Here is a 72,089-nt window from a genome sequence, read left to right on the forward strand (position 1 = left end):
GTTAATGAAAGGTCTGTTTGCTTATCGATTTGGTTGGGAAGGAAGTGTGCCAAAAGATGCCCATGTTGCTGACCAGTGGTGGAGGAGGGGTAGTAGGAGATGGGCCAGGGTGGGGAGGGGGGGGGTGGGGGGGTGGTTGTGGGGGCAGTGGGGGGGGGGGTGCGTTCACATGCGGGAATCACCAGGAATACATCCAATTTTGGCAGAGTTGATAATCCTAGTTGTGAACTAGAGCTGTTCACTCATCTTTATAAAGAGATCGGATGAACAGTAGTTATGTGAACCTTGGCTCAGTTGGTAGCACTCTTGTCTCTGAGTCAGAAGGTTGTAGGTTCATGTCCCACTCCAGGAACTTGAGGATAAAATCTAGGCTGACTCTGCAGTCAAACGCCGAAGGAGTGCTGCATGGTTGGAGGTGTCTTCTTATTGGTGAGATATTAAATCAAAGCGTTGCCTTCCTCTCAGGTGAACTTAAAAGATCCAGTGGTGCAATTGTGAAGAAGAGCATCCAAGTTCTCACTGGTGCCTTGGTTATTATTATTCATCCCTCAACCAGCATCACCAAAGAAGTACTTTATCTGGTCATTATCACATTGCTGTTGTGGTAAATTGCCCCACGTCAATTAGCTGCCACATTTCCTACTTTGCAACACTTCAAAAGCACTTCATTGTCAGTGAAGTGCTTCAGGACGTCTTGAGCATCATTGGATAACAAAATTAAAAAGAACTAAGGTAAGAAAATATCCCCTTCATCTATAAACTGTTGCCGAATCTGTCTGATTAAAAGTACTAGAATGAAACTTGCTGAGTTATAAAAAGCAGTGGTTTGGCAGCAACTGGTTAAATCTGTTTTCAATCCTGGTGATATCGAAACTGTATTCTTTAAAACTATTAACTCTTGCAGGTTCTATACTGTCAAGTCACGTGCAGCATGCAGTTTCTCCCTGCATGTCAATGTAACATGAGAAAGAGGAGGAGGAGCAGGCCATAAGGCCCCTTGAACCTGCTCTGTCATTAAATAAGATCATGGTTGCTTTTTCACTTCAGCTCTGCTTTCCCAACCTATTTGCGTATCTTTTGATTTTCTTAATTACAACTACTCAGCTTTTGCCAAGCATAAAACGAGGCAGATGGAGGACAGGTGGTGGGATATGGAGGGAGGATTAAGGGAGTGGGGGGGGGAGGGGTTGATGCAAGCTACAAATAGGGTCGCCAACTGCAATTAAATCTATTCTCAGTTTTCATCAGATAACAGGGTGGATAGGGTGCAGCTGTTCCCCTTAGTTGAAGGGTCAGTCACAAGGGAGCATAAGTTCAAGTTGAGTGGCAGGAGGTTTAGGGGGGATGTGAGGAAAAACTTTTTTACCCAGAGGGTGGTGATGGTCTGGAATGCACTGCCTAGGAGGGTGATGTAGGCGGGTTGCCTCACATTCTTTAAAAAGTACCCGGATGAGCACTTGGCATGTCATAACATTCAAGGCTCTGGGCCAAGTGCTGGTAAATGGGATTAGGTAGGTAGGTCAGGTGTGTCTCACGTGTCGGTGCAGACTTGATGGGCCGAAGGGCCTCTTCTGCACTGTGATATTCTGTGATTCTGTGACTTGTCTCACGGTCCAGCCATTAGTCAGTCAACACATCCATCCTTGTGACGTACTGCCTTTCTCCGCCAACTGAAAAGCAAAACGACTCATCAGCCAATTGGATGATGCTTGACTGTCAGCCAAATAGCCTTCCCATTTTCACTACTTCTATACCTGGTAAAGAGAAATGTTCAAAGAAAATGGAAAAAAAAAATCCTTTTTAATATCCTGATGATATATCTCCAGGGTTGCACATAGCAGTGTCTTGGAGATTGATTGATCTTCAATGCCTGGAGACTTCAGGCCAATCCTGGAGAGTTGGCAACCCGACGACAAAATTGAAATCAAGGTTTGAGATTTGCTTTGATACTGAAAGTTATAGGAAACTTTGAAGCACCATAACCTGGCACCATCACATTGACAGAGAAGTAAGCAGGAGAACGTGAATTTCTACTTTAAGGAAAGAAGTTTTTGGTTGAGCGTATATTTTACAAACACTCTAGACAGCTCACTCTAAAACAGGACTGTGGTCCAAATCTTAGGCTAACATGGCAGCCCTGAATTCACTGAACTACGCAAAGTTATGTACAGGGCAGAATAAAAAAAGGCAACAATGCAATTTTTCAATGTAAAGGATGCTCCGCTTTTCCACTCCATTGCCCCTCTCATTGACACCGTCCCCTCATTCAAATGGATTGTTTTAGGTCACACCCTGTCAAACTGACGCTCAGTTTTAAAATGCTCAATTTCTATACAAATTACCTACATTCTCATAAAAGTTCAAAAATTCCCTAGATCATATTGTATATGATATAGGATTATGTTCTCGTTTTGTCATGACTTCTTTCAATTCTTAAATTAAAAAGAACACAAAATAAAATGCTGAACATACACAGGTTCTTCTCCTTCTGAAAAGGGTAAGAGTGGTTAATATTTTGGATGACAGCCTTGGTCAATGAGCCAGTTTTAATGAAGGGTCTCCTGGTGACTAGGTACAAGCCTGGTTTATTCTGGTCTTCTTTCCCAATTTCCAGTATTCAGGTTACATGCTGTCACATTCCTTGCTGTTTAGCGACATCGACATTGATGACTGATATCTGAATATGGCAAACACGGGCTTCAGGTCGTGATGTTTTTGCCATAATAAGAGTTTCACAGTCAAACAGACCAACCTGGGTCATTTGGGAGGGTGGACGTAAGACTGAAAAGCTGCTAATTAATGTGGTTTTCTTTGAATGGATGCTGGACTTTTCTTTTCAAAGAAAGTAACATTGGAAATTACAAAGGGTGACAGGTTTATAAAAGAAAGCCACTTGTAAACAACATCCAAAAATAGTTCTTGCGGTAGCTTCAGTGAAAATATAGCAAAGCCTCTTAAAATGTGCAACATCTTCCACCTGCCCAGCAACCTTCCTGAGATCTTATTTGAATCTAATAATGTTGCTGCCTGAACAGTCTGTTTATACATATATATAATATATATATTATATATATATTTCTTTTTTGAAACATAGAAAGGAATCATTTAGCTGCATTCACTCTACAGCAGAGCCTTAGAAATATATGTTTATAATCCTAGCTACTTGAAAGGCTGGATGCATTAAAAAGCTGACAGTTTGTTGTTCCAGCACTTTAAACAGTGAATTCTAAATAGCTTCTGAACACGTATACTCTATTGTGGCTGATAGACTTTTTAGTCGAGCTCTATACTGTACACAGATTTTGTGTCTATATTAAGAAAGTAAAAATTCCCTAGTAAACCAAACCCTGCCCTGTTAATTCAGGAAATGTCCCCCCTTCACCACCATTTCTTCCCCCATTTCCTTAATGTTTTTATTTTGTTCAAACATCTAATTCTTCAGTGTGTTGGGCAGGTGGATGCTTCACACCCTGATTTCCATCATCACTACACACACAAAAATGTGATATTCCTGTCTCTCTTGAGGCAAACAGACATTTCTTCCACCTCACACTTTGGATTCGTTCTCCAAATTTGTCACCTCCCCATTCTGCTCCGTTTGCTCTTCGTGGCTCTTGTCCTCAGCTTGCACCTCCTCCTCTTCCTCCTCTTCCTCCTCCTCGTTGAGTTTGGTGGAGACTGACCAGGTAAGGGGCAGCTCCACCTTGCTGATCATCTCTGCCATTTCTTTGGCGCTACAAGACGGGGTCTTTGTCTCATAGGTTTCATGAAAGTTGTTGTAATCGACTTCATAAAATCCCTCCTCCAATGACAGAACAGGCATGAAGCGGTAACCCCAGAGTATCTCAGTGGTAACGTATGAACTCCGTGCTTGGCATGTCATACCTATGTAAAAAGAAATGCACCCATGATGAATAAATACTTTTTTCTTTTGTGCTTACATACTAGATACAGAGCTCATATTGTTTCTATGGATTTATCTACTTTGACCCTTACATCTGTGAATAAACTATAAACTCCCCTTCTTCTGCTCTTTGACCAAGCTTTTGATTACCTGTTCTAATGCCTCCTTCTGTGATGCACTGACGCTTTTTGTCTGATTACATTTGAAGCACTTTGTGACATTTTACTTTGTTAAAAGTGATATATAAATGCAAATTGTTTTTGTTGAAGGCATGAATCTATTTAAATGGCTTCAAGTTGTCAACGAAAATAACAATCATACAGACTTTATATGATTGAGTTAAGCATGCATACACCAACATTTGAACAGCATAGCTTTATAGCCACTTTGGCCCGATTATGCGATCAGCTGCATAGAAATGGCACTGAACTCAAAGGAAGCTGCCCACAAATATCTAGTGATCTCATGTGGCAGGATTTCCTCTTTCCCAATATTAATTTGATCCTGGCACCAAATATTGGGGCTATCCAGCATCCAGCAAGAGCGATGTCATCAAGCAGGCTATGCAACCAATCACACTGAAGAGGTCTCACAAACAGCAAACCAGGAACTAAAATGCATTGATTATCATTCACTTTTTAATAAATTTTACAGAAAGTGAAATAAAGATTGGGACACATAAATGGAAATAAGGTAGAAACTGAAATATAAACTTTTAAAACAATTTTTTTGCATTAAAAACATATGGAGTTTTTATCATATTATAGAAAGCTAGTGTTCGACAAATATATAATTAGTTTTTTCAGGGCTAGAGAGGCTGTTCAGAAATGGTTATGACTTAGTATACCATTAAAAACCCAGTTATACCTCATTCAACAAAAAACTCGTTTGAGTGTTTTCTTTGCCATAATAGGAAGCATTAAAGGGGAATTTTACATCAGTTCAAGTGATGGGAACATAGGTGCAGGAGTAGGCCATTCAGCCCATTGAGCCTGCTCCACCATTCAATGCAATCATGGCTGATCATACACTTCAATGCCTTTTTCCCCACACGATCCCCATATCCCTTTACATCATTGGTGTTTAAAAACTGTCAATCTCTATTTTAAACATACTCATTGACTGAGCTTCCATAATCCTCTGGGGTAGAGAATTCCAAAGATTCACAGCCTTCTGAGTAAAAAAAAACACTCCTCATCTTGGTTCTAAGTGGTTTCCCCCTTATTTTGAAAATTGTGTCCCCTGGTTCTAGACTCCCCAACAAGGGAAAACATCTTGCCTGCATCCACCCTGTCAATCCCTTTAAGAATTTTGTAGGTTTCAATGAGATCACCTCTCATTCTTCGAAGCTCTAGAGAATACAGGCCCAGTTTCCCCAGTCTCTCTTCATAGGACAGTACCACCATCCTGGGAACAAGTCTGCACTCCCTGTCTGGCAACAATGTCCTTCCTAAGTTAAGGGGGCCAAAACTGCACACACTATTCCAGTTGCTGTCTAACCAAGGTCCTATACAATTGAAGCAAAGCTTCCCTACTCCTGTACTCAAATCCTCTTGCGATAAAGGCTAACATTCCATTGGTTTTCCTAATTCCTTGCTGGACCTGCATGTTGGCCTTAAGTGACTTTTTGATGAGGACACCCAGGGCCCTTTGTACATCTACACTTTTTCTAACCTCTTACCATTTAAGAAATACTCTGCACATCTGATCCTCCTACCAAAGTGGAGTACATCAGCACCACACCACGTGGAAGAACAGGAATCCACTGGCAGCAACTTCTGGATTTCTGTATCTAACCACACAAGTACGGAATCTGTAAACGCCAGAAGTTTCTGCCAGTTTCATGGTTGCACTGATGATAATTACTAATGGTTTTGTAATCATTGCAACTGCAAACTTTTTAAAAAAATTCATTCATAGGATGCGGGCATTGCTGGCTAGCCCAGCATTTATTGCCCATCCCTAATTGCCTTTGCTCAGAGGGCATTTAAGAGTTAACCACAAGGCTGTGGGTCTGGAGTCACGTTAGGCTAGACTAGGTAAGGATGGCAGATTTCCTTCTTGAAAGGACTTTAGCGAACCAAATGGATTTTTGACAACAATTAGCAGTGGTTTCATGGTCATCGTCAGACTTTTAATTCCAGATTTTTTTATTGGATTTAAATTTCATCATCCACCATGGTGGGGTTTGAACCCAATCCCCCAGAGCATTACCCTAGGTCTCTGGCATACTAGTCCAGTAACAATAACACTAAGCCACCACCTCCCTCCCATCTGGCTCCATATTTTGTAAGCATAGGAAACAGTCACGCTTAAGCAGCTTATGCCCTTCCTAATGTGGTGTGGAATATATCTAACCAAGTGTGGTTCAGGCAGAAGACCTTGGTTCAAGCCTTTATCAACACTATTTTTGAACTGACAGCAAGGAGTTTGTTGATTCTTTCTCCCAGCACCCTCTCACCCTCTGCTTCCATGAAGAAACCTCTTGGGTTAACTTTTTCACTGAATTTTCCCGTTCTCCCATTGTAACTTCAGCGGAAACTGCAGAAAAACAGTGTGAGCTGTTGTTTTTCTTTATTCATTCATGAGATATGGGTGTTGCTTGGCCAGCATTCATTGCCCATCTCTAATTGCGTTTGAGAAGGTGGTAGTGAGTTGCCATCTTGAACCGCTACAGTCCATGTGGTGTAGGTACACCCAAAGTGCAGTTAGGGAGGTTTTCACCCTTTTCCTGTGGTTTCTGCCAATCTTCTGCTGAGTTTATTCTATCCTTGGTTTGCACTGGTTCTAAGATATAAGCACACTTAATTATACATTACAGCAATAACATTATTACTTAAAAAGTATAACATGATTGTAGAACTATTCCATAATTTGACACCTCTTTATAATTTTACTTTATCATATTCAACCTTGAAGTGAATAGGTGATGATCTTGTAGACACCACATAGAAATTAGTTGGATCTTAAAACCTCCAGTGGTAGCTTCATGCAATTGAGATTAGGAACATGTTCAGTGGGAAACTGCCCAAGAAAATAGATGCAATTCAGTAAGATGCAGCATAAATGCAAAGACTCTTACGATGCCTTATGATCATTTTTAGAAGGATGGCTTTAGACATGAGTTGTTCTTACCAATTTATTGTTCTCAAACTTTTCACTACACTAGACAAAACAGATGAAATCTGTTAATCTGTTATGGCTGGCATGCTTGTATAAATATGTGAACATCTAGGCTCACACAGGCTGGTTCATCTAGGCATTGACTTCCTTAGCTTGCGAATATGGTTAACTACTTCCCCACAATGATGGAAGGAGGAAGGTCATCTCTCAGTAACATACTTAATGACTCCATTGTAATAATGGACAGTGAAATGTCATCCAAGTGTTTTAAGCATTTGTGTGTTAATATTGCCACCAACAATTTCTAGGCTATGACGTAGTTATTGGTTAAGTCTGAGAAAATATATTGTGGCGATGCTATGGCTTGATAGTCACACTGGTGAGTGTCATATCATGAATTCTCAATACCATGTTTCCCCTGGCTTATTTAATACTGCCTTGTAGTCTATAAATTACTGATGATAATAACTAGAAATTGCAGGCAAACAGCCCATGGTTCTTCACCCATTGGAATGCATGCTCATGGTATCCTCAATAAGAGCACCACTACTCACCTAGGATGTCAAATCAGAATCACCCTATTAAATAAGGAAATAGATACAAGACACTTATTGCTCTTTCCTTCTCTCCTCTCCTCAGTCAATCCCATGAATGCCTTATACATAGTTATTTACTAGAGAATGAATGTTATTTTTAAATGATTCACTAAGAAGATAATATGATTTCAGAAATAACAAACCTCTAACCATTTTGTTATGTATTCAGCATCAAACTGCACAAGAATTCATGTGGCAGATGTGAATAACAAAGATGGTATTGAACAGCAGCAGTGACAGCTATGTATTCAATTTATTATATAAGTGATGCAAGTATGATCATCCCAATGAGAGAAAATATTTCTTTAAGCACAGCTACATTTCCTTTGATGTGTGCTGCATTTTTAAGGATGCTCTTCCCTGACATGTCCTGTATCAGAGAGGGCAAGTGCCTGATTTGCTCCCGAGCCAGCCAGTGTCAGTGTCACTTTGAGCTGACAGCTAAGAGAATCTGGCTAGAAGATGATTGTATTTTGAAAATTTGCTCCACTGTTGAGTGGAGTGGGGTGGGGGGTTGTTGAGTGGGTGGGGGGTGTTGTTGAGGGGTTGGGGACGGTGGGGTGGGGGTGGGCAGAGCTGATACTTGCCTCTGCATTTCCCTGCAGCTCAGGAAGTGAGCAACCTGCGCTGTTCCACTGCAGAGACCTGACACGTCAATGTGCCATAATACTGCATCGCTGTTGTACTAAGAAGCTATCATTGATGTATGTAAATATAATCTACAATAATAGTCATTTTAAACGATGCTCAGTTGTAAATTTGACAGATTTAGTCTGTAGCAGAGAGCAAAGGAAATAGTTTCAGTCAGAATTTTTTCCTACAATTTTCTCCACTCCTATCTTAAAGTGGGCTGGTTTTTACTAGAGTGTGGTACTGTGGGCGGCACTGGAGTTGTAGTTCTTCATGTCTGAGGCTAGACATTGAGCATGAGTTGGTTATCAAACCACAATGTGATATCTTCATTTCATTCTCTGCCTTGAGGGATGTACTGTTGATATGTTTTCACACTTTAGTCAACACTTATGTGCCATGTGTAATGGGAACTATGTAATGATTGCATCATTTTCCCCTTCCTCTAACTATGTCTCTATCTTTCCAAACTGGGATGTATTTCAACCTGACAGACTAAATAAAACCAGGGACACAATGCATTGGAGAATTGGTGCAGAAAAATGATATTGTACCTCACAGTCACAGTAGGAACATTTACCCACTGTGCCATCCAGGAGAAGATGCTGTTTAAATAAAATATACCACTAATGGAAGCACTTTATACTCATAAAATTTTCCTAGAGCATATCATTCTCCTTTAAGATTTCATTGAAGGTGCTAGAAGTAAATTGTTGAACTTGCAGATGACGTTGAGCTATGGGGTAATGTAGGTGCTCTGGGGAGTGTAGTATTGTTCTAGACAGACTTTAACAACTATCTGGGTTAGTGACATTTAATATTAACATTTTTTAAATTCATTCACGGGATGTGGGCTTCGCTGGCTGGGCCAGCATTTATTGCTCATCCCTAGTTGTCCTTCAGAAGGTGGTGGTGAGCTACCTTCTTGAACCGCTGCAGCCCAAGTGGTGTAGGTACACCCACAATGCTGTTAGGAAGAGAGTTCCAGGATTTTGACCCAGCGTCAGTGAAGGAACGGCGATATATTTCCGAGTCAGGCTGGTGAGTGGCTTGGAGAGGAACTTCCAGGTGGTGGTGTTCCCATCCATCTGCTGCCTTTGTCCTTCTGGATGGTAGTGGTTGTGGGTTTGGAAGGTGTCGAAGGAGCTTATGAAAGGTAAAACTGTAAATCTGGTTGCAAATGAAGAATCTATTAATTAAAATACATCAATACAACAATCACCTGAATTTTTCTGTCGACAAGTTGGGGGCGGGGCCTGCTCACCGACGCAGGATGATGTCGGGAGGAACCTCCAATATCATCCCGCCCCATTTAAATATTCAGGAAGGCGGGCAGACGCGAAATCAGCTGTCTGCCCTCTGACCTGTCAATGGCCAATTGAGGCCATTGACAGGGTAATTAAAACAATTAAAGGCCCTGCCCGTCCAACCTTAAGGCTGGCAGGCAGGCCAGGAGCTCCAGTGGGCTTCTGAAAAAACATGAAACCTCATCCACCGGCGGGATGAAGTTTCATGTCCGTTTTTAAAAAGTATAATAAAGTTTCAATCATATTTGTTAACATGTCCCATCTCGTGTGACATTGTCACATGAGGGGGACATGTTAATAATATTTTGATTTTTCTATTTTTGATATTTAAAACACTGTCAACGGTCTCCCTGAGGCAGCACTTAGCCTCAGGGAGATGTGAGCTCTTCCGTGCGCATATGTGAAAGAGCGCACTCTCGCTTTTAATAATTTATAATTATTTTTTTAAATATATTTTTCTTTTCCCACCTATTTCCATTATTTTTAAATTTATTTCAATGCACTGTTTTATCTCTACTTTTTAGCCTATTTTGATCCCTTCCCCCACCCCACCCCCACTCGGGCTACCTGTCACTTGCTTGTCCTGCTTTCTACCCTTAATGTCATCATTAGCACATTCCTTAGCTAATATCACCACCCTTAACACCCCTTTGTCCTTTTGTCTATGACATCTTTGGCAATCTCTTCTTTGCCGCCACCTATCACTGGCCCTCTATCCAGCTCTACCTGTCCCACCCCCCTCAGCCAGCTTATATCTCACCTCATTTCTATATTTCTTAGTTCTGAAGAAGAGTCATACGGACTTGAAACATTAATTGTGTTCCTCTCCGCAGGTGCTGTCAGACCTGCTGAGTTTTTCCAGCTATTTTTGTTTTTGTTCCAGATTTCCAGCATCCACAGTATTTTGCTTTTATTTGCTGCATCCTTGGCTATGGGCCCACTATCCCTCTCCGAGAACACTGGAGCACCCCAGGCCGAGAAGATAGACATCTGTGTGCTGCTCCTTGGCTCCGAGAAAGGAACACCATCTAAAAATGAAATAGTGTGTGCAAAAGGGTGACAGTTGAATCCAATGCTTTAAGTATCTTCCCGAGGATGGTGAACTCTCATCTGAGGTTTGCACCATGTTCAATTAGTTCCATACAAAATGTATGCAAAGTTGACGAGGACCTTTTTCTTCCTGAAATCAGCTTGCTTTTACTTTACATGCAGCAGGGAGCCTGGATAATTGCTGTTATGAGCTAACTGATCTAATCTTCATTCTGTATTTGAACCTGTACATTTATGGGAGGGTAGCACTGAGCTCTGAAATAGGGTCACACTCATTTGGGTACATTTCCTGCAGCATAACCTCTGCCTCAAAAGGGCATTGGTGTCCACATGTCTCTGCTGTGCCACTATATGCAACGAGTCCACTTTTCCGCCACCACCACAACTTCCCCTTTAAGGGCCTGTCCTCACCATATTAAGCCTGACAGCGAAGTTTACTACTCGACAGCTCTTTGGGAAAGCACTTCACGTGCTTCGGGCTAGTTTGTAGCCTCTGAGTCAGAAGGATGTGAGTTCAGGTCCCACTCCAGAGAGTTTTAGCACAAAATCAAGGCTGATAGAATAGTGCAGTCCTGAGGGAGTTCTGTACTGTCGGAGGTGCTGTCTTTCAGGTGAGATGTTAAACCGAGGCCTCTTCTGCCCTCTCAGGTGGGCATAATAGAGTGCATGACACTATTTCAAAGAAGAAGAGGAAATTTACCTGCAGTGTTCTGGTTAATATTAATCCCTCAACTGACATCACAAAAGCATATTATCCGGTCATTATCGCATTGCAGTTTGTGGGAGTTTGCTATGTGTAAATTGACTGCTGCATATTCAACACTGTTTTACTTCAAAGGTACTTCTTCGGCTGTACATCATGAAGTGCACTATGTAGCTGCAATTCAATCTGTCAATTCAATCTGTCCCTGACTTTTCTCCATTATTCTGAAAATTGGTAATTAAATGTCAGAGGTTGCAACAGGTGTAGCCTGACTCAAACACTAAAGAGAAGCAAAAACAGAAACAGAAATACCTGGAAAAACTCAGGTCTGACAGCATTGGCGGAGGAGAGTACAGTTGACGTTTTGAGTCCTTATGACCCTTCAACAGAACTAAGTAAAAAAGAGAAGCCACTGGAGCTATATTTAGCTAAACCATACGTGCATTTTGCGGTTTGTATGGTATCTCACCAGTAAAGTTCTGGCTGGTGTGAGATGTGAAGTTGCTCACAATCACAAGGGCTTTTAATAACTCAAGACTTTTATTCTGTTTTTTTGACAGAATTCACCCTAGTTTTCCATAATCACTTTAGATATGCAGCCAGAAATGTGGAGGTACATTTTCCTTTCATGCAATTTTTGGGCTCCAAGCTTATACAACATTAATAATGCCAATGGGAAGCCATTTTGAGTGCTTGGCTTCATTTAACAAATGGCTGGTGAGTTGCCACCTTGGGTTGCCAACCCTCCAGAATTGCCCTGGAGAATCCAAGAATGGAAGGTTAATATCCTGCACCCTGCTGAGATTGAGCAAGAGAAAAACATTGGCCATGAGTTTCTGGCCTTGCCGAAAAGAAAGTATAAAACAGCTACTAAATTTCTAAATTTCGGTAAGGTAAACGTTAATGGAATTAGATAGCGACTGTCTACAATAAACAGACAGACCTGTAAATGGGTAGAACTACAGAAGGTCGGTGTGATGCATTTAATAAATAATTTAACATGACGCAGAACCAATTTACACGGGAGATTTGGAGGCCCAGCCAAAAGTCCATTGACATGCAGTGGGACCGAACGATCCCAGCGGCAGGAGACGTCCATTACTCTTAAACACTTGGATTTATCAGTTATAAAAATATTGGAGATGAGAAATAAGGTTGACTGAGCACGGTGATCGGAGATGGGAGGCTATATGGTGAAGCCTGCAGGAATACATCCGACCAGAGCTGGCAACTCTACTGCTTGCAGAAAACAATGGCCGCAGGTCAGTCAGGCAGCTTTGCATCACTGCTGACCTATGGATTTTGAAAATGGTAGGCTGTTTGTGGGGGTTTGGGTGGGGGGGGGGGGTGGTGAGGAGAGAGGACGGCAAAGACCAGAGGAGGGGAAGTGGAGGAGGAAAGCAGGGAGGAGGGGAAGGAGAGGAGGAATAATGAGGAGGGGAGGGGGAATGGGAAGTGGGGATGAGGGAGATGGGAAGGAGGAATTGGAGTGGTATGGGGGGAAGGGAGGAGTGAAAGGGGGATGGGGGGGGAATAGGAGGTAGGAGAGGGTAGGAAGATGGGAGAGGAGGGGAAGAGGGAGACCGAGAGGGGAAGAGGGAGAACGGAAGCTTGTTACGAGGAAGTAATGACTAAAGAATATAACACTGGAGTGGGAGTTCTGTACGGGCTCCCGATAGCAGCTGTTAAGTGATAGATTCCATAATTGCAGAAGGTTAGACAAGCATGAAGAAAAGGCAGAGCTGTTTGAATGAATGGGATTTCAACTTTATATTGATTGGAATAAGTAGACTAGCATATGTCAGAGAGGTAGTGAATTTCTTGAGATTGTCTTGGATAGTTTCAACAAGAATATGTCCTAGAGCTCTCAGTCCAAAGTTCTTGGGATGAAGGGATTGTGTTATGAGGAATAGTTGTTCAAGTTGGGCCTGTATTCATTGGAGTTTAGAGGAATGAGAGATGATCTTATTGAAACATAAGATTCTGAGGGTCTTGACAGGGTAGACGCTGAGAAGATGTTTTCCTTCATGGGAGAATCTAGAACTGGGGGAACAGTTCAGAATAAGGGGTTTCTCCCATTTAAGATCAAGATGAGGAGGAATTTATTTTCTCGGAATGTCGTTTACCTTTGGAACTCTCTACCACAAAGAATGGAGGAGGTTGGGTGACTCTTTATTTCAAAGGCTGAGTTAGAATGATTTTTGATGACAAGGGAGTCAAAGGTTATGGTGGGAAGTGGAGGACAGGAAAATGAAGTTAAGGACACAATCAGATCTGCCATGTTATTGAATGACGGAGTAGGCTTGAGAGGCTGGATGGCCTACTCCTCCTATTTCTTATGTTTTTGATTGCAAGTGGTGGTGTTCCCATGCATCTGCTGTCCTTGCTCTCCTAGGTGGTAGAGATTACCGGTTTGGAAGGTGCTGTAAAGGATTACGGTGATGTGAAAATAGACTTAAAAGATGAAAACGTTTCACCACATACTGTTTCTCTATGAGAAGTCAGAAAGAGGCCGGAATGTCACCTGATTAAATCTTTTTGAAGAGGTGACTAAAGACAAGGGAATGTCAATGGATGTTATATGGATTTCCAGAAGGAATTTGATAAAATTTCTCATAATAGACTGCTAGTTAAAGTTGAAGCTCATGTAATTGAAGGTAAAGTACTGACCTGGTTAGGAAATTGGTTGAATGGCAAGAAACAGAATAAGGATAATGGGGATTGGCAAGTGGAGTTCCATAAGGATCTGTGTTGGGGCCTCAACTATTCATGACTTAGATTATGTGATAGAGAGCCACATGTCCAAAATCGGTGATGACACAAAGATAGGCAGCATTGGAAGCAATGTAGAGGGAAGCAAAAACCCACAGAAATATTGATGGTCGCTTGGTGGCACAGAACTTGAGTATTGCTGAAAAAAGATACATCTAAGCTTTTCATCTTGGACTCAGCAGGACACTCACAAGAATACCAATATATGAGGGAAAACAACAATTTATACTGTATGTAAAGAGAGTGCTGATTGGTTGGCAAGTAGCTTTGCCATAGAAAATGCACCACTGATGGTGACTGACTGTTAACTGCCAAGCATTGTTTGAAATTTAAACCAGGCAGCTTGACCCTGATTGGTCAAGGCATTGCCCTAAGGAATGAGTCAGTGAATGTCTGTTACTTATTTTCTTTAGCTGAAACAGGTGACGTGTATGTACATGTTCTTTCTGTCTGCAAAAAAACAGACCCCTGTGTATTCGTATATGTAGCTTCCAGTACACACAAATGAGCCACATTGTGAGTCCAACTGACAATACTAAATTTGTTGTCAGTGTGATTCTTAGCACATTGAAGATTATTTAGCAAATGTTACCCAATGGTAACGCCACTTGCCAACCAGTCAGCACTTTCTTCACATACAGTATAAATTGTTGCTTTCCTTTTTATATTTATATTCTTGCGAGTGTCCTGATGAGTGTAAGCCAAAAGCTTCAACATGTTTCTTTTTCAGCAATACTCAAGATATTGATAGATTAAGTAAATAGGCAGAAATGTGGTAAATGGATTTCAATGTGGGCAAATGTGAGGTCATCTACTTTGGACCTAATAAAGGATATATCAGGATACTTTCTAAATGCTAAAAAGCTAGGAACAGTAAAGGTCCAAGGGGACCTGGGGATCCAGATGCACAGATCACTAAATTGTCATGAACAGGTACAGAAAATAATCAAGAAGGCTGATGCAAAGCTGGCCTTTATTCAGGACTAGAATACAAGGGGGGCAGAAGTCATGCTTCAGCTGTACAAAGTCCTGGTTAGATTGCACCTGGAGTATAGTGAGCAGCTCTGTGCACCACACATCAGGAAGGATATACTGGCCCTGGAGAGATGCAGCCCCAATTAAGCAGAATGATACCTCGACTCCAAGAGTTAAATTACCTGGGGTTATATTCCCTGGAAATTTGGGGCTGTATTCCCTGGAATTTAAAAGGTTAGGAGATGATTAGATCGAGCTTTTCAAGATATTAAGGAAACGGGGTAGAAAGACAGAAACTATTTCTGCTGGTTAGGAGTCGAGGATTAGTGGGCTAGATCTTTCAGGGGTGAAATCAGGAAATACTTCTATGGACAAAGGGTGGTAAGAACTTTTGGAGCTCTCTTCTGCAAAATGACAATTGACGCCAAATCAATTGTTAATTTAAGAACGAGCTTGATAGAGTTTTGGTAGCCAAACGTTATGAAGGGATTTGGAGCAAAGGTGGCTCTGTTGTTGGTAGCAGATCAATTTACCAACCTCTCTGAATGGCAGAACAGGCTTGAAGAGCTAAATGGCCCACTTATTTTTCTAGTGGAAGAGGAGGACAAGGCACATAGAGGTGAGGGGTGGGGGAGGGGAGAAACAGGAATGAGAGGGAGGAGGAGGAAGACGAAGGAGGAAAGAACATAACATAAAAAATAGGAGCAGGAGAAGACCATCTGACACATTGAACCTACTCCGCCGTTCAATATGATCATGACAGATCTTGGCCTTCAACTCCACTTTCCCACCCGCTTCCCATATCCCTGAGATACCAAAAATCTGTCTATTTCAACCTTAAATATATTCAGTGATAGCACATCCACAATCCTCCGGCCTAGAGAATTCCAAAACTCTCAACCTTTTAAGTAAAGAAATTTCTCCTTTCAGTCCTAAATGATTGGTCCCTTATCCTGAAATTGTGCTCCCTTGTTCCCCAGCCAGGAGAAACAATTGCTCAGTAAAGCAATTACTGTGTCAAGCCCCTTCATAATCTTGATTCTTTCAATGAGATCATCTCTCATTCTTCGAAACTTCAGAGAATATGGAGGTAATTTACTTAGCCACTCATCACAGGACATTCCTCTCATCCCAGGGACCAATCTAATGAACCTTCGCTGGACTGTCTCCAGTGTAGGTATATCTTTCCTTAAATATGGAGACCAAAATTGCACACAGTATTCAGGATGGGGTCTCATCAAGTCCTGTATAATTGTAGCAAACTTCTTTATTCTTGTACTCTAAAGGTCAACATGCCATTTGCTTTCTCAATTGCTTGCTGTACCTGCACGCTAACTTGTTAAAATTATTTCACAGAATGTGTATGGGGCTAGGTCAGCATTTACTGCCCATCCCTAATTGCCCTTGAGAAGGTGGTGGTGAGTTGTCTTCTTGAACCCCTGCATCCATATGGTGTAGTTACATCCACAGTGCTGTTAGGAAGGGAGTTCCAGGATTTTGACCCAGCGACAGTGAAGAAACAGCAATATATTTCCAAGTCAGGATGAAGTGTGTGGCTTGGAGGGGAACTTGCAGGTGGTGATGTCCCCATGCTTCTGTTGCCCTTTTCCTTTTAGTTAGAGGTTGTGGAATTGGAAGGTGCTGTTGAAGGAGCCTTGGTGAGTTGCTGCAGTGCATCCTGTAGATGGTACACACTGCTGCTACTGTGTGTTGGTGGTGTAGGGAGTGAATGTTGAATGTGGCGGATGGGCTACCAATCAAGCGGGCTGCTTTGTCCTGGATGGTGTTAAGCTTCTTGAGTGTTGTTGGAGCTGCACTCATTGAGGCAAGTGGAGAGTATTTCATCACACTCCAGACTTGTGTCTTGTAGATGGTGGACAGGCTTTGGGGAGGAAGTGAGCACTCGTTGCAGAATTCCAAGCCTGTGACCAGCTCCCACAGTATGTATATGGCTGGTCCAGTTAAGTTTCTGGTCAATGGTAACCCCAGGATGCTGATAGCGGGGGATTCAGAATGTCAAAGGGAGATGGCAAGACAATTTTGTTGGAGATAGTCATTGCCTGGCACCTGTGTGGTGTGAATATTGCTTGCCATTTATCGGTCCAAGCTGAATGTTGCCTATGGACGTGGAATGATTTGGATTCTGAGGAGCTGCAAATGGTGTTGAATATTGTGCAATCATCAGTGAACATCCCCACCTGATGAAGAAGCTGAAGATGGATGGGCCCAGGACACTACCCTGAGGAACTCCCACTGTCATGAAGCTATTAAGTATATAATATTATTGGAAAATATTTTTCTTTTAAATTAGAGGTTTAGTCTGTGGGTATGTCTTAATTGGATTAAAGCCAGCATGTCTTAGATGTGTATTAGTTTTGAAATGTAAGAGAGATAGTGTACTTGCATTTTTTGAATAGAGCATTCAAGAAGTGGGGTGAAAACTGATACCTAGCTAGCAGATACCAAGCAATATATTTACATTACTAATAAAATTGGTACTATGAAAAGCATTTTATTGTTAGAAGAGGCTAGTGATACAATGACAATTTACATTCAATGGACGGTGGTAGGTATAACTTCAGTGTTGTGTGCAGGGCAGAGGCAACGTGAGATCAACAGCAGCCGTAAGCCTCCAACTGTCTCCACAAGAACCAAAGTGAAAAGAACCTCATTTAAATTCGTAAGGTGAAAATGCTTTGCCTGGTGTTTGGTTAAGTCTATGGGTTGCTGTTGCCTTAATGGAGAGCAGTTTGGGAATTTGTTAAAAGGTATGATGGTAGTAATTTGTAGCCATGTGTATATATATTTTAACCTGTGTAAATTAATAAAATGTTTCATTTAGTTTAATGTAAAAAACCTCATGAACTGGTGGCCTGACCCCTGAATTTAGAGTTGCATCTCAAACATAACACTTAAAAATTATAGGTTATGTCAGTTGTTTAAAGTTTCCCCCTAGGATTTTTAAATAACTTAGCTGTACCAACTGCATCGGTCATCATAACTGAGTGTAAATGAGTTGGTTCCTGAAGCATACAGGCAGAAATTTAAGAATATGAGAAAACAGCCTGGGCAAACTTATATTAAGTTTGAAAGAGTAAAACAAAGTAATTTTAACCAGTGGATACGGGTATTAAAAAAAGGACAAACTATGCAGCTCTTAGGGAAGTAATTATTTTGGAAGAATTTAAAGATTCAAACCCTTCGTTAGTGAGAACTCATGTAGAGGAACAGAGGGTTGATTCTGTAAGACAAGCAGCAGAGATAGCTGATGATTATAAGTTCGTTCATAGACCTAAACCTTTTTCCTACCACCCTTTCAAATTGGAAAAGGATAAAGAGTGGGAAGGTGAAAGGAAGGCAGGTAGTCAGGGAAGAGAAGGAGTTGCTGGAAGGTCCCAGGGAGTTTTTTTTCTCAGAATAAAAAGGAAGGTGCTGAAGGTAGAAGTGACATTCAAAAATTGAGGTGTTTTCATTGTAATTAAGTGGGGCACACAAAGTCGGTGTGTTGGAGATTGCAGGAAAATGTGTAGGAATTGTTGGGGTGCAGAAAAACTCTGGAAGTAAAAATATTGTGGGTTCTGAGGTTCAGGCACAGGAGAAACCAGTGGTTTGTGTACAGGTGAAACAGGGGTTATCAGTGAAAGGTAAAGAAGTGGGAATGTGTTCACAGTTTACCCAAGAGAATTCTGGGGAGCAGGTTGCAGAGATGTTTAAAGATTTTTTATGTGAAGGGAAAGTCTTTCCATGTGTACAGAGTGGAGTAGGTAAAGATCTTAAAATTTTCAGAGACACAGGGGCTAGTCAATCCTTAACGTTGTGAGATAGTGATATTTGTTGCTCAAAATGAGTATTGCAGGAGAAAATACTAATAAGTGGGGTTCGTGGAGATGCCAAATCTATTCCATTATGGAAGATAAATTTAAAGAGCAAATTGAAGACAGGTGAAGATATAGTTGGAGTGGTGGAAAACTTGCCCATTGCAGGGATTCAGTTTATTCTGGGTAATATAGCTCGATCACAAATGTGGGCGATGCCTATGGTAGTTGAGCAGCCTGTAGAAGTGTTTTCAAGGGAGGTGTTACAGAAGGGAATTGTGATTGTGTTATAATGAGACCAAAGGCCCATAGGGAAGAACAAGATAAACAAACAGTTCAAAGGCAAGAAGAAGGTGTTGTAATCCAATTAGCTGATCAGGAGGAAGCAATGCAGCACAGTTCAGTTGAAGTGATTAACTCAGAGGTTAGTGGAGTTACAGAAAAATGACTTGCAATTAAAACAGTTATATCAAAAAGCTTATTCATAAACCAAAACAAAATGTATTCCGGTATGTTAGCTTTGGGAAGGTATTTTGATGAGAAAATGGCGGTCGGATCATGTCTCAGCAAATGAAAGCTGGAGGGAGGTGCATCAGATTGTTATCCCATTAGAGTATAGAATTGAGATTCTAAGGATTGTTCATGAAATTCCAATGGGGGGACATTTAGGAATTAGGAAAACACAGGAAAAGATATAGAGGGGTTTTTTTTTTGGCCAGGATTGCATAGGGATGTAGTCAAATTCTGTAGAACCTGTTATATAAGACAAATAGCAGGAAAACCACAAACAGTGATTAAGTCAGCGTCTTTAATCCCAATACCAGCATTTGAAGAACCTTTTACCAGGCTCATGATTGATTGTGTAGGAACCCTCCCTAAGACTAAAAGTGGAAATCAGTATTTATTGACAATAATGGATGTGTCTACCAGGTTTCCTGAAGCGATACCTTTAATAAATATTACAACTAAGAAGATTATGGAGGAGTTAATTAAATTTTTTACAAGATATGGTTTACCTAAAGAAATACAATCAGGTCAGGTGTCAAATTTCATTTCGCAGCTGTTTAAAGAAGTAATGAACAGTTTGGGGATAGAACAGTTTAAGTCAACAGCTTATCATCCGGAGTCACAAGGAGCTTTGGAAAGATGGCATCACACTTTAAAAACTATGATAAGAGCGTACTGTCAGTATGATGCACAGGATTAGGATACAAGAATTCCATTTTTGTTATTTGCAATTAGAGATGGTCCTAATGCATTGACTGGTTTTAGCCCTTTTGAACTAGTTTTTGGTCATGAGGTAAGGGTCCACTGAAGTTGATTCATGAGAAATTAGTGGGTCAAAATTCAGAAACTATTCTCCTGGATTAAGTATCAAATTTTAGGGAAAGATTGAACAGAGCATGTGAATTGGCTAGGGAACATTTAAAGATATCACAGCAAGTGATAAAAGTGAAAGCAGATAAGAAGGCTAAAATTTGCAGTTTTGTTTCTGGAAAGAAAGTACTAGTTTTGTTACCTGTACTAGGTGATTCATTAAATGCAAGATTTAGTGGGCCTTACAGGATTGAAAAGAAATTGAGTGAAGTAAATGACTTAATAAATACTCCAGATAGAAGAAAGAAGCAGAGGGTGTGTCATGTAAATATGCTTAAAAAGTACTTTGATAGGGAAGAAGAACAAAAAGGTGTTAGTGATGGTGGATGATGAGAAAGAGGTAGAAGTGTAGGACTCTGAAACTGATTTTCCTCCAATCAAATTGGATAATGAGAGGGTGCTTGAAAATTTAAATGTAATATTGAGTAACCTCCCAAGCAAATGTCAAAGTGATTTGGAAAAACTTTTGCAGTTACACAAACCTATTTGTGGAAATAAGTTGGGAAAGACACATTTAGCTTTACATGATGTATGTATGAGAATATCATCTTCACTAAGGCAACAACCTTATAGATTAAATTTTGAAAAGTTATCACAAGTACAAAAAAAATTGATTTCATGCTTCAAAATGATAGAACTGAGTCTAGTTGTTGTAACTGGAGTTCGTCTATTGTACTGGTACCGAAACCGGATGGTGCACAAAGTCTGTGTGGACTATCAAAAGGTGAATGTGGTGACAAAAGCGGATTCATATCCCATACCATGGATGGAGGATTGCATTGAGAAAGTGGGACAATCGAAATTTATCACAAAGATTGACTGGCTAAAAGGATATTGACAGGTACCATTGTTGGACAGCGCAAAGGAGATATGAGCTTTCGTAATGCCAAGTGGACTATATCAGATTAAAGTCATACCATTTGGTATGAAGAATGCATCAGCGACATTTCAAAGAATGACAAAGTAATTGTGGGTCTAAGCAATTGTGCAGTTTGTTTGATGATCTAATTATTTTCAGTTAGGCGTGGGAGGAGCATTTACAGCATCTGGAAGAATTACTTACTCGACTACAAGAAGCTAATTTGGTGATGAACTTAGCTAAAAGCAAATTTGCTAAAGCATAAGTTACGTATATAGGCCATATCATTGGACATCGTAAGGTGGCTCCTAGAGATGCAAAAGTCAAAGCTATTGTGGATTTCCCAATGCCTACAACAAACTGAGAAGTTTTGAGATTTCTGGGCATGAGTGGGTTTTACCAGAAATTTGTACCAAATTTTAGCCAAGTGGTTGCTCCACTGACTGAACTATTAAAAAAGAACAAGAAGTTTTGATGGACACTGGAGTGTCAGAAGTCATTCGATAGTTTGAATACTGTATTAACTATGACACCAGTGTTGGCAGTATCCAATTTTACCAAGCAATTCAAGTTGGCCATTGACACAAATGATATAGGCATTGAGGCTGTGCTGTTACAAGTTGATGTCACTGGAATTGAAAAACCGATAGGGTATTTTTCACAGAAGCTGAATGTATAACAGAGAAGATATTCAATAATTGAAAAAGAGACTTTGACTTTGGTGCTAGCATTGCAGCATTTTGAAATTTATGTTGCAAACAATTCCTCAGAAACCATAACCGTTTGAGGTTTTTGGACAAATTTCGAGACAAAAGTGTAAGGCTTTCCAGATGGAGTCTATTATTACAACCATTTAATCTACACATATTGCTGGAAGAGAAAATCTGTTCGCAGGTGCATCATCAAGAGTTTGTAGCTTAAAGGAAAATGGAACATTTAAAAAAATACCTGGACAACGAACTGGAGCGATTTCTGTTGATACCAAGGACTTCTGTATATATATATATATATATATATATATATATTGTTGTGTTAATGCATGTACCTGGTAATGTAATAGTGTAATAAGTATAGGAGATCGTGTGAGATGGGTTATTAAAATGAAGCTGTCTTTTAGAATTATGATGGTTCATTTTCTGATAAGGAGGCGGATGTCATGAAGCTATTAATGTATATCATATTACTGGAAAATATTTTTCTTTTAAATTAGAGGTTTAGTCTGTGGATGTGTCTTAATTGGATTAAAGCCAGCTAGTCTCTGGGTACTAGTTTTGATATGTAAGAGAAATAGTGTATTTGCATTTTTTGAATAGAGCATTCAAGAGGTGGGGTGAAACCTGACACCTAGCTAGCAGATACCAAGCAATATATTTATATTACTAATAAAATTGGTACTATGAAAGGGGTTTTATTATTAGAAGAGGCTGGTGATACAATGAGAATTCATATTCAATAGACAGTGATAGGTATAACTTCAGTGTTGTGCATGCAGGGCAGAGGCAATGTAAGATCAATGGCAGCTGTAAGCCTCCACCTCCACAAGAACCAAAGTGAAAACCTCATTTTGAATTCATAAGGTAAAAATGCTTTGCCTGGTGTTTGGTTAAGTCTATGGGTTGCTGTTGCCTTAATGGAGAGCAGTTTGGGAATTTGTTAAAAGGTATGATGGTAGTAATTTGTAGCCATGTGTATATATATTTTAACCTGTGTAAATTAATAAAATGTTTCATTTAGTTTAATGTAAAACCTCGAGAACTGGTGGCCTGATTCCTGAATTTAGAATTGTATCTCAAACATAACACTTAAAAATTATAGGTTATGACAGTTGTTTAAAGTTTCCCTCTGGGATTTTTAAATAACTTAGCTGTACCAACAGAATCGGTCATAACACCCACAGTGATGTCCTGGGATTTCCAACAACCACAACCATCTTCCTTTGCGCTAGATATGACTTCAAACATTGGAGAGGTTTCCCCCTTTCCCATTAACTTCAGAATTGTTCGGGCTCCTTGATGCACACTTGGTCAAATGTTGCCTTGATGTCAATGGCAGTCACTTTCATGTCACTTCTTGAGTTCAGCTATTTTTTCCATGTTTGGACTGAAACTGCAATGAGGTCAGTAGATGAGTGGCCCTGGTGGAACCCAAACTGAGCGTCAGCGAGCAGGTTATTGCTGTGTAAGTGCCGCTTAATAATAAATTTGTCAAACAAGATTTCCCCTTGGTTGACTTGTTCCAATCATACTATGATTTTCTAAGTGCATTGCTAAGATTTCCTTAGCTTTCTTGATGACTGATGTCCAGCTAACTGGCCTATATTTCCCTGGTTTCTCTCTCCCTCCTATCCTGTATAGTGGTGATGCATTTGCCAACTACCAGTCTTCTGGGTCCTTTCCAGAATCTAGGGAATTTTGGAAAATCATAGCCAGTGCATCCACCATGTCTACAGCTAACTCTTTTAGAATGTAGGCCATCAGATCTTGGGGATTTGTTGGATTTTAGTCCCTTGAGTTTCTCCAGTATTCTCTGTTGATATTAATTACCTTCATTTCCTCACTCTTATTAGTCCCTGTGAGGGAGGGGGCTGGAGGAGGGGAGGGAGAGAGGAGGGGTAGGGATGGAGGTTGCAAGAAGGAGGCAATGGGAGGGTAAGGAGTGGGGAGACGGAGGAGGGCAAAAAGGCAAAGAAGAGGAGGGATAAGAGTGAGGGAGGGTGGAGGACAGCAGGGAGGAGGGGATGAGGAGAGGAGAGATACTGGAGTAAGGGAAGGAGGTGTGGGGGGGGGGGGTGGAAGTGGCATTCATTACTGACAGATTTGAAAAGCATCCTTTTAATTGGCCATTAATTTACACATTCAATGATCTAAAGCCTGTTTTAGGCATCCACCCAGAATGCCTGAGAAACAGCCCTAATGAACTTGGCTGCAGGACAGTAGGACTCACCTGTGTGATTGGGCACAGGCTGTGCCAATGCAAAATTGGTATGGGTTGCACCCAGTAGAAACACTATGAAGAGAAGCAATGCACATCAATTTCTGCCACCACATTTTTAAAATGCAACGGTATGTCTGTCAGACTATTGTATTTTAAGAGCACCACATTTCAGCATCTACTCCCTATAGTATTCTTGGGGAAATGTGAGATTTTATGCTTTTGTCTCAGGATAACGATATTGTTACAATGCTACTTCTTTGAATAAAGCCTGTTGAGCAATTCAAAGTATCCTTAAAACGTGGTAGCTGTGGCTCAGGAGGAAACATGGTGCACGATGCCTGCTTTATGTACAGTCTCACAAAGGGAAATATTAATGAAGTGATGCTTGTCTAAAGCACTTGGCACTGTTTTCTTTAAGAAGAAAGGATAAGTTAGACCTTTTTAGGCTGTTTCTAGATCTGTATGTTACTAGCATAATTCCCCAGGCATTCGATATGGTAAGTAGTGGGATATGCTGTTTTGTGAGGATAGAAGCATTATATAAAGAATTGTATTATTCTGTCCCTAAGCTGTATCCTTTTCAGGCCATTACGTCTAATTGCAGTAACTAGGTCCAAGATCAAATAAACTTTTTTTTTTAATATTGAGTTGGTAGCTGGTTGAAATTCTGGCTCCTCCTCAAGTTCAGAAGAACTCAACATAAATGATTCATTTAAAAAAAATATTTCCTATACTATGATATCTAGGGCAGAATTTTATGTTCTGGGTTCGGACGTGCGGTCGACCTGGGCGATTGCGAAATTGCACGAGATTATATCAGGCAGGCGCCACGACATCACGAGGACATCTTCCGATACTACAGGCAGCGGGCGCGCACGGAAGGCAGAAGCACGCCTGCCGACAATAAATCTAGCAATTAAGCCACTTTAATACTCAATTGTCCACGATTTTATGTTGCCCGTGCGACTTAGCGGTTGGCTCATGGGCAACCCAGGTAGGTGGCTGTCCCATTTTTATTGGTTTCTCCACCCAGCGTGTGATAAAAGTCATGCAGCACCTCGGTAATGTTAGTAGTTAGGAGTTTGGGTGAGAGTTTGCTGTTTGTTGACTCCTGATAGTTCACAGCATTTTCAGTATTTTTTGGCGGATTTTTTGAATTTCTAGCTTTTTATCAGGACTGTTTGGCTTACAAAGTTTCTTGGAGGCTTTCTGCCGAGTGCACTCTTCAGTGCATGAGACAGTGCCATCTGCGTTTCTGGGAATGGGGATTGTATACTTAACTGGTAGGACCTCCTCTGAAGAAGGTGAGAGGGTCAGAAGGGAGAGAAGACCAGGTGTCTGCAGGCAGCATCCCAGAGAGCAACCAGTGGGAAGAGAGCTGCAGCTAGCGAGGGTGCTGGGCCAGAAGGAAGGGCAAGGTGGAAGGGTCCACAGAAGACAGCACTATCATGCACCTACAGGCAGCATTCCAGCTACCTCAACACGTCTGAGATACAATGCTGAAGGAGGCTCCGCCTCTCTCAGCAAACTGTAACCTCCATATGTCAGATGATTGGGTCAGACATTGCCTCTAACTGTGTAGGTGGCCACCATATCCCTGTGGCTCTAAAGGTTACAGTAGGCCTCAACCTTTTCACCTCTGGCTCCTTCCAGGAGTCACTGGGGGATCTATGTGGCGTGTCCCAACCTGCTGCCCACAGCTGCATCAAGCTGGTCACTGATTCTCTCTTCAGACAGGTCATGACCTTCATTCATTTCTGGATGGACAAAGCCAGCCAGGCTGAGTGACCCAGAGGCTTCACAGCAATTGCTGGGTTCCCCTGTATCCCTGTGCCATAGATGTGGCCATCAGGGCACCAGTGGGTGAGTCAGGTGCCTTCGTGAACAGAAAGATGTTTCACTCATTTAGCGTTCAGATAGTTTGTGATCTCAGAACACAGATTCTGAAAGTCTGTGCAAGATTCCCTAGAAGCTCCCGTGGTGCATACATCCTTTGATACTCCTAAGTGCCAAGGATGTTCATGGCTCCAGCTCAAGCCTATGGGCCAAGTGCTGGTAGATGGGATTAGGTATGTAGGTCGGGTGTTTCTCATGTGTCGGTGCAGGCTCGATGGGCTGAAGGGCCTTTTCTGCATTCTGTGATTCAGTTGGATGGTTGTCTCCTGGGTGACAAAGGCCATCCCTTGAAAAGGTGGCTCATGACACCATTGGGCCCCAAGGACAGAAGCAGAAGAGAGGTACAACAGAAGTCATGCCTGCACAAGGGAGGTGGTTGAGAGGACCATTGGGCTACTGAAGAAGAGTTTCAGATGCCTGAACTGATCAGGGGGAGCTCTGCAATACCCTCTAGAGTGCGTGTCGCTTATAGTCATTGTCTGCTGCGCTCTGCACAATCTGGTTCTGTCAAGGGGGGACCCATTGAAGGACAAAGACAATGAGGCAGCTCCACAGGCTGCTGAGGATGACTCGAGTGATGGTTCTGAAGAGGAGCCGGGGTAGACACAGGGTGAGGACGTGAAGGCTGACATGATGAAACTTCAGGGAGGCAGGGACACCAGGGAGGCCTTGATTGTCTGCACATTCAGCTAGGCATCCAAGGCATGACTTGAAACTTGAGCCTTAAAAAAGTGACGATAAAGAAAATACAAAACATTCCTGATGAGGCCATCCTATGGCCCCAATGTCAATTCATAACCTCTGTAATATAATTTACAGCTCTTCCTGTCCATCACAAGCTACTGTTGTGCCCTGGACCAATGAAAAAATGAAGCACACTCAGGCCATGAAAAGAAAATAAATAATTATGTCTTGATGATGTTGACATAAAATGAATATTTATCTCTTGTTGACGTAGCCACAAAACAAACATCTATCACTGGTCAAATTAAATAATCTCACCCATGAAAACCCCGCCTTGTTCTCATGGTGCCTTAAGCTTCCATTTCTTAGTGTCTTAGGGCCCCCCCCCCACTCCGCCTCACTGGCAGCGGCATCAGAGGCAGCCTGCTGACTCTGCTGTTGTGTTGGCCCTGATGATCTTGGCGGTCATCTACTGGCCGGTGCAGCCTGTGCAGATGCCATCTGGGAGGGTGCGGCCAGCACCACGGCAGGGCACTCCTCAGTCAACGTGGCTTCAGATGGCATAGGCACTGGCAGAGAGGCAGAGGAGCTGCTGCCGTCATCCAGAGCGCCCTGAGATGAGCCCGGTGAGACGACAAGCAACACGATTTGAACCTCCCTGCTCACCATTGAAGGATGGGCACCCAGCAGAGAGACCAGGTGCCTCATCCATCTCTCACATCTCTTACCATTGACCAGAAACTGAACTCAACCAGCCATATAAGTACTGTGGCTACAAGAGCAGGTCAGAGGCTAGGAATCCTGTGACGATTAACTCACTTCCTGACTCCCCAAAGCCTGTCCACCCTCTACAAGGCACAAGTCAGGAATATAGTGGAATACTCTCTACTTGCCTGGATGAGTGCAGCTCCCACAACACTCAAGAAGCTGGACACCATCCAGGACAAAGAAGCCCACTTGATTGGCACCACATCCCTCCACCACCAATGCACTGTAGCAGCAGTGTGTACCATCTACAAGATGCACTCCAGAGATTCACCAAGGCTTCTTCAACAGCACCTTCCAAACCCACAACCACTACCATCTAGAAGGACAAAGGCAGCAGATAGATGGGAACACCACCACCTGGAAGTTCGCCTCCAAGTCAGGATGGTGAGTAACTTGGAAATATATCGCCGTTCCTTCACTGTCACTGGGTCAAAATCCTGGAACTGCCTTCCTAACAGCACTGTGGGTGTACCTACAGGAGATGGACTGCAGTGGTTCAAGAAGGCAGCTCACCACCACCTTCTCAAGGGCAACTCAGGCTGGGCAATAAATGCTGGCCCAGCCAGCGATGCCCACATCCCGTGAATGAATAAAAAAAGACAATGTGTGTGATAGTGAGGGCTTGCAGGTCTGACTGCAACACCAGAAACCCCTGATTCTGTTCCTGGAGCTGCTTTTTCATGAAAGTTGCCACTGTCTCAATTGTGGAGGCTGTGTGCTCAGACCTCATGGTCAACACAGTGTTCACTTCACGCTCCACATGCACTCCTCCATGACAGAGACCATGGCACACAGACCTTTAGGGATCTCCGCCAGATTTTCCCACGCATCCTGCTGGACATCCAACATCTGCTGCCTGATGGACAATTCCAGAGGCTCATCATCTGCCTTGGACTCAGTATGATCCTGGTCTCTAGCAGACCTCTGAAGTCCTGGGCACTCTCTGCCCCCACCAGCCCCTCATGAGTGTGCAGTGCCCTCCCCGCAGTACATCTAAGCTGACAAACTAATGCCCTTCTCTGTGCATGTGTCTGCGCTGGTGCCTGGTTCCGAGAGTGGATGTGACACGAGTGGATCTGGCTGGGGGTCCTCCTCAGGTGTTAAAGGGGGGGTTGTCAGGGTCTCGGCAGCCTCTTGCGGATGGATGATCTGAGGGAGGAAGACGATATGTCAGTACGTTCAATCATCATGTAGTCAATGTGCATGCAAGATGGGCTGCTGACCCCATGGACAACTGCCTCATGGAGACATTGTGATTGGATAATCAATTGTGACTCTTCCTTAGAAACTCTCACTTGAGATGAGATGACCCTACGTTTATTGCACTCTCTGCCAGTCTTGCACCTGACCACTGGGCTCTTACCTTCCTCTGGGCCCTGCCTTTCCACGACCTGTGGACCTTCTCCATGATGGCACTCAGCCTCCAGGGTGTACATCTCATACTTGGTCATTATGAGGAGGTTGGCCGTCTTACCACCTGTTCGTGTTCGCTTAACAGTGTTAAGGCTTCTCTTCTCCTGAACGGGCAGAAGAGAATTAATTAATCTGGCCTCTACCAGCAGCACAATTCCAGCCTGGCCCACCCACCCTGAGAACCAGGTTGAGTTGCACATTAATTTAGCACACCTCACCCTTCTATGCACCCAAGGCAAATGGTCAGATCTGCCAGCCTTGGCCTGCACAGATTTCAGTGCCATTTGGCAGACAGACTCTTACACCCCTGAGTGCCATGATGAACAGCCACTCCTTAGCATATCTATACACAGTTCCATGCCAACTCAGTACTCACCCTTGCGGAGCGAAGAAGATCATTAAACCTTTTGCGGCACCATATTCAGGTGTGGCGCACCACGTCATGCCCGCTGACCTGGGACCCCACCTCTGTCCACACCTTCTTGGTGAGGTGCCGTGGCATCCTCTTGCCATCTTGGCATTTGGACTTCACACCTGGCATTTACTTCCTCGGCCAGAATGTGTGGGCATTCAAGAGAGAATGGCGGGGGGCAGAGTGCCCACCTGCACAGCCCTCCCTCCTGGCATGCCCAGCTTTATCCCAAGCTTTAACATTTTTGGCAGCACAGCTCCCTATGGGTCCCCTGGCAGCCTACAGGGAGCTGCCTCTGCTATTTTTAAATCCCCCACTGGGTCCCCATTGGACCTAGCGCCCAATACGTTCTCACCCTTGCCAGGAGTGCTTCTCCAAACAAATGCTGCGTTTCATGCTGGGTGGTGCTTAAATTGATCATACAGTTTGAAATCACGTTTCTTCCCCAATGTCAGCCGGGAGCAGATTTCATGTCCGCTTCCAGGCCTTCCGATCGTGCACGCCCAACAGATGCAAAATTCAGGGCCAAGAGTCTGATGGTTAAATGATAGTTGGAAGACTCTATGTAAAAGATTGTACTGAATAATACTCAAAAGTGCCAGATGTGTTTATTTCTGTAAATTATTTAATCGTAAATAAATTTAGTTATCTACGTTATCCTGTAAGAAGTGAATATTTTTGAAATACTAAGACAGCACTCCTTAGGGTTTGCTATGTTAAGTCACTTAGTGTACGTCTGATCACAATGTTTGTCTTTGTAAGTAAAAGCTTTTAAGTGTATAAAGACTGGGTTCCAGTGTTCTATCATTTCACTGTCTGACTATCTGAGTTCTAACAGTGGCCCTAGAATGAAACCATGTTGGGCACCATCACCCAATTCCAGTCACTCTGAAAACCTTAATGCCTACTTATTGTTTTCTCCCCTTTAACCAATTACTAATCCAGTTTTCTTTCTTTCACCGTCTGCCATAACCCTTGATTTTCTCTGGTAACTATACCAGGAGAGAGGAACTAGATTATAAACAAATTGCACCACAAGTTATGGAATGCAAAGCTTATACAGTCCCCACACGCAGATGCTCCTTGCTTGTCCCACTCAGCCATACTGCATCAGGCAAATGGTGCCAGCTATTTGCCATCACCATAGGCATCAATTATATAGGTGTTGCTTATACCATACCAAGTGTGCTGTTTATGGCCAATTAACATCTAACTTTGCAACATGAAAAGTGCAATAAAGGACATGAATAGAACCAAGAGATTGGAGCAGAAGTTGATCTGATCTTGCATTAAATGTATCGGCTGATTGATTGAAGCTGCCTGAAGTCTCCACTTTCTGACTACTTCCCACAGTGCACATAGCTGATTGAAGCTGCTTGAAGACCCCATCAGCTGTTTGCACTGTTAACTGTATTCAACTACCTGAGGTAGTTTCAATCAGTTGATACATTTAATGTGCGATCAGATGAATCAGGAAACTAGGACTGAGAAGTTATAACCATCAGGAAGGGCTGAACAGACTGGGCTCTTTTTCTCTGGGATAGAGAAGACTGAAGAGGTTTCCTGATAGAGGATTTTAAAACAATAGAAGGGTTTGACAGGATAGAAGTGGAGAAAATGATTCTACTTGTTGTGGTGATCCAAACTAGGGCTATAAATATAAGATAGTCATTAATAAGTTCAATAGAGAATTCAGAAGAACCCCTAAGTCCAAAGAATGGTGAGAATGTGGAATTTGCTACCACCAGGAATAGTTGAGGCAATCACCATACATGCATTTCAACTGCTAGATAAGCAGGGAGAAAGGATTAGATGCAGATAGGGTTAAAAGAAGTGGAATGAGAGGAAGCCCACATTGAACGTAAACACGTGCAATAACCAGTTGGGCCGACTGGCCTGTCTCTGTTTTGGAAATTCTAAATAGTTCTATGTAACCTCTTCTATGTCTTGAACCAATTTAGATGGATTTATTAGCCACTGCGTATAGTGAGCAAATTGCATTAACATGAGTGCATCCATTATATGTTATGGGGACCGTAGTATGTATGAGGATAGATGACTAGGAAGCAAACAGTTGAACTATGGCTTTGACGTTCTCCCAATGCCTTTCTTGTGTCTTCACAGTACCACTGACCATTCAGGCCCCACCAATGAATGTTGGAAAACCAGACTTTTTCTGTCTGATTTCCAGCCATGGGTGTTATTGAGTGTTTAGATCCCAAAATCATGCTACAGATCTAGAGTCAGGAGTGACGGCACATAAACATTGGCACTGGTTTCTGTGGCTTACTGCTGCCAATTGGCAATTCATCAATCTGCTCTCAACCTTATCAGACTTTAAGTGGTTCATATCCGTTCACTTATGTTGAAACAAGTTTATTATCATGAAGTGATTTACTGCAACCTATGACAAGCTGCAGACTATTTGCTACATGGCGTTATTAATATTTTTCATTGCTACTGTCTCTGACAGTTTGTTATAACTATAATAAACTTTGATGACAACCTTTCATTTGCACTATTGTCAGTTATGTTTATTTTGTACATGCGAATAGCTTTGAGGCTCTAAGTAAATGTGACTGGAGACTGGATGATGCCTAGGATGTCCCTTTTTGCCCTTTCATCCTTGAGTCCTGTGTTCAAATTCATGCAGATGAGATAAACGTCTCCTTTCACTGTCAATTCTTGAGGGCATTTTGTTGTTTTTATTCATTCATGGGATGTGGGCTTCGCTGGCTGGGCCAGCATTTATTGCCCATCCCTAGTTACCCTTGAGAAGGTGGTGGTGAGCTGCCTCCTTGAACTACTGCAGTCCATGTGGTGTAAGTACACCCACAGTGCTGTTAGGAAGGGAGTTCCAGGATTTTGACCCAGCGCCAGTGAAGGAACGGCGATATATTTCAAGTCAGGATGCTGAGTGACTTAAAGGGAACTTCCAGTCGGTGGTGTTCCCATCTATCGGCTGCCCTTGTCCTTCTAGATGGTAGTGGTCTTGTGTTTGGAAAGTGCTGTCTAAGGAGCCTTGGTGAATTTCTGCAGTGCATCTTGTAGATGGTACACCCTGCTGCTACTGTGTGTTGGTGGTAGAGGGAGTGAATGTTTGTGGATGTGTTGCCAATCAAGCGGGCTGCTTTGTTCTGGATGGTGTCAAGCTTCTTGAGTGTTGTGGAAGCTGCACTCATCCAGGCTAGTGGGGAGTATTCCATCACACTCCTGACTTGTGCCTTGGACAGGCTTTGGGGAGTCAGGAGGTGACATTCTCGTCACACGATTCCTAGCCTCTGACCTGGTCTTGTAGCCACAGTAGTTATATGGCTAGTCCAGTTCAGTTTCTGGTCAATGGTAACCCCCAGAATATTGACTGTGGGGGATTCAGTAATAGTAATGCCATTGAACATCAAGGGGCGATAGTTGGATTCTCTGTTGTTGGCGATGGCCATTGCCTGACACTTGTGTGGCGCTAATGTTACTTGCCACTTGTCAGCCCAATCTGGATATTGTCCAGATCTTGCTGCATTTGGGCATGGACTGCTTCAGTATCTGAGGAGTCGTGAATGGTGCTGAACATTATGCAATCATCAGCGAACATCCCCACTTCTGACCAATGATGGTGATGAAGCAGCTGAAGATGGTTGGGTCAAGGATACTACCCTGAGGGACTCCTGCAGTGATGTCCTGAAGTTGAGATGACTGACCTCTAACAACCACAAACATCTTCCTTCCTGCGAGGTATGGCTCCAACCAGCGGAGAGCTTTCCCCCTGATTCCCATTGACTCCAGTTTTACTAGGGCTCCTTGATGCCACACTCAGTCAAATTGGCCTTGATGTCAAGGGCAGTCACTCTCACTTCACCTCGGGAGTTCAGTTTTTTGTCCATGTTTGAAGCTGCAATGAGGTCAGGAGCTGAGTGGCCCTGGCGGAACCCAAACTGGGCTTCATTGAGCAGGTTATTGTTGATTCATCCTGGCTGATTCATCCAGCCACCAATCGTAAGGTTGGACGGGCAATGTAAAATTAAAGACAATTGCAACTTTAATTCCCTTAATTGGCCTCTTAATTGTTGGCGTGCCCACTTCCGACTTTTGCGCACGCTCAACGACTGAAATATCACGCGAGTGCGGGATGATGCTGGTGTGCTCACCTGACATCATCCCGTGTGATTTCACATTCGATCGGGTTGGGCGCAGGCCTGCACGCCAACCTAAAGATTCTGCCCCAAGAATCCATGAACATCTCTATAAAATTCAATCCCTCTTCTCAATAGCTATCAATCTAAGTCCCCTTAAAAGGTGTTAATGACCCTGAATTAGCCAGCTGTGGGAATCTGTTCCACATGTCTTCTATCCCTTAAGAAAGTTTTTTATTTTAACCTCCAACCTTGACCAAGGCTTGTGCATCCTGTATTTGCATCCAATAGCCTTACGTGTAAAACCAAGTTAATTTACTATTTTCAAACACTGCAACATGTTCCCTCATTCAGTCTGAATTCTGAAGCAAATATCAATTTTGTCCCCCTTCTGTTCATAAATTAGTGCTTCTAGACCTGGAATCACTCTAGCTAATTTTAGCCTGAACCCTTTATAATGGATTTGTATACTCTTGACATATGGTGACTAAAATTGCACACCATATTCCAGAAGTGAATTGTAACTTGGCTGGGAAACATGCTGTAATTTGTAGCTCAATGTCCTCTAGAACTATCCCAATACATTGATATAAAAACAAAAAACTGCAGATGCTGGAAGTACATTCCCCACCACCCAAAGCACCCATGTTTAAACAGGCAATCATTGAAATCAGCCAAAAGAGTGCTAACTTTTTTTTATTTTCATTATAGAAAGTGGCTGCCTGCTGAGTGTTCAACGTTCTGTAAATTTTGGGCAGAAAAATGTCGTTACTCAGTAGCTCGCACCTCGTTAAAATCCCTCTAGCTGGTGTCAGTTTACGGTTTACACTACACCCTGTAAATAGCCCCTTATTTAGGTTGTAATTACCTTCTGCCCTTAATCTGCTCTTAAATTGTGTGAGGTTACAAATCAATAGTGATTTGCTCTGAAACTCTGAAGAAGTCATACAAACTTGAAACGTTAACTCTGTTTCTCTCTCCACCGATGCTGCCAGACCTGCTGAGTTTTTCCAGCATTTTCCATTTTTTTAATTTCAGATTTCCAGCATCCGCAGTATTTTGCTTTTATCTTCGTCATTTGCTGCAGTCTTTATCAACACTAATAGCACTACCCCTTTAAAGGATCCAATGTGGATAGTGGGCAAAACACATCAGCATCAATGGACTCACTATATGCAGTGGATGCTGTGCCTTTGTTGATAACTGCTTCACACTGACCAAATCATTTAGGGATGATCAGTGATAACATCAGACTTTCAGCCTGCTTCTTGAATGTTTTTGCTTTTTGAATGGTTACAGAACAAAAGGAGGGCATTTAGTCTTTCAAGCTGTGCAGCTCTCCTCAAGAGCTCATCTACATGGTGGGTAAGGTCAACCATAATGTGGCAGCATTGGAACCATTTGAGTTCCGCACCTGGCACTGATACTCTTTGGCATATTCTCTCCTTTGCTGCTGTCTTATGCCTTCAGGTCATCTACAGAGTGTGTCTACTTACAGACCAGAACTGATGGGTAGATGCTCAGCCTTGCTCGCCTGAGATCCAGGACAAAGGTGTGCAAAGTGTCCATCAGAGAGTTGCTCTACACTGACGATGCACCAGCATTCCATACATCTTCAGCAGTAAATGAACAGAGTCTCATGCCTGTAAAGGGTTTGGTTTGATCATCAGCATCAGGAAGACAAACGTCATGTTCCAGGACATAAGAACATAAGAAATAGGAGCAGGAGTAGGCCATTTGGCCCCTCAAGTCTGCTCCGCCATTCAATAAAATCATGGCTGAACTGCCCTAGGCCTCAACTCCTCTTTTGTGGCAGCTCCTCATAGTCCTCAACTCCCTGATATTTCAAAAATCTACCTGCCTCCTCTTTAAACACTTTCAATGATCTAGCCTCCTAAACTCTCTGGACTAGAGAATTCCAGACATTCACTGCCCTCAGAGAGAAGAAGTTCCTTCGTATTTCAGTTTTAAATAAGTGTCCCTTTATTCTGTAACTATGTCCCCTAGTTTGAGATTCTCCCTTTAGTGGAAACATCTTTTCAACATCTACCCTGTCAAGCCCCCTTGGAATCTTGTACGCTTCAATAATATCACCCCTCATTCTTCTAAACTCTAATGAATAAAGGCCTAACCTGTTTAGCTTCTTGATAAGTCATCTCAGGAATCAGCCTAGTGAATCCCTTTGGAATTGTCTCCAATACCAGTATGTCCTTTCTTAAATACGGGGACCAAAACTGTACACAGTACTCCAGGTGCAGCCTCACCAACACTCTGTACACTTGTAACAAGACTTCCCTATTTTTAAACTCTAACCCCCTAGCAATACAGGCCAAAAATCAATTTGCCTTCTTAATTACTTGCTGCACCTGCATGCTAACATTTTGTTTCATGTACAAGAACACCCAGATCCCTCTGTGCTGCACTTTTTTGGAGTCGCTCTCCTTTTAAATAATAGTCTGCCTTTTGATTCTCTACCAAAGTGCACGACCTCACACTTTCCCACATTAAACTCCATCTGCCAAATTTTTGCCCACTCACTCAACCTGTCTATATCCCCTTGCAGATTCCTTATGTCCTCATCACAACATGCCCTCCCACCTATTTTTGTATCATCAGCAAATTTGGATACCTTACACTCTGCCCCCCTCCAAGTCATTAATATAGATTGTAATTAATTGAGGCCCAAGGACTGATCCTTATGGCACTCCACTAGTCACGTCTTTCCAACCTGAAAAAAACCCATTAATCCCGACACTCTGCCTTTTGTGTGTTAACCAATCCTCAATCCATGCTAATACATTACCCCCAGTAATGTGAGCTCCTATCTTGTGCAATAACCTTTTATGTGGCACCTTATTGAATGCCTTCTGGAAATCCAAATACACTACATCTACCAGTTCCCCTTTATCAAATCTGTTGTTATTTCCTGAAAGGACTCTAGCAAATTTGTCAAACATGATTTCCCTTTCACAAGGCCATGATGACTCTGATTATGTTAAGCTTTTCTAAACGTCCTTCTATTTCTCCCTTGATAATGAACTCTAGCATTTTCCCAATGACAGATGTTAGGCTGATTGGCCTATAGTTTTCTGCTTTTTGTCTCCTTTCCTCGGATGTTGCCATATTGCCATCTATCAGCATTGACAACGTGCTGCTGGAGATTGTTGACAGCTTTACGTATCTAGGCCCTACAATCACCAGCAATCGGTCACTTGGTCCTGAAATCAACACATGCCTTGCAAAGGATGCAACTGTTATGTCCAAGCTGAGTATGAGTGTGGAACCACAGAAACCTGACCAAACTGTGAATCTGCCAAGCTTGCATCCTCTACAGTAGTAAAAGCTGGACAACATATGTTAGACAAGAGAAAAGGCTGAACAGTTTCCAACTTCGCTGTCTCAGACATTTCCTTAGCATCTCTCGGCAGGACAAGGTCACCAACTCAGAGGTCCTGGAATGTGTCAATTTCATTAATGTACAATCATTATTAAGCTAATGACATCTGCGCTGGCTCAATCATTAGATGGATGACAGCCATCTACCCAAAGACCTTCTGTATGGTGAACTGGCTGCAGGGTCACGACATCCAGGGTGTCCATACCTCCGCTATATGGACACGTGCAAGTGAGGTAAGAAGATGGTGGACATTGATACTGACAACTGGGAGACAGTTGCTGATGGCTGTGATCTCTGGAGGCTGACTGTTTGGAGGAGCATCAGAAGAGGCAAGGGGAAACAGAAAGGTCAGCTGGCTGAGAAGATGGCCCAGAGAAAACAGAGGCTAGTGAGTCCTGCATCTTCTCAGCCCACTGTCTTCCTCGACAGTAAATGCAGCAGAGACTGCCATGCCAGAATGGGGATTCTAAGCCACACGAGGCAATGCTTAACACAGAGTTGACCATTACAGCACAAACGATCATCTAAAAACCTCTTCATCCTTTCTGTGTAGCCCTGCAATTAATTTCCCTTCAGGTTCTTGTCTGATTCTGCATTGAAAGCTATGAATGAACGTGGCTCCACCATCCTTTCAGTCAGTACTTTCCAGATTGTAACCACTCACTGCAGAGAAAATGTTTTTCCTCATGTCTCCTTTGGTTCTTTTGCCATTCACCTTAATCATTGTCCTCTGGATTTTAATCCTTCTACCAACAGAAATTGTTTTTCTCTATCAACTCTGTCGACACCCCTCATGATTTAGAGCACTTCTATAAAGTCTCCTCTCAACCTTCTTTTCTCCAATCTATCCAATCCATTTGTATTTCCTCAACATTCATTCTTAATAAAATAGATCCATCACAGTCCACATAAATAAATGGTCAAAGGTTCTCTAACAATTATACATCTCCTTTCTACTTATTACCTCTCCATATTACATCATGTCATCAGCAAATGTAATAATATGAAGAAATCTATATTGTTGCATTTTTCTGTGGGCTTTTGGGGTGGAGGCCAAGGACTACAACTCCCTGCATGCCCATGAGTTCCAGTGCAAATGCAAAGCACGATGGGGAGACAGGCTGTGAGTGCTCGGTTTCTGGCATTCTGTTGACAGCTGCAGGGATTGGGCAGTGCACCTGCTGTTGGGCTGTGGTGCGAAAACGTGACACAGAGTTGGGGGCTGAAGATGTGACAGCTAAGGTGCTAGCTTTGTATAGCACGGGCTCAGAGAAGCTCAGTAACAGTTAATAGCTCCATGCTGTTTGTGAATTGGGGCTCAGGAAAGCCCAGGAGCAGTGGTATTCTGCTCAGACCAACTAAAGAGCTGGGATCATGCCAGTGTTGAGATGCTGGGGTGCAGCCTTGTGAATCCAGTGGGATACATTATTGGGAGAAGAGATTGAGCAGCTGGGAGGTAGGCAGCTATTGGTGCAGTCTGAATTGGATCTGCTGTTGAGGGAAATCAGAGTGTCAATTCTCAAAAGTGGGGAGCTGAAATCCCTCAGGAGGAAGATAGGGTTAAAAAGAATTTTTGTGACTCACTGTGATCACTGATGTCTGGATGGGTTGTCAATTTGTGGGATCTGTGTTGGTTGCTTCTGCCATTTAATGTGCACTTTGTGGGTGTTTGACTATAGTTTGCCTGTTAATTCATGTTTATTCTGAATGTTAGAGTATAAGATAGATGGTATTGACCATTTGCTTTGTTGTTTCTTATAGAGTAAAATTTCTTCTGTTTGTTTAAAAGCATGGAATTGCGTGGATTTTTTCCTTAGTAAATACCTGGGTATTCAAATTTCATCTAATTTACAACAAAAGTTACTGGTCCCTAACCAGATCATTAAAAAACTTGTGGGTCTCAGCTGGGATCATAACAAAATTGAGGGCTCATCTGGGACCATAACAAAATTGGGAGCACTCTGCAGGATCTTGAATCCACAGGTGGATACAGGTGCTGGGACTTGCTAAAGTTAGGGCTAACAGGATCTCACGCTGAATTTTACTATACTTATTGAAAAGCATGATTGCTTTTGTCAGTTGCTATGTCTTTTCTGGAGAGGGAAGATTTATCCCTGAGTGATTAGCAACAATTAATCAAGATTAGGTTATTAGCATTAGCACAAAATTTGAAGTTAGTATTAAAAGTGGGAGCTAAGAAAGCAGATATAGTTGAGGTAATAGCACTGCATCTGGGATTGGAAGAAGAAAAGCCTGACCCAGATAGAACACAGCCTGAGTTGGCTAGAATTCAGTTGCAGATTAAGCAGCTTGAACAAGAAAGAGAGAAAGAAAAGCATAAGCTCAAATATGAAAAAGAGAAATGTGACGGCTTGAACTTGAATTCCAGAGAGAAGTTAGCAACAAAGGAAAGATATAAGGAAAGAAAGAGACAGAGAGCTTTAAAGAGGGAAAGAAATCAGATAGTATGAACTGCCTAAAGAAATGCTTAGGTTACAGGGTGAAGGAGATCAGGTCTCATCTGGGATCATAACAAGAAGTCACATGGACTCGAAACATTAGCTCTGTTTCTTTCTCTCCGTAGATACTGTCAGGCCTGCTGAGTTTTACCTGCGTTTTCTGTTTTGATTACCAATATTGATCATTTGTCCAATAGCTTAGTTACCTTCTCAAGTAATTCCAGTAGATCTGGGGGAACAATTATGGGGATTTTGTATTACATCTATGATTTTAGAAAGACAAGGAAATTTGATTTAATGATGAGCTTCAGCTAGCCACCTGGGCAAAGTCCAATGTTTCTATTGCAATGGTTACTAATAGTAATTGATTGTACGATCAAACTATGACAATAGAGTTTCTTTGTTTGTGCCACAACCTCTGTTCAGAAAAGAACCAAGTCAACAGTTGTTTGAGGTTGGAATGGCTACATAGGAATTGATAGGCAAAAATGACACAGCTCATCTAGTTTGCCTTCTGTGATCCAGGCAGTCACATGATCCAACAATAAAAGAGTTGTTGGCTGAACAGAGCAATCAATCTCTTCTCAATTAGTCTACAACAAATCCAGGTTTGAGGCAAGGAAAACCTCTGTAGTGGAGAGGATTGGGAATTATAGACAAAATCACCTGTTCCTCCCAAGAATTCTCCACTAACCATGTATTGTGTCCCAAAATATTGTTTTCTGAAAGAAATCCATCTTATTTGCATCTGAATGAATCACAACTGCTTCCACAGTCTCCCTAAAGGGAATATTCCATAGGCTTGTTCACTGTGGTTGCGCTTCTGTGGATTAGTTTGAATTGACCCTACTTTGAGCATAGGCTGTTTCCTCAAGTTCTACAGTGTTTGGACAATGTGAAACAACTTGACATGGTCTGCATTATTTAGTCTCTTTAGAATCCAAAATAACAATGATACTACTTCTCAAATCTTCTCTTTCCCAATGTGAACAAGCCCAATTTTACATAATTACTAATCATAACTCAATCCGTCCATCTCCTCAACCATTCCGTTGCCTTCTTTTGTATCCTTTCAATAGCTGCAATATCAATTTTGTACCATGGCAACCAGTGCTGTATACATTGTATTCTAAGTGTGGTCGCACCAATGATCTATGAAGTGCAAGGATTACCTTGATATGTGGGATTAATAAGAATATTAATGATAATACAACCCAACATCTTACTTGCTTTAGTCAGTCCCTTTTCCAGAAAAAGACCCTCAGCCTTCAGTCTTTCGTGATAGTTACAACTTTACAACTCTGGTGTCATGCTTGGGAATCCTTTTGGCACTTTCCCCATTGCTTCTCTATTCATTTTAGAATATGGAAATCAGAACTGGGCACTGTACTCCATGTAGTCTAACCAAGGTTTTATGTAAGTTTATCATGAGATCACTGCAAAAGGATAATTGTTAAACTCGTGGGTGCTATCTTTGCATAAGTTCTATTTATAGAGAACATAACCTACTTATGGAAACCTCTTTTTACTATGAAGACACAACATCCAAGCCATCCGGCAATCTCTACAACTTCTAAAGGAATTGCTCCCTACCATGTCTGTACTTTTTAAAAGTTTAATTATAGCATCCCAAGGAACGTTTCCAAGCATTTGCTCACGATGGAGATTTGCCGTTGGTTAGCCTATATGGATGGAAGCCTCAACAAAAATAAAAATAAAAATACCTGGAAAAATTCAGCAGGTCTGACAGCATCTGCGGAGAGGAACACAGTTAATGTTTTGAGTCCGTATGACTCTTCAAGAGAACTAAGCAAAAAATAGAAGAGAGGTGAAATATAAGCTGGTTTAAGGGGTTTGGGGAGGTGGGGCGGGGGGGGGGCGGTGGTGGTGGTGGGACAAGTAGAGCTTGATAGAGGGACAGTGATAGGTGGAGATAACCAAAAGATGTCACAGACAAAAGGGCAAAGAGGTGTTGAAGGTGGTGATATTATCTAAGGAATGTGCTAATTAAGCGTAGAAAGCAGGACAAGCAAGGTACAGATAACCCTAATGGGGGTGGGGTGAAGGAATCGAAATAGGCTAAAAGTTGGAGATAAAACAATGGATGGAAATACATTTAAAAATAATGGAAATAGGTGGGAAAAGAAAAATCTATATAAATTATTGGAAAAAAAGGGGGGTGGATTGGAAAGAGGGTGGGGATGGAGGAGGGAGTTCATGATCCAAAATTGTTGAACTCAATATTCAGTCCGGAAGGCTGTAAAGTGCCTAGTTGGAAGATGAGGTGCTGTTCCTCCAGTTTGTGTTGAGCTTCACTGGAGCAATGCAGCAGGCCAAGGACAGACATGTGGGCATGAGAGTAGGGTGGAGTGTTGAAATGGCAAGCGACATTGGTCTGGGTAATGCTTGCGGACAGACTGAAGGTGTTCTGCAAAATGGTCACCCAGTCTGCGTTTGGTCTCTCCAATGTGGAGGAAACAGCATTGGGAACAACAAATGCAGTAGACTAAATTGAGGGAAGTGCAAGTGAAATGTTTGGGCCCTTGGATGGTGAGGAGAGGGGAAGTAAAGGGGCAGGTGTTGTACCTTCTGCGGTTGCATGGGAAGGTGCCGTGGAAGGGGGTTGAGGTGTAGGGCGTGATGGAGGAGTGGACCAGGGTGTCCCGGAGGGAACGAACCCTGCGGAATGCCGCCGGGAGGGTGAAGGGACGATGTGTTTGGTGGTGGCACCATGCTGGAGTTGGCGGAAATGGTGGAGGATGATCCTTTGAAGGCAGAGGCTGGTGGGGTGATAAGTGAGGACAAGGGGGACCCTATCATGTTTCTGGGAGGGAGAGGAAGGTGTGAGGGTGGATGCGCGGGAGATGGGCCGGACTTGGTTGAGGGCCCTGTCAATCACCATGGGTGGAAAACCTCAGTTAAGGAAGAAGGAAGACATGTCAGAGGACCTGTTTTTGAAAGTGGCATCATCAGAAGAGATGCGACAGAGGCGAAGAAACTGAATGAATGGGATGGACTCCTTACAGGATGCGGGGTGTGAGGAGTTGTTTTCGAGGTAGCTGTGGGAGTTGGTAGGCTTGTAATGGATATTGGTGGACAGTCTATCACCAGAAATTGAGACAGAGAGGTCAAGGAAGGGAAGGGAAGTGTCAGAGATGGACCATGTGAAAATGATGGAGGGGTGGAAATTGGAAGCAAAATTAATAATTTTTTCCAGGTCCAGATGAGAGCATGAAGCAGCACCAAAGCAATCATCGATGTACCGGAGAAAGAGTTGTGGGAGGGGGCCGGAGTAGGACTGGAACAAGAAATGTTCCACATACCCCATAAAGAGACAGGCATAACTGGGGCCCATGTGGTACCCATAGCCACACCTTTTATTTGGAGGAAGTGAGAGGAGTTTGAGGAGAAATTGTTCAGTGTGAGAACAAGTTCAGCCAGACGGAGGAGAGTAGTGGTGGATGGGATTTGTTCAGGCCTCTGTTCGAGGAAGAAGCGGAGAGCCCTCAGACCATCCCGGTGGGGGATGGAGGTGTAGAAGGATTGGACGTGCATGGTGAAGAGGAAGTGTTTGGGGCCAGGGAACTGGAAATTGTTGATATGATGTAGGGTGTCAGGGGAATCATGGATGTAGGTGGGAAGACACTGGACAAGGGGAGAGAGAATGGAGTCAAGATAGCTAGAAGTGAGTTCCGTGGGGCAGGAACAGGCTGACACGATCGGTCTGCCGGGACAGTCCTGTTTGTGGATTTTGGGTAGGAGATAGAAGTGATGATGCCACTTTCAAAAACAGTTCATCTGACATGTCTTCCTTCTTCCTTAACCGAGGTTTTCCACCCACAGTGGTTGACAGGGCCCTCAACCGTGTCCGGCCTATCTCCCGCGCATCTACCCTCACACCTTCCTCTCCCTCCCAGAACCATAATAGGGTCCCCCTTGTCCTGACTTATCACCCCACTAGCCTCCGCATTCAAAGGATCATCCTCTGCCATTTCCGTCAACACCAGCATGAGGTCAAGGAAGGGAAGGGAAGTGTCAGAGATGGACCATGTGAAAATGATGGAGGGGTGGAAATTGGAAGCATGATACTACCACCAAACACATCTTCCCTTCACCCACCCTGGTGACATTCCGCAGGGATCGTTCCCTCCGGGACACCCTGGTCCACTCCTCCATCACCCCCTACACCTCAATCCCCTCCCACGGCACCTTCCCATGCAACCGCAGAATGTGCAACACCTGCCTCTTTACTTCCCCTCTCCTCACCGTCCAAGGGCCCAAACATTCCTTTCAAGTGAAGCAGCATTTCACTTGCACTTCCCCCAATTTAGTCTACTGCATTCGTTGCTCCCAATGCGATTTCCTCTACATTGGAGAGACCAAACGCAAACTGGGTGACCGTTTTGCAGAACACCTTCAGTCTGTCCGCAAGCATAACCCAGGCCTCCCTGTCACTTGCCATTTCAACACTCCACCCTGCTCTCATGCCCACATGTCCGTCCTTGGCCTGCTGCATTGTTCCAGTGAAGCTCAACGCAAACTGGAGGAACAGCACATCATCTTCCGACTATGCACTTTACAGCCTTCCGGACTGAATATTGAGTTCAACAATTTTGGATCATTCACTCTCTCCTCCGTCCCCACCCCCTTTCTGATCCACCCCCCTTTTTTCCAATAATTTAAAAAGATTTTTTTCCCCACCTAGTTCCATTATTTTTAAATGTATTTCCATCCATTGTTTTACCTCTACCTTTTAGCCTATTTCGATTCCTTCACCCACCCCAACTAGGGCTATCTGTACCTTGCTAGTCCTGCTTTCTACCCTTAATTAGCACATTCCTTTGATAATATCACCAGCTTCAACGCCTCTTTGTCCTTTTGTCTATGACATCTTTTGGTTATCTCCACCTGTCACTGGCCCTCTATCCAGCTCTACTTGTCCCACCTCCCCTTAAACCAGCTTATATTTCACCTCTCTTCTATTTTTACTTAGTTCTGTTGAAGAGTCATACGGACTCGAAACGTTAACTGTGTTCCTCTCCGCTGATGCTGCCAGACCTGCTGAGTTTTTCCAGGTATTTTTACTCTTATTATTGTTTTGGATTTCCAGCATCCGCAGTTTTTCCTTTTATCTGGATGGAAGCCTCAGCAACCTTGTTTCCTTTTTGAATTTTAGAATTCGTGGATAAATTCAGTGATCTTGTGCTTCCAAAAGGAAGCTGCATTTGAAGAATGCATGAATGCATGAGTTAGAGCATTGATGCTACAGTATTATTGCAGAGCTCTCCAGGCTGGCGTCTCATCGTCCACCCTCAATAAACTTCAGCTCATCCAAAACTCTGTTGCCCGGATTCTAACTCGCACCATGCCCCATCCACCAACGGTCCAGTCAACGGTCCATTGACTTTCGGCATGAGCGGACATTCCCAGCGGTGGGTGAGGTTCGGAAAATCCCACAGTGAGGGATACTATCAAAGGAGAAAGGGCCTTGTAAGTGATTAGAAAACTGTTGTAGAATACACAAAGAATATCAAATAGTCATAGAGGCCATTTGGCCCATCATGTCGGAAAGTGTTGAATCTGTTTCCACCAGCCTTTCAGGCAGTGCATTGTAAATATTAAATGAGGCAAGCATGAAAAACGGAGTCAGGCTTGAAGTGAATGTATATGAACATACAAAATATGCAAAACATAATGCGAGTTGGAAGTATTAAGAACGATGATGATTTGATAACCATAACAAAGGCATGGCTTATTTTGAGCAGGAATGAGACATTAATATTCCCGATTGTAATATTTTCAGGTGAGGGGTGGGGTAGGTGTGGTACACACAGTACTCCTAGCACATGATCCCATCACAGCACTAGAAATTAAGGGTGTTCTAGGAGTTGTCTTAAGTACAAATCCATCTGAAGGTAGTTTAGAAAATAGGAACAGAAATAGTACAATTCTCGATGTGTATTAGATGACACTGAACAGCAGAGATGAGATAAAGGGGAGATCTTCAGGCAGTTCAGAGAGACATATAAGAACAAGAAGACAATAATATTGGGGAATTCCCAAGACTGGAAAAGGGAATGCATGTGCTCAAAGGGAGCAACACTTTTGCATGCATTCAGTACTGAGGTTACATCTCCCTCAGTGTTCCCTCAATACGCTATCATATATACGCTTCCTTTGCCTACTTACCCGGCTGTCAATGCACCACTGAAGTTAGAAACAAAAGATGAAAGGAGTTTCAGAAATAATAGATGTTAGTTACAGCATTTGCATCTCATCTGACTGACTACAAACATATTGCAATAGAGTTGACTGGTCCCCAAGAACTGACCTTCTCAAAAAGCCAGTGATTTCTTCTGGGTGACTGGTTTACTTGGGCTAAAGAGGGGTGCATTTCACCCATAAACAGATTTATACATGTGCCCCATGTGTTTTTGCAAATTACTTTCTTTTCTGTTCTTCAGGTTCTCTCCTTGCTCACCATGTCTGCCTCCATTCAGAATGCAGTACGTTTCCCAGGCAATTGGAGGTGCATTTTAATCTGCTCTGAGCATTATTCCTCTCTTCTCTACTTGTACTCTGCAAATTTTATTTGGGCAAACTTGTCTTACTTCTAATAACTCTATGGAGCAAATGGATGTAAATACGCAATTGGGGAGCAACCAGGGCAGTGGGATTAGACTTGGATTGTTCCAACAAAGAGTCACTACTGGCACTATGGATCGAATGACTTCCTATTATGTTTTAAACGTTAATGTTCTTGCTAAATATTCTCTGTATTTTTTCTATTGACCGCCAATAATGATACATGTCTAGATTTTTTTTAAATTTGGCTGTGTTGTGGCAAAGCTGCAATTGATTGAAAGGGAGCAGGTTCTGGGCACAGACTGAGGATCAGTTATTTGGCCCGTGGAGTCCACTCCTGCCAACCACTTGAGGTGTGATTTATAGTGCCAACGGTGATAAAATTGGTCTTTGGAGAAAGCTTGGATAGGGCAACAGCAGCCTGTTTTACCCTATGTATGATTTTCTTTTCCATTGACCCCTTTTGTGCTTTCACTGATTTGACTGATTCCCATAGACTCTATCCAAGAGTAGATCCACAGTAAAACAAAATGCAAGTTGAATGGGGACAGATAAATACAATGGTATAAAGCACAGCCAACAAAATGGCTGCCACCATGGCAGGCAAGTGCACAAAATGACCTGTTATTATGTGGGCAGAACAGCAGGACTTTGCACACAGCAGAATCCCATAAACAGCAACAAGTTGAGTAACCATGAGCATTCCCACACTGATGTGAAGCATAACATTCATGGAAATCCTGGAGTTGTGAGGTAGGAACTCTACCAGCCACACTAGACTGAAAACTGGAGGGAAGTGAATGGAGTGAAACTGAAATCACATGGCACACAACAGTGCAATGGTTGTGTTGCAGGTCTAATAATTCAGTGTGATCCTGGACTAAAGATACCAGACTAAAAACAGGAAGTGCTGGAAAAATTCAGTCAGTCTGGCATCATCCGTGGAGAGAGAAAGGCAGAGTGATTCGACTCCAAATATGACTCTTTGACAGTTCTGAAGAAGAGTCCTATTGGACTTGAAACATTAACTCTGCTTCTCTCGCCACAGACGCTGCCAGATTTTCCAGCACTTTCTATTTTTTTATTTCAGATCTCCAGCCTTCACAGTATTTTATTTTTTATTTTAATAGTTCAGAGACATGAGCTCAAATTGCATGGCAGCTGGGAAATGTAAATTCAGTTAAATAAATCTGGAGTAAAAAGCTAGTATGTGTCATGGTGATTGAAATTATTGGATTGTTGTAAAACAAAATTACATCTGGTTCACTAATGTACTTTAAGCCAGAAAATCTGCCATCCTTACCCTTACCCCTACATGAGATATCCAGACCCACTTCAATATGATTGTCTCGTAACTGCCCTCTGAAATGGCCTAGCAACTAAACCACTCGGTTGTATTCATGTGGGTGGAGGAGGGAGGGTTTGCCACCTCCTTCTTGAGGACAATTAGGAATAGACAACAAATGCTGGCCTTGCCAGTAACTCCCACAACCTGTGAATGAATTTTTTAAAAAAATGAAGTGAGATAGAAATAGCAAGATGCTGACTGGAGAGATCCGAAGGTGCCTTAAGCTTTCACATGTATATGTCATAAGCCCTACCTACCTCCCATAGAACATCTTTCACTGCCTATCGCCATTTTCAGAATTAGATCACTGACACAATCCCTGTTGATTTCTGTCAAAGGAGAATTGAAGAGAGCAGAATAATGGATTAATACTATTTCTGAAGTAAACTTCTTACCTGTTGCCTCCACCATTCCCTCAAGGATCACTACAATCTCCACTTCTTCCTTAGCCAACTGGGCTTTGGAGATTTCCCAGAAAGGACTTTGCTGATTGATCTCGTGGCAGATTATTAGTGGTGAAACTAAAAAGAGGCGGTCATCCCCTGTGTCATAGCCAACATTTATATCTGTTTGATTCAGCGGGATGAACTCTCCTTCCTTGGTTTGCCTTGATTTGATTAGTTTGGCACGAATTGAAGCCTCTACAATGTGGGAATTCCTCAGGTCCCCAACTCGGAACATTAGGCACAACTTCCCATCGCGTACAGAGATCACTGCATCTGTGGAGAAGACCAGTGTTTCAGCCCTCTTATTGGGCTGTGATATTTTCACAAACATGCAACCAACCATGAAAGCATTGACTATTGAGCCCAGGACGGACTGGACTAGGAGTAAAATGATGCCTTCTGGACACTTGTCTGTGATGAATCTGTATCCATATCCAATTGTGGTTTCAGTCTCTATGGAGAAGAGAAATGCTGAGACAAAGCCATTGAGATTGTTAACACAGGGCACCCATGAAGAGTCTCCTATGTGGCTCAAGTCCCCTCGTATGTAGGCAATAAGCCACCAGATCATTCCAAAAAAAAGCCAAGTGGTAGTATAGACCATGACAAAAATGAGTAGATTTAGCCTCCATTTTAAGTCCACTAACGTAGTGAAGATATCAGTTAGGTAACGGTACCGCTCCCTGACATTCCCATGGTGGACGTTACACTTTCCGTCCTTTCGCACATATCTCTGGATGCTCCTTTTGGCTATTTGCTTTGGGACCTCCTCTCGGACTTGTTTCGGCAGCTTTGGCTGCCGAGCGGCCACAGAGCTCTCGACGTCCTGCTCCATGGAAATTGATAATCAGCCTAGTCAGAAAGAGACAGATTTAATGAAAGTTATTTGTTGTTCAACATAAGAAAATATACTATTAAAGGTCAGAGTAATCTTACATGATGCCCCAGAAACCTGATCATTTGACATTGATATGTTTCACAGAATTATATGGGTCAGGAAGTCCATTTGGATCATCCTAGCGTAGGTATCCAGATAGATCCTTTAGTCTCCCTATTATAGTATGCAACTAATCTTTGAAAGATTCCAAGGTTTTTGCTTCCACTGCTGTATCTTCCATGGGTTGATCAGTCTTTGTGTGAACAAGGAATTTGTGATATTGGGCTCAAAGAGTGGTGGGAAGAAGGGGTATCAATTTCCATGGGGCACCGATACTCAGGAAAGAGAGAGTTGTTCTGATGGGATGGGGTCTACTTAAATAGGACTGGAATGAGTGGTCTGGCTAATTTCTAGGGCTGTGGATAGAAAATTAAACTAACAGAGGTGGGGCTGGGTGGAAGGTTCAGATGAAAGGAGATTTAGAAATCCAAAGAGAAAAGTTGAGACAATAGAACATGTAGCACTTTGGATAAAGACAATCAGAATGGGGCAGGAAGGGACAGAAAGTTGAACACTAATAATGCATCAGCAAATAAAGTCCCTGCAAATGACAGCAGCAGTAAAAGAAAATTAAATTAAAGGCTCTTTATCTGAATACATTTTCAATAAGATAGAAGAACTAGTGGCACAAAAACAGATAAATGGTTTAGATTAAATTGCCATTACAAAAACATGGTTACAAGGTGACCAAGGTTGGGAAATAAATATTCAAGGGTACACAACCATTTGAAAAAATAGACAGAGTGGAAAAGAAGGAGAACTAGCCCTGGTAGTAAAAGATGATATAAAAACATTAGTGAGAAAGGATCTTAGCTCAGAAGATCAGAAAGTAGACGTAGCATGGATGAAGACTAGGAATAACAAAGGTCAGAAAATGTTGATGGGAGCAGTCTAGAGGCCCCCAAACAGTAGGTGTACTGTTGGATAGAGCATTAAGCAAGTAGCTATTAGAGTTTATAACAAAGGCAATGTAATAATTGTGGTGTACTTTAATCTTCATATAGACTGGATTAAGCGAATTGGCAAAGAATGAGTTTGTAGAATGTTTTTGTGACAGTTTCCTGGAACAATATGTTTTGGAACCAACCAGAGATAAAGCTATTTTGACCTAGTATTGTGCAATGAGGCAGTGTTAATTGGCAATCTCATAGTAAAAGATCTGGTGGGAAAAAATGATCATAATACAATTGAATTTCTGTACTCCAGTCCCAAACAAGAATCTCAAATTTAAACAAAGCCAAATATAGGCATGGAGCAAGCCAATGAAGTTTGAGTGCATAAATAGACTGAAAGGTATGGTGTAGGAGTGGAATCCCCGCCAACTGGGAAACTTATGGAGTATAAAACCCAAACCCACAGACACGTTTTGACTTCATGTTTTTTACCACAATACAGAAACCAAGCTGCAGCCAACAGCACAGGCCGGTGCAGCAAAGGGTTAATTCAGATATTTAGTAAAGGACAGTGGCTCATCAAAATGGTTTGGACATTGACTGATTGTTATCATGGAGCAGTGGTACCAGGGAAATGCTATCACTTGTCATTGACTAACAGAATTAAGAGACTGAATACCCGATAAAATGGCACAAGGAACAGGTCATTAATATTCAAACTTTCATCGACCTTGGAGCCAGGTGCTGTATTGCCTCAAACAGCAGGAAAATTGTTTAAATGTGAGAGCCGATCATAATCGTCTGGGATATATTTTCCACAGAAAGACTAGTGTTTGAACCAGCATGAGCTGATCATATTTGTCTGAACGATGCGTAGAATAAACTAAGAGTGCTAACTACTGGACATTGGAATGAGTTGGCCGGCCAGCAGTAGAAATGGTATAATTGGGTCAGAAATTGTAGGAAGCCACAGTTTTCTGCAGGCAGTCAAGGAAGTTGACAGAGTCTGGTCAACTCCACCGAGGGATCAACTAAGGGGTGATTTTAAGCATTAAATTAGGATATACAGATTTTAGTATTAAGTTACAACAAGGTGGGGGTTTAGCCTCTGATGGGACAGTGTTCTGGGTAACTGTAATTGTAACTGTATTTCGTGATTGCTGAATGAAGCCCCATCTCTGAGGGCTGCGGGTGATTCAATAAAGCAATTGTGAATTATCGGAAGAAACTTGTCTCGCTGGTCATTCTGTGAACCTGGTGTCATGAACTTGAGTGTGGGGAGGGTTTCTGAGGGAGAAAGGGGACCCCCATTTTATAATGGTGATAAACAGCGGAAAACATTTAAATAAACAATCCAAAATGTTCAACAAAAATGCATTCTATTTAAAAACAAAAACCCAGCAAGAAAGAGCAAGAAAGGCTTACCAAGAAATTTAAGAATAATGTTAGATTAAAGAAGAGGCTCATAATGTTGCAAAAAAATAGCAAGCCTGAGGATTGGGACTGTGCAGAGGAACCCACATTGTGAGAAATGAATGTACTATGCTAAATTGAAAGAAGTACAAGTAAATTGCTGTTTTATTTAAGGAGTGTTTTGGACCTGATGTTGAGGAGGTCAAAGGGCAGATGTTACATCTCCTAGATTCGCATTGAAGGGTGTCATGGAAAGCGAAGGGTTGTTGAGGGTGACTGAAGAGTGAACCAGGGTGGCATGGAAGAAACAGTACTTCCAGAATGTTGAAAGGGGAGGGCAGATGTAGATACGTTTTGTGGTGGCATCACACTGGAGGTGGCAGAAATGAGATGATCTGTTGAATATGGAGTATGGTGGCATGGAAGGGGAGGATTATGTTTATGTTTCTTATTATGTTTCTGGGAGGAAGATGAAGGGGTGAGGGCAGAAGTGCATGAAATAGATAGATTTAATGGCCCTGTCAACGAATGTGGGCGGAGTTCTTAGTTGAGGAAAAAGGAAGACATATTGAAAGTGCTCATATGGGAGGTAGCATCGTCCAAACAGATGGGATGGAGTGGGAGAAACTAGATTGGAATAGAGTCCTTGCAGAAGGTGAGATGTGAGTAAGTGTAGTCAAGGTAGCCGTGGGAGTCCATGGGCTTGTGTGAAGATTAGTTGGTAGTGTATCCCATAAATGGTGATGGAAAAGTCATGGAAGGGAAGGGAAGAGTCAGAGATGGACCAGGCTGAGAAAAGGGTGGAAATTGGAAACAAAGGCAATAAAATTTTCCAATAAGTCATCAATGTACACGAATAGAGGTGAGGGAGGGAGCTTGAGTAGGACTGGAATAAGGAATGTTCTACATATCCCACTAAAAGGCATAACTAGGACCCACACAGGTTTCCATAGCAACATCTTTTATTTGGAGGAAGTGAGCGGAGTTAAAGTTCAATAAGAGAAGTTCAGCCAGGCGGAAGAGGGTGGATGGAAACTGGTTGGGCCTCCATTCCAGGAAGAAGCAGGAGAGCTCTCAGACCATCCTGGTGGGGAATGGAGGTGTAGAGCAATTGGACGCCCATGTTTGCTATGGTTTATGGGATTGTTATTATACAGATAATGCTCAGGTTTGCTCCAGATAACCAAATGTATCATTTTGTTCACTATTGATGATAGACTAATAGATTTTTAGTTACCTGTGTCTGTTTTATCACAGTTTTCTTCACCACAGCAACACCATTAACTGGCATTTATATAGCACCTTTAACAGCGTAAAACATTCCAAGGCACTTCACAGCAGCACAAATGAAACACAATCTGACACCGAACCATGTGAGGAGATATTAGGACAGGTGACCAAAAGCTCAGAGGTAGGTGTGAATGAAGGCAGGAAGGTAGAGAAATTTAGGAAAGGAATTCAAGAGTTTATGACTTAGGCAGCTAAAGCATAGCCACCAAGGTGGAGCTATGAAAATCAGACGTGTGTAAGTAGGTTGCTTTTTGCTGCATTAGTGATATTCCATTGATACTTCAGTAAATGCAATGATATGAGAAATAGTTCGAACTAAGTGATAAGATTATCATACTCGATATATTAAAGAATTAGTTTAAAGATACCAGAAATGTCAGCAAGTAAATTGACAAATGTGGGGATAATCTCAACATCTTAAAGTATCCAATGCATTAACATTGACATTCAACAATATCATATCAATAGACTAAAAGTGATTATGCAAAATTGAAATATATAACCTACACCACTGGAGTTAATGAAATGATAAAGAAGATATGTTTCAGCTTTACTAATACAGGTCGAGTATCCTTTATCTGAAACCCTCAGGGCCGATTGCGTTTCAATTTCAGATAATTTCAGTTTTCGGATACCACATATAGGCCAATACCATCTAGAAGGACAAGGGCAGCAGATAGATGGGAACTCCACCACCTGGAAGTTCCCCTCCAACTCACTCACCAACCTGACTTGGAAATATATCACCGTTCCTTCACTGTCACTGGGTCAAAATCCTGGAACTCCCTTCCTAACAGCACTGTGTGTACCTACATCACATGGACTGCAGCGGTTCAAGAAGGCAGCTCACCACCACCTTCTCAAGAGCCATTAGGGATGGGCAATAAATGCTGGCCCAGCCAGTGAAACCCACATCCCTTGTAAGAACAACAAAAAAGCCCAGGCCTACTTATGATCCATGGCCAAAGCCTAGGCCAGTCATAGTCTAAAGTAAATAAAATGACTGGAAAAGTAAGGTGTACCATTGAATAAAAAAGCCTGGGTGTGGTCGGCAAGATTCATGTTGGCTCAGGTCACAGATGTGCTGTTACCTTGCCACTCCCTCACGCAGGGCACCATATTTAAACTGCAGCCATGCACACATTTCTCAATGCTTGCAGCCTGGGACTGCTCCAGTGAAGACATGGCCTCAAAAGCCAAGAAGAGTGTAGCCTCCTGATTCAGTGATACATCCCTGGACACTGTGAAGGCCTGCTGCAATGTCCTCTAGCCCTGCTCTGGCCGTAGGAGGCCCATCAGTCTCCCCACTCTGGCTTGGGAGGTAGTGGCAGAGGTGGTCAGTGCCAATGCTGCATATAAGAGGTCAGCCGTCCAGTGCAGAAAATGGATGAATGATCTCATCCATGCCACCAGGGTAAAGCAACCATCTCATCACTCTAAACTCACACACTCACAAGGCCATCACACATTCACTGGCATCTCACTCACTGCCAGCTCAGGGGATATCACCACTCACTCTCTCTCACACAAACCCTCACATCTGCATCTGGCCTCATCTCCTCTGGAGACTGCCTCCTCAGCCCTCACCATCTTGAGGCCACTTGCACAGGTCAACATGTTTCCCCACATACACCCTGGGATACCCACCTTCCCCAGTACAGCCCTCACCCTGCAGCCTCTTCCCTTGCGTGAGGCCACTTCTCCCCCTTCCCCAAGCAAGCCCTAGCCCTGCAGCCATTGAGAAGCCACCCCCACCTCATGGCTGGTCTGGTAGGTAGAGACCTGCCCGTGGGCCCCCCTAAAAGCGATGTGGTGTCGACTGTGAAGCCCGGCACTGATGACCACGGGTGCTGCCCGAAGCAAGGTAGGCAAACAAACCTCAGTCCCATGCGAAGTGCAGCTCACCAGGTGCATGTCGCTTATGTACAGTTGTACAACACGTTGGCTTGCAATAATGCTGACAAGGCCTGATGATCCATTATGGAGGGATGATTCTGACGAGCAGGGCTTATAATGAGATGCTAAAGTATTGAATTAAGGTTCCCGACATGAGGCGGTGGGAAATGTGGCCTGCCACTGATGGGTGAGTGGACAACGGCAAACTGGTTTCATGACGGTGTGAAACCGATTTTTGGCCTTCTTGCTATATTTTCCCACCCCCGCCCACCATGACGTCCGACGCCAACAGGGCCGGAAAATTCCGGCCGTTGCCCTTCAAGTGAGGCACTAAACCAAAGGCCCTTCTGATTCCTTAGGTGGTTGTAAAAGACATTACAACACTATTTTGCAGAAGAGCAAGGGAGGTCACCCTGGTCTCCTGGCCAATATTTATCTCTCAATCAACCATCATTAAAAAAACAGATTAAAGACAAGCTGGTTGCAGCTATTCCCGATATTACAATAGCATTATACTTCAAGGAGAAGTACTTAATCGCTTGTAAAACGCTTTGAGATATCCTGAAGTTATGGAAGGCACAATATAAATGCAAATACATTCTTCCATTATGGGGTAGAATATATCTGTGCAATGTGACATTAAGCATCACCTGATGAAGCACAGAGACAGATGTCTAATAGAGAGGCTTGTTTGCCTGTAAGAAAACCTGCCTGATCTTGCTTTCATTAAAAGGAAAATCCAATGAACCTCACTGCCAGATTTTCCTGTCTGTGCTGTGCCAGGGCGATGTTTAATGCCCAGGCAGTTAAGAACATATTCTACCCCATAATGTTGCAAAATCAATTAGTGAGCTGCCATCCTGAATTGAGCTGCTTGGAGTTGTCCTGAATCAAGATTTTCATCTCTTTCTCAGATAGGAAGAGAGGGGAAAATTGAAAGAGTGACACCATTCCTCACACTCAGCAGAAGCTCAGGCTATAAATCACTTGCCTAGCAATTTAGGCGGTAGGTGATGGCGTGTGACCACAAGAAAGAACAACCTTAGAAATTGCAAAGGAAAATCATTTTAATGAGCATAATGAGCAGAGGGAGATGGTGATGTAGTGATATTGTCACTGAGCTAGTACTACCTAAAGTTGTTGAATTCAATATTCAGTCCGGAAGGCTGTAAAGTCCCTAGTCGGAAGATGAGGTGTTGTTCCTCCAGTTTGCGTTGGGCTTCACTGGAACAATGCAGCAAGCCAAGGACAGACATGTGGGCAAGAGAGCAGGGTGGAGTGTTAAAATGGCAAGCGACAGGGAGGTTTGGGTCATTCTTGCGGACAGACCGCAGGTGTTCTGCAAAGCGGTCGCCCAGTTTACGTTTGGTCTCTCCAATGTAGAGGAGACCACATTGGGAGCAACGAATGCAGTAGACTAAGTTGGGGGAAATGCAAGTGAAATGCTGCTTCACTTGAAAGGAGTGTTTGGGTCCTTGGACGGTGAGGAGAGAGGAAGTGAAGGGGCAGGTGTTGCATCTTTTGCGTGGGCAAGGGGTTGTGCCATAGGAGGGGGTTGAGGAGTAGGGGGTGATGGAGGAGTGGACCAGGGTGTCCCGGAGGGAGCGATCCCTACGGAATGCCGATAAGGGGGGTGAAGGGAAGATGTGTTTGGTAGTGGCATCATGCTGGAGTTGGCGGAAATGGCGGAGGATGATCCTTTGAATGCGGAGGCTGGTGGGGTGATAAGTGAGGACAAGGGGGACCCTATCATGTTTCTGGGAGGGAGGAGAAGGAGTGAGGGCGGATGCGCGGGAGATGAGCCGGACACGGTTGAGGGCCCTGTCAACGACCGTGGGTGGAAAACCTCGGTTAAGGAAGAAGGAGGACATGTCAGAGGAACTGTTTTTGAATGTAGCATCATCGGAACAGATGCGACGGAGGCGAAGGAACTGAGAGAATGGGATGGAGTCCTTACAGGAAGTGGGGTGTGAGGAGCTGTAGTCGAGATAGCTGTGGGTGTCGGTGGGTTTGTAATGGATATTGGTGGACAGTCTATCACCAGAGATTGAGACAGAGAGGTCAAGGAAGGGAAGGGAAGTGTCAGAGATGGACCACGTGAAAATGATGGAGGGGTGGAGATTGGAAGCAAAATTAATAAATTTTTCCAAGTCCTGACGAGAGCATGAAGCAGCACCGAAATAATCATCGATGTACCGGAGAAAGAGTTGTGGAAGGGGGCCGGAGTAGGACTGCAACAAGGAATGTTCCACATACCCCATAAAGAGACAGGCATAGCTGGGGCCCATGCGGGTACCCATAGCCACACCTTTTATTTGGAGGAAGTGAGAGGAGTTGAAGGAGAAATTGTTCAGCGTGAGAACAAGTTCAGCCAGACGGAGGAGAGTAGTGGTGGATGGGGATTGTTCGGGCCTCTGTTCGAGGAAGAAGCTAAGGGCCCTCAGACCATCCTGGTGGGGGATGGAGGTGTAGAGGGATTGGACGTCCATGGTGAAGAGGAAGCGGTAGGGGCCAGGGAACTGGAAATTGTTGATGTGACGTAAGGTGTCAGAGGAATCACGGATGTAGGTGGGAAGGGACTGGACAAGGGGAGAGAGAAGGGAGTCAAGATAACGAGAAATGAGTTCTGTGGGGCAGGAGCAAGCTGAGACGATCGGTCTACCGGGGCAGTTCTGTTTGTGGATTTTGGGTAGGAGATAGAAGCGGGCCGTCCGAGGTTGGGCAACTATCAGGTTGGAAGCTGTGGGAGGGAGATCCCCAGAGGAGATGAGGTCAGTGACAGTCCTGGAAACAATGGCTTGATGTTCAGTGGTGGGGTCATGGTCCAGGGTCTCCTCTACATTGGAGAGACCAAACGTAAACTGGGCGACCGCTTTGCAGAACACCTGCGGTCTGTCCGCAAGAATGACCCAAACCTCCCTGTCGCTTGCCATTTTAACACTCCACCCTGCTCTCTTGCCCACATGTCTGTCCTTGGCTTGCTGCATTGTTCCAGTGAAGCCCAACGCAAACTGGAGGAACAACACCTCATCTTCCGACTAGGGACTTTACAGCCTTCCGGACTGAATATTGAATTCAACAACTTTAGGTCGTGAGTCCCCTCCCCCATCCCCACCCCCTTTCTGTTTCCCAGAGAGGCTAATGCCCTGGGGGCACCATTTCAAATCCCACCATGGCAGCTGGTGGAACTTGAATTTAAATAATTAATAAAAATTCAATTAATTAATAAAAATATCTGCAGTTGAAAGCTAGCCTCAGTAATGGTGACCATGAAACTATCATCCATTGTCATTAAAACCCACCTGGTTCACTAATGCCCTTTGGGGAAGGAAATCTGCCATCCTTACCTGGTCTGGCCTACGTGTGACTCCAGACCCACAGCAATGTGGTTGACTCTTAAATGCTCTCTGAAATGGCCTAGCAAACCATTTAGTTGTGCCAAATCGCTACAGAAATGTCAAAAAAGAATAAAACAGGACAGACATAGGCACCAGAAATGACAATGGCTCTGGAGAAGAGTCATACAAACTCGAAACGTTAACTCTGTTTATCTCTCCAAAGATGTTGTTAGACCTGCTGAGTTTTTCTAGCATTTTATGTTTCTGTTTCAGATTTCCAGGATCTGGAGTATTTTGCTTTTATCTTACTGGACAGCCAGTCCTGTTGACCCTGCAAAGCCTTCCTTATTAAATCTGGGGGCTTGTGCCACATTGGGAGAGCTGTCTCACAGACTAGTCAAGCAACAGTCTGACATAGTCATACTCACAGAATCATACATGATACAACCATCACCATCCCTGGGTATGTCTTGTACCATTGGCAGGACAGACTGAGCAGAGGTGGCGGCACAGTGGTATGCATTCAGGAGCAAGTTGCTCTGGGAGTCCTCAACATTGACTCCAAATCCCATGAAGCCTCATGGCATCAGGAGAAACATGGGCAAGGAAACTTCCTGCTGATTACCATGTACTGCTCCCCACTCAGCTGATGAATCAGTGCTCCTCCATGTTGAACACCAATTGGAGGAAGCACCAAGGGTGACAAGGGCACAGAATGTATTCTGGGTGGAAGACTTCAATGCTCATCACCAAGAATGGCTCGTAGCACCAATACTGACCCGGCTGATCGAGTCTTGCAAGACATTGCTGTAAGACTGGAGCTGCAGCAGGTGGTGAGGGAACCAACATGGGGAAAACACCTACAAAACCTGGTCCTCACCAATCTACTTGTTGTGGATGCATCTGTCCATGACAGTATAGGCAGGAGTGACCACTGCATAGTCCTTGTGAAGACGAAGTCCCATCTTCATACTGAGCACACCCTTCATTCTATTGTATGGCACTACCACCGTGCTAAATGGGATGGATTCAGAACAGATCTAGCAGCTTAAAACATGGGCATCCATGAGGCACTGTGGGATATCAGCAGCAGGAGAATTGTATTCAACCACAATCTGTAACCTCTTGGCTCCCAGTATCCCTCACTCTACCATCAACATCAAGCCAAAGGATCAACCCTTGTTCAAGAATGCAGGAGGGCATGCCAGGAGCAGCAACAGCCATACCTAAAAATGAGATGTCAACCTGGTGAAGCTACAACACAGGACTACTTGCATGCCAAACAGTGGAAGCAGCATCCTACAGACAGGGACAAGTGATCTCACAACCAACAGATCAAACCAAAGCTCTGCAGCCCTGCCACACCCAGTCATGAATAGTGGTGGATAATTTAAAAAATAGCCTAAGAGGACCAATTTTCACCAATATTCCTATCCTCAATGATGGAGGAGCCCGGCACACCAGTGCAAGAGATAAGGCTGAAGCATTTGCAATCGTCTTCAGCCAGAAGTGGTGAGTGGATGTTCCATCTTGGCCTTGTCCTGAGGTCCCCAGCATCACAGATGCCAGACTTCAGCCAACTCCATGTGATATCAAGAAACGGCTGAAGGCACTGGATACTGCAAAGGCTATGGGCCCTGACAATATTCCGGCATTGCTGAAGGCTTGTGTTCCAGTATTAGGCGCATCCTAGCTAAGTTGTTCCATTACAGCTACAACACTGGCATCTACCCAACAATGTAGAAAATTGCCCAGGTACATTCTGTCCACAAAAAGCAGGATTAATCCAATCCAGCCAATTACCGCCCCATCAGCCTCCTCTTGATCATCAGCACAGTGATGGAAGGTGGCACTGACAGTGCTATCAAGCAGCACTTACACAGCAATAACCTAGTCGCTGACGCTCAGTTTGGATTCCACCAGGGCCACTCAGACCCTGACCTCATTAGAGTCTTTTTTCAAACATGGACAAAAGAGCTAAATTCCAGAGGTGAGGTGAGAGTGACTGCCCTTAATATCAAAGCAGCCTTTGATCGAATGTGACATCAAGGAGCCCTAGCAAAACTGAAGTCAATGGGAATCGGGGAAAATTCTCTGCTGGTTGGAGTCATACCTAGCACAAAGGAAGATGATTGTGGTTGTTGGAGTTCCTCAGGGTAGTGTCCTAAGCCCAACCATCTTCAGCTGCTTCATCAATGACCTTTCCTTTGTCTTAAGGTCAGAAGCAGGGATGTTCACTGATTGCACAATGTTTAATCTGAAAAGGAAGAATGTGCAGGATTATGGGAGAAGGTGGGAGAATTGCACAATGTGAATTGCTCATTCAGAGAGCCAGAGCAGCTCAAATGGCCTCCTCCTGTGCTGTAACAATTTTGTGAAATGTTCAGTACCATTTACAACTCCTAAGATACTGAAGCAGTTCATATTCAGACCTGGATAACATTCAAGGCTTGGGCTGATAACTGGCAGTTGTGTGCAAAATTATGAGGGGCAAAGGTAAGGTAGATAGGAAGAAACATTTCCCGTTATTGGCGGGGGTCAATAACCAGGGGGCATAGATTTAAGGTAAGGGGCAGGGGGTTTAGAGGGGATTTGAGGAAAAATATTTTCACCCAGAGGGTGGAGGGTATCTGGAACTCACTGCCTGATAGGGTGGAAGAGGTGGTAACCCTCACAACATTTAAGAAGTATTTAGGTGAACACTTGAAATGCCATAGCATACAAGGCCACAGGCCAAGTGCTGGAAAATGGGATTAGAGTAGATAGGGGCTTGATGACCGGCGTGGACACGATGGGCTGAAGGGCCTCGTTTCGTGCTGTAAAACTCTATGATTCTATGACTGTAATTATGCCAGGCAATAACCATCTCCAACAAGAGAGAATTGAACCATCCCCCCTTGACATTCAATGGTGTTACCATTGCTGAATCCCCCAATATCAACATCCTGGAGTTTACCATTGACTGGAAACTGAATTGGACTAGCCATATAAATACTATGGCTACAAGAGCTAGTCAGAGGCTGGGAATTCTGCAGTGAATTACTCACATCCTGCCTCCCCAAAGCCTGTCCACCATCTACCAGGCAAAAATCAGGAATGTGATAGAATACTCTCCACGTGCCTGGATGAGCGCAGCTTCCACAACACTCAAGACGTCGACACCATCCAGGACATAGCAGCCCACTTGCATGGCACCCTATCCACCAGCTTAAACTTTCTGTCTCTCCACTACCAATGCAGAGGCAGCAGTGTATATTAGATGCAAGATACACTGCAGCAACTCACCAAGGTTTCTTTGACAGCAGCTTACAAATCCTTCGATCTCTACCACCTAGAAGGACAAGGGCAGCAGACACATGGGAGCACCACCACCTGCAAGTTCCCCTCCAAGCCACACATCATCCTGACTTGGAAATATATCACCGTACCTTCATTGTCATTAGGTCAAAATCCTGGAACTCCCTTCTTAACAGTACTGTGGGTGCTCCTACAACACACGGATCGTAGCAGTTCAAGAAAGCAGTTTGCCACCACCTTCCCAAGGGCAACTAAGGATGGGCAGCAAAATGCTGGCCTTGCCAGTGATAACCACATCCCAAGAAAGAATAAAGAAAAGCTTGCTTTCCCCACATCAGATAGTCTTCCTAGCACTGGGAGACTTATGAGACAGTCTCTCTCGCTCTCTCTCTCTGCCTCTCATCAGTTTAGGGCCATTGGAAAGAAAGTGGCAAAAACTATAACAAAAACAAAAATACCTGGAAAAACTCAGCAGGTCTGACAGCATCTGCGGAGAGGAACACAGTTAACGTTTCGAGTCCGTATGACTCTTCAACAGAACTAAGGAAAAATAGGAAAGAGGTGAAATATAAGCTGGTTGAAGGGGGATGCAGTGGGACAGGTAGAGCTGGATAGAAGGCCAGTGATAGGTGGAGATAACCAAAAGATGTCATAGACTAAAGGACAAAGAGGTGTTGAAGCTGGTGATATTTTCTAAGGAATGTGATAATAAAGGTACAGATAGCCTCAGTGGGGGTGGGGTGGGGGGAAGGGATTGAAATAGGCTAAAAGGTAGAGATAAAACAATGGGTGGAAATACATTTTAAAATAATGGAAATAGGTGGGAAACGAAAAATCTATATAAATTATTGGAAAGAAGGGGGATCAGAAAGGGGGTGGGGATGGAGGAGAGAGCTCATGATCTAAAATTGTTGAATTCAATATTCAGTCCGGAAGGCTGTAAAGCGCCTAGTCGGAAGATGAGGTGCTGTTCCTCCAGTTTGCGTTGAGCTTCACTGGAACATTGCAGCAGGCCAAGAATGGACATATGGGCATGAGAGCAGGGTGGAGTGTTGAAATGGCAAGCGACAGGCAGGTGTGGGTCATGCTTGCAGACAGACTGAAGGTGTTCCGCAAAGCAGTCACCCAGTCTGTGTTTGGTCTCTCCAATGTAGAGGAAACCGCATTGGGAGCAGCAAATGCAGTAGACTAAATTGAGGGAAGTGCAAGTGAAAAGCTGCTTCACTTGAAAGGAATGTTTGGGCCCTTGGACGGTGAGGAGAGGGGAAGTAAAGAGGCAGGTGTTGCACCTTCTGTGGTTTCATGGGAAGGTGCCATAGGAGGGGATTGAGGTGTAGGGGGAGGAGTGGATTGAGATGGAGGAGTGGACCAGGGTGTCCCAGAGGGAACAATCCCTATGGAATGCAGCCGGAGGGGTGAAGGGCAGATGTGTTCGGTGGTGGCATCATGCTGGAGTTGGCGGAAATGGCGGAGGATTATCCTTTGAATGCGGAGGCTCATGGGGTGATAAGTTAGGACAAGGGGGACCCTATCATGTTTCTGGGAGGGAGGAGAAGGTGTGAGGGCGGATGCGCGGGAGATGGGCCGGACACGGTTGAGAGCCCTGTCAACCACCGTGGGTGGAAAACCTCGGTTAAGGAAGAAGGAAGACATGTCAGAGGAACTGTTTTTGAAAGTGGCATCAGTAGAACAGATGTGACAGAGGCAAAGAAACCGAGAGAATGGGATGGAGTCCTTACAGGAAGCGGGGTGTGAGGAGCTGTAGTCGAGGTAGCTGTGGGAGTTGGTAGGCTTGTAATGGATATTGGTGGACAGTCTATCACCAGAAATTGAGACAGAGAGGTCAAGGAAGGGAAGGGAAGTGTCAGAGATGGACCATGTGAAAATGATGGAGGGGTGGAAATTGGAAGCAAAATTAATAAATTTGTCCAGGTTCAGACGAGAGCATGAAGCAGCACCGAAGTAATCATCGGTGTAACGGAGAAAGATTTGTGGGAGGGGACCAGAGTAAGACTGGAACAAGGAATGTTCCACATACCCCATAAAGAGACAGGCACAGCTGGGGCCCATTCGGGTACCCATAGCCACACCTTTTATTTGGAGGAAGTGAGAGGCGTTTAAGGAGAAATTGTTCAATGTGAGAACAAGTTCAGCCAGACGGAGGAGAGTAGTGGTGGATGGGGATTGTTCGGGCCTCTGTTCGAGGAAGAAGCGGAGAGCCATTAGACCATCCCGGTGGGGGATGGAGATGTAGAGGGATTGGACGTCCATGGTGAAGAGGAGATGGTTGGGGCCAGGGAACTGGAAATTGTTGATATGATGTAGGGTGTCAGAGGAATCACGGATGTAGGTGGGAAGGATCTGGACAAGGGGAGAGAGAATGGAGTCACAATAGCAAGAAATGAGTTCCGTGGGGCAGGAACAGGCTGACACGATCGATGTGCTGGGACAGTCTGGTTCGTGGATTTTGGGTAGGAGGTAGAAGCGGGCCGTCCAAGGTTGGGAGACTATGTGGTTGGAAGCTATGGAAGGAAGATCTCTAGGGGAGATGAGGTCAGTAACAGTCCTGGAAACAATAGCTTGATGTTCAGTGGTGGGGTCATCTTCCAGGGGGAGGTAGGAGGAAGTGTCTGCGAGTTGATGCTCAGCCTCTGCTAGGTAGAGGTCAGTGCGCAAGACAACAACAGCACCACCCTTGTCAGCGGGTTTGATGACAAGGTCAGGATTGGACCTGAGAGAACAGAGTGCAGCAAGTTCAGAGAGAGACAGGTTAGAGGAGCAGAGAAATTGAGATGACTGATGTCAGCAAAAACTATCCTCATTTCTTGCACAATCAACCCATTTGGAAAGCTGTGTCACTTATTGTTTTCTTTGCATGGAAGCAGTGAGCTAAAAAATACCAATAGCGTAATGGATCCTTGAGGCTGAGCATATATCAAGTCTATGAACTTTGAAGTGAAGTTGTGTGAGTATTTATATATGAATTAACACATTCATGTGAAATGATCTTTGCCCATTATTTTAATGTAGGTGCTGAGCTGTACATTTTAAAGTGAACACTTCTTTTAAAATGGCAGAGGAAGTTCGTATAAAAATTTACATATTAAAGAGCTTATGTCTACATACAATTCCTTTTTTTACAAAACTTGTTCCCGGGTCTTTGTGTCAACTTTTCCTGTTATTAAATTCTTTTGTACACATTAACAATAGAAACTGTGTAAATTGACCATGTAATTTCATCAACCTGCCAGTGGTGGTGCTATAGTACCTTAGTTTTACATCTCCCAACTCCTCAGCCACCACTGAAGAGAAAGCTCAGCCTAATCCACTTCTCTGCTTTCCAATTTGCTGCAAGCTTTCCTTATTTAACTATACAAAATAAGATTAGTGAACGCACTACATGTAAAAATCAATACTATAAAATGGTGACTGAGTATTACATATGTACCTATCTACACCAGCACACAGTGGCAGCAGTGTGTATCATCTAGAAGATGCACTGCAGCAACTCATCAAGGTTCCTTCGACAGCACCTTCCAAACCTGCAATATCTACCACCTGGAAGGACAAGGGCAGCAGACACATGGGGAACACCACCACCGGCAAGTTCTCCTCCAAGTCAGACACCATCCTGACTTGGAAATATATTGCCATTCCTTCACTGTCGTTGTGTCAAAGTCCTGGAACTCCCTCCCTAACAGCACTGTGGGTGTATCTACACCATATGGTTCAAGAAGGCAGCTCACCACCACCACCTTCTCAAGGGCATGAGGGATGGGCAACAAATGTTGGCCTACCCAGTGACACTCATCCCAAGAACAAATAAATATATGCCCGGGTCCAAAATGTTTTAATTCATTTTAGTTAATGCAATGGAATCCTTGAAGGACAACATATTGATGAAATGGAATGGGGATGATGAGAAATCAAATTGCCAGTAATGTGATATGAATGTGAATTTAAGTGGCAATGTGCTGGAATCTTCTCTTGCAGCAAAATACTATGGGAGACATTGGGTGAATTTTCAAGTGATAGACCGTGTCGGAATGTTGGCACCTCTACTGGATGGGTTCCTCATTGGGACCTGGAGTGAGCTTTGCCATGGCTCTTTACTGAGCCACTGCATTAGCATCCAGCTTCCAAGTTTCCTGACCAATCAGGTGGGCATGATGATGTGGCAAATCCGCCAGAGGAAGAATATTTAATTAAAGGGGTCCTGGTAGGGGTCAGAATGGCTAAACCAGACATGAAACTTTGAGGCTGTATCAACCTCAGGAATAGAGTGGCACTCTGGGAAGGCTGTTTCACCTCTGCCACCCGGCTCTCTCACCCTCTTCTGGAGATCCTGCTGCAGGATCTGAGGGGGTTATGGTGGGGTGAGCTCTGCCAAGGACAGGAGGAAGAGGCCATCATTTTCAACCAAGTAGGGGTAGAAGGAAGTGATCAAGCAATTAAGCAACGGACAAGTGGTTCTTGGAATATGGAGACAGTCCATCAAGAGGATTCCAGACCTCAGGAGGGTTGTAAAAGTGAGTGGCACGACACTTTCAGGCACTAAACCCCAACTCTCTCAGCATTCTCCTGCGCAGCATTCCTTAGGAATGTGAAGTAGTCTGATCTGAAATTAGGGTCCTAAATCTAAACAAAGGAAACTACAAAGGTATGAGGCATGATTTGGCTAAGATAGATTGGGCACTTCATCAAAAGGCATGATGGTGGATAGGCAATGGCTAATATTTAAGGAACAAATGTATGCATTGCAACAGTTATGCATTCCTTTCTGGGGCAGAAACACAACAGGAAAAGTGGCCCAACCATGGCTAACAAAAAAAACATTAAGGATAATATTAGATCCAAAGGCGGGTCATATAAAGTTGCTAGAAAAAGTAGCAAGCCTGAAAATTGGGAGCAGTTTAGAATTCAGCGAAGGAGGTCGAAGAGATTGATTAAGAGTGGAGGAATAGAATATAAGAGTAAACTTGCAAGGAACATAAAAGCTTCTATAAGTATGTAAAAAGAAAAAAAAAGACAAATATAGTCCAAAACAACAGAATTTATAATAGAAAACAAGGAAATGGCGGAACAATTAAAGAACTACTTTAGTTCTGTCTTCATAGAGGAAGACACAAATAACTTCCCAGAAATGCTAGGGAACCAAGGGTCTAGTGAGAAGGAGGAATTGAAGGAAATTAATATTACTAAAACAATAGTGCTGGAGAAATTGATGGGACTGAAAGCTGATAAATCCCCAGAGCCTGATAATCCAGGGTACTAAAGGAGGTGGCCATGGAAATAGTGGATGCATTGATTGTCATCATCCAAAATTCTGTAGATTCTGGAACAGTTCCAGCAAATTGGAGGGTGGTAAATGTAACCCTACTATTTAAAAAAGGAGGGGAGAAAACAGTGAATTATGGACCAGTTAGCCTAACATCAGTGGCAGGGACAATTCGTGTGGACTCGAACTCAAGTTCTGTCGAAGGGTCATGAGGACTCGAAACATCAACTCTTTTCTTCTCCGCCGATGCTGCCAGACCTGCTGAGTTTTTCCAGGTAATTCTGTTTTTGTTTTGGATTTCCAGCATCCGCAGTTTTTTTGTTTTTATAGATTGGGAAATGTTGATGTACTAAGACACCTAAGGGTGTCCTTGTATGCCAATCACTGAAAGCAAGCAGTTAGGAAGGCAAATGGTATATTGGCCTTCATTGTGAGAGGACTTGAATACAGGAGCAAGGATGTCTTACAGGGCCTTAGTGAGACCACACCTGGAGTATTGTGTGCAGTTTTGGTCTCCCTACCTAAGAAAGGATATACTCGCCATAGAGGGAATGCAGCGATGGTTGACCAAACTGATTGCTGAGATGGCAGGATTGTCGTATGAGGAGAGAGTGGGTTGACTGGCTTGTATTCACTAGAGTTTAGAAGAATAAGAAGGGATCTCATTGAAATGTATAAAATTCTGACAGCGATGATCAGACTGGATGCAGGAATGATATTTCCCCTGGATGAGAGATCTAGAAAGGGTCACAGCATCAGGTTACAGGGTAGGCCATTTAGGACTGAGATGAGGAGAAACTTCTACTGTCAGAGGGTGGTGAACCTGTGGAATTCTCTACCACGTAAGGCTGTGGAGGCCAAGTCACTGAATATATTTAAGAAGGAAATAAATAGATTTCTGCAGTCTAAAGGCATCAAGGGGTATGGGAAGAGAACGGGGAACATGGTGTTGAGATAAAGGATCAGTCATGATCATATTGGATGGCAGAGCAGCTGAGTAGAAAGCAGATGGTGCCGCTGCTGCTGGTTTTGCTCCTGCTGCTGCTATTGGTGGTATTATTGCTTCTCCCCTTGACTCTCATCAGCGATGCAAAGTGGAGCTACAGAAGCTACTCCCATGCTGTGGTGAAGGCTGGCAGCAGGGAAGTGAGCTGAAGGCGGGTGAAGTGCTAGGCATGTGAAGTGCCTTGCTAGAAGTTGACAATCACCTGTCAAGCAATAAGAACATAATCTTAGGAGAAGTGTTGTGAGCACGAGCCTCTTACCTGGCCACAACTGGAGCTCTTCAGGTTCATTGATCAGACCCTTCCCAGCCTGTCAGTTTCACTGAAGAAGCTCTTTCCCCTGCGCATTTGCCTGGCTGACCCAAGTGAGTTAGTGCCGGCTCGAGAAATAGGTTCACGGTTATTAAAGTTGGAATGCTGGGCTAAAACAGGAGCTAATAACCTATTTTAATATCTTTTCTGTATTCGTTTGTGGGATGTGGGCACCACTGGCTAGGCCAACATTTATTGCCCATCCCTAATTGCCCTTGTTCAGAGGGCATTTTTTTTTTTTTGAGTCAACCACATTGCTGTGGGTCTGGAGTCACATGTAGGCCAGACCAGGTAAGGACAGCAGATTTCCTTCCCTAAAGTACATTAGTGAACCAGATGGGTTTTTACAACAATTGACAATGGTTTTGTTGTCATCATTAGACTTTTAATTCTAGATATTTATTGAATTAAAATTCCACTATCTGCCTTGGTGGGATTTGAACCCAGTTCCCCAGAGCATTACCCTGCATATTTGGATTACCAGTCCAGTGACAATACCACTACACCACCACCTCCCCTTTTAATAACTTACTTATTTTAATAACTTTTCATAATATTTTAATAACTTACCTGATAGCTCTAAGGGGGTTACCCACTCACCTGCAAACCTGCCCATGTGAAACATGACAGAGGGCTAGATGATGTCAGGATCCTGACCCAGCATGACTTTTAGGGGATTTCACACCTCTCATGTACCTGAACTCCCACTTCCCTTGCCTGTTATATCACCACAATGTGCAGGCAGATATATTGAGGTAAAGACACTAGGTTTCACTGTAATTCTGTGGTTCTTGATAAGTGTCTGGCACCTAAGGGTAGATATTCTGTTACTCCCTTTTTGTTAAAGTTGTAACATTGCACAGCATGTTTGCACCTATACATCTTGCGAATGGCGGACTTTTTCCGATCTTCTAAAGTTACCTCCGGGTTTATATTCATGATGACCTCCCCAGCAGTTGTGGGTCCCTTGCTCAGAACTTTCTCGATGGAGTGTATAACATCTGGTGCTGCTGTAGCTCGTAACAAGGGCTGCAGTATCAATTTCAAAGGACAATTTTTTTTATTGGCAGCCAAAATAAACCTGCAGAGACAGGAAATATCCATCTCGCCAGCTGCAACTTCCTCACTCCCAGGCACCAACTCAGGTATTTTCACCCAGAGGCAATTAGAGAATAGCAGTTTGTAAGTAACACAGGGTCATTTGTGGAGTGGCAGAATAGGGAGTGGGTGAGGAAACATCACCTTCCTAGCTAAGGAGAAGGTTGCCAATGACTTCAACATGGTGGGGCCCAGAAATCATGGACACTTGCACATAAAGAAGGATTTTCAGAGAATTGCACAGCTAAATACAGCTCACAAATCTCTTTTAAGCCTCCTTCTGTAAACGTACAAACATACAAATTAGGAGCAGGAGTAAGGCATTCAGCCCCTCAAGCCTGCTCCACCATTTGATAAGATCATGGCTGATCTGATTGTAGCCTCAGCTTTACTTTCCTATCTAACGCCTATAACCTTAGATTCCACTGTTAATCAAGCATCTATGTAACTCAGCCTTCAAAATATTCAAGGACCCTGCCTCCCCTGCTCTCTGGGGAAGGGAATTCCACAGACTAACAACCCTGTGAGCGAAAAAATTTCTCATCCTCGTCTTAGATTGGAGACACCTTATTTTTGAACTGTGTCCCCTAGTTCTGGCCTCTCTCACAACCTCAGGATCCTTTGTGTTTCAATAAGATCACCTCTCAATCTTCTATACTGCAATGGATACAGATGTCCAACCTTTCCTCATAAGATAACCCCTTCAACCCAGGGATCAGCGGGATCAGCTGGGGTGCGTACCATCTTACCCTGTGCTCGTGAGCAGAAAACTAGAAAGGGAAAAGTAACTAGATGAAAATGAACTGACTGACGGTGTAAAAACCCACAAATCATGAATAAAGCTCAGTAAAGCTTCACTCTTGATTTGAATATTACAAAATCCATGTGTTCATAAATGCAATTTTAAATTCAGCTGATGGAAACTCTCTCTATGGCAAAGGCCGAAGATGATGTCAATTTTCAGAGTTGATAAATATTTACTGTGGGCATGGAAATCCATTTCATTTTGCGCTACGAGTAATGTGTCTCATTGTACTATTATTGAGCAATAGATCCAGAGGAGTGTAAAGTAAAAAGATGCCTGCTAGCTATTATTTAAGGACATTAGTAAGGTATAGATTTACATTAGCAATGGAATAACATCAGTAACTCAGTGTCACCATGGCAACCTCCAAGTTACCTTCATTTTATGCTATGCTAATCAATTGTCAGTACAGGTAAATGCAGCTTTTTGTGAATTCTGGCATGTGGTGTTTCTTCAGATAGTAGATCTTACTGTGTTAACCATGCATTGTCGGTTTCTCGGAGGTGCAGATGGAGTTCTGCACTGTCAGAGGTGCTGTTGTTTGGATGAGATGTTAAACTGAGGTCCCATCTGTTCTCACAGGCAAAAGATCCTACCACACTGTTTTGAGGAGCAGGGGAATTCTCCCAGGTGTCCTGAACAATATTTATCCCTGAACCAAAAGCTGAAGATGGCTTATCTGGCCATCATCTCATTGCTATTTGTGGACTTTGCTGTGCTCAAATTGGCTGCCATGTTTCCAATGCTACAACCGTGACTACACCCCAAAAAAGTACTTCATTGGCCGTAAAGCACTTTGGGATGACCTGAGGAGTGAAAGGTGCTATATAAATGCAAGGTCTCTCTTTTATCTTGGATATATTGATAAAAAAATGAAAGTTCTTTTTTTTCACATGCCCAACATATTGAAGGGTCCTTGTCAACTCACCAGGCCATCATCAACACAAAACCTGAAACAATTCCAGATGTTTCCAAAGCTGAGGTGCCATTTTGAAATTGCAGCACAAGTTGGGGCACAATTGAAAATATATCAACATTGATTCATCTAGCAGATGAACAGATGGTGTGGAAACTTGATTATCAACTAAAAGATTGCCAATAGCTTTCCCGTAAAGGTGGAGCCCTTTAACCCTGACAACTTGGCTGATATTGTCATTTCAATTGTGAGTGTTGATCCAGGGACAATGTTGGACAATTAATTCAGTTCAAGCTCCATTTAACATCAATGTTTTTCTCTCCTGGTGGACTGAAAATGATTGGATAAAGAACTCAGTCTAAAAGCCTGATTCAGATTGACTAAGCGATTCATTGCTCTATGCACAGAAAAATTTTGAGTCTGTCACACTTCATACATCACACACCAAATTATGTGCATTTGAATTGTGCTTTGAAAGTATTGGGATATTCCAAGGTTCTTCTTCACAATGGACCAAACTGTCGAGGATTTAAGAGAATTGGCCAAAACAATTGGGTTTTGAGGTTCTAATGGTGGGAGGGAATAGCAAAGCAAAGATATTTAGAGAGGGAATTCCAAAGGATGGGACTGGGAAACAGAAAGGATACCCATGAGTCCAGAGGTAGAGGACCAAAACGACACAAAACTTGGGAGAATTGTAAACTGTGAGGAGGACAGTGTAGAACTTCAAAAGGACATTGACACATTGGTGGAGTGGGCAGATAGGTGGCAGATGAAGTTCAACGCGGAGAAGTGTGAGGTGATACACTTGGTACAAAGAACATGGAGAGAGGGTGTGAAATAAAGGTTACTCTTCTAATAGGGTGTGCAGGAGCAGAGAGACCTGGGTGTATATGTACATAAGTAATTAAAGGTGGCAGGATGAGTAGAGAGAGCTGTTTCTAAAGCATACTGTATTCTAGGCTTCATTAATAGGGGCATAGCATACAAGAGCAGGGAGGTTATGATGAACTTAAGACACTGGTTAGACCTCAGCTGGAGTATTGTGTACAGTTCTGGGCGCCACACTATAGGAAGGATGTGAACGCATTGGAGAGAATGCAAAAGAGATTTACGTGAATAGTTCCAGGGATGAGACACTTCAAATATGAGGAAAGATTGAAGAAGTTGGGACTGTTTTCCTTGGAGAGGAGAAGGTGAAGAGGAGACTTGGTAGAAGTTTTCAAAATCATGAGGGGCCTGGACATAGTAGATAAGGAGAAAATGTTTCCGCTTATAAATTAATCAAGAGCCAGAGGGCACAGTTTTAAAGTGTTTTGCAAAATAAGTAAATGTGAGGTGAGAAAGAACTTTTCACACAGCGTGTAGTTCAGGTTTGGAATGCACTGCCTGAAAGTGTGGTGGAGGCAGGTTCAACTGAGACATTCAAGAGGGCATTGGATGTTTATTTAAATAGAAACAACGTGCAGGATTACGGGGAAAAGGCAGGAGATTGGCACTAAGTTAATTTCATCAGAGAGCCAGTGCGGTCACGATGGACCAAATGGCCTCCTTCAACACTGTTGCAATTCTGTGATAAAAGGTGAGCTGTGATTTAAGATATATGGCTTATTTTCTTCCCACTAGCCCAGAGCACTGAGGCCAAATATAGCACCCTGACCTGCACAACAACTCAAGTCACCCAAGCAATGGACAGAGGGAACCCAAGAAATTGAAGACCAGTTAGTCTAACATCTACCTGGAAAAACTCAGCAGGTCTGGCAGCATCGGCGGAGAAGAAAAGAGTTGACGTTTCGAGTCCTCATAAACGTCAACTCTTTTCTTCTCCGCCTCGAAACGTCAACTGTTTTCTTCTCCGCCGATGCTGCCAGACCTGCTGAGTTTTTCCAGGTAATTCTGTTTTTGTTTTGGATTTCCAGCATCCGCAGTTTTTTTGTTTTTAGTCTAACATCTGTTGTGCAGAAATTGCTAGATTCTATAATTAAGGATAGGGTGACTGAACACATTGAAAATTTTCAGCTGATCTTTGAGT

The 72,089-nt window shown here is 43.3% G+C and overlaps 1 protein-coding gene across 2 annotated transcripts; it reads right to left on the reverse strand.

Moving 5' to 3' along the window:
* Positions 1–3,547: 3,547 nt before the first annotated feature.
* On the reverse strand, positions 3,548–48,415 carry kcnj6 (potassium inwardly rectifying channel subfamily J member 6). 2 transcript variants are annotated; one of them, XM_041211385.1, is made up of 3 exons: positions 47,530–48,415; positions 3,632–3,885; positions 3,548–3,601 (listed from the first exon to the last, which is right to left on the reverse strand). In XM_041211385.1, exons 1-3 carry the CDS (start codon positions 48,413–48,415, stop codon positions 3,548–3,550), a joined length of 1,194 nt encoding a protein of 397 aa, XP_041067319.1. The 2 variants fall into 2 exon arrangements, with proteins under 2 accessions (XP_041067319.1, XP_041067318.1); XM_041211384.1 differs by having other exon boundaries at positions 3,548–3,885.
* Positions 48,416–72,089: the final 23,674 nt, after the last annotated feature.

This window comes from Carcharodon carcharias, chromosome 18 (genome assembly GCF_017639515.1).
Source record: "Carcharodon carcharias isolate sCarCar2 chromosome 18, sCarCar2.pri, whole genome shotgun sequence".
NCBI classification, from domain to species: domain Eukaryota; kingdom Metazoa; phylum Chordata; class Chondrichthyes; order Lamniformes; family Lamnidae; genus Carcharodon; species Carcharodon carcharias.

Excerpts from the sequence above, each read along its gene's own strand:
- kcnj6 (XM_041211384.1), bottom strand. The coding sequence starts at position 48,415 with ATGGAGCAGGACGTCGAGAGCTCTGTGGCCGCTCGGCAGCCAAAGCTG. Across the intron at positions 3,886-47,529 it reads GGGAATGGTGGAGGCAACAG|GTATGACATGCCAAGCACGG; the intron begins GTAAGAAGTTTA and ends CTTTTTACATAG.